This window comes from Gossypium raimondii, chromosome 10 (assembly GCF_025698545.1).
Source record: "Gossypium raimondii isolate GPD5lz chromosome 10, ASM2569854v1, whole genome shotgun sequence".
Taxonomy (NCBI): Eukaryota; Viridiplantae; Streptophyta; class Magnoliopsida; order Malvales; family Malvaceae; genus Gossypium; species Gossypium raimondii.
Window position 1 is genome coordinate 15,535,556 of NC_068574.1, and position 72,089 is coordinate 15,607,644.

Consider the following 72,089-nt stretch of genomic DNA (forward strand, 5'->3'; position numbering starts at 1 on the left):
AATCGTGGTACGACTCAATTGATTGTACCATTTAGATGCTGCCCCTGTAAGGCTATCTTAGAAACAGTATATCAATAGCTGGTCATTGCTAACATATCCAGCCATTCGCCTGCAGAACATGGTGATATGAGCTTCTGGGCAAGTTGTCCCATTGTACTTCTCGAATTCTGGCATCTTGAACTTGTGAGGGAGTACCAAATCTAGAACTAAGCTTAGCTCTTTAGCGTCAATCCCGCGATAGCTTTTAGTGACTTCCATCGCCTTGAATTTCTCCTCGAGCCATTTGGACCTTTCCTCCAACTGCTTTGGCAACTCCTCCTTTATTCTTTCCTTTTCAGCCACTTCATCGAAGTCAGGAATGGTAGAGTTAACAGGGTAGTTTTCGGGGTTAGAGCCCAATCTAGCTTGAAATTTCAAAGCACTGACCTGTGACTGCTGAGGCCTGATTGTGACAGTGGGTTTGTGCGGATATTCAGCTTGAGTTCGAACATGTGGAGGAGTAAAAAGTGGTTCATCGACATCAGCCATGAGACCCTTTCCCTTATCACCTCCTCCAGTCAACAGTTTGGTTAGCTTCGCCATCATATCATCTTGGGATTCTCCCATCTTCTCAGACATATCCTGTTGCATCTTATCTAACCGCTCACGCTTTTTGTAAATGAAGTCGGTCTTGCATCTCCTTCGACCTTTGTTCGAGTTTTCCAATCTCGATCCATGTCCTTAATCTTTGCTCGAGTACCGTAACGGTGTTTGGTTGGTTGGTTGGTTTCCAGGTTAACTGAGCAATGATTTTAGTTAATTAAGATCCTTTAATAATCCTTGATGCATATGATGTAATGTAATGCAAATGCATGAAATGAATGCGAAAAGAGACGTTGATTCATGTTCAATTTTTTACTAGAAAACTTTACTAGAAAACAAATCTCTTTACATAAAGTGGACATATATATACGGCTTTACCCTCATACTCCAAGTGAAGACATCGGCCATTCAGATATTAAGATACATCTCACGAATTTGATCTCCGTTTTGTTTGATCTAGGTCGTAAATCCTTGCTCATTCACGTTCATTAGCTTTTTTATGAGATTGGGACCTTTGATGACTTTTGAATAAACTTTGACAATTTGGATCCTCAGGTCATGCAGTAAAGTCGTATACTCCTCTTGTTAGGCTTTTCGTGCCATGTTTTTTTGGACCACTGTATTATCTTCCACCTTATCAAGAAACTGTATTCCATAACAAGCTTTCTAATCTAGTAATCAAACTCAAATCAACATCTCTTTTCTAATATGCAAATGCAATGCAATCATAATGTCATGCAAACAAAACAAAATAAACCTAAGTCAGTACCAGGTAAAAGAATCCAATATAATTGGAAATAATAAAACACCTATTCGGGTATCTACTAGGGTTTAATGCAGTTCTACCTAGGGTGAGTTCCTAAGGTTCACTATATGAGGTTTGGCTTCTAGAGCAAAGGTACCCGAACCAGTAGATTCCTTGATCCTTACCCATTATAGGCTCATATAGATCGAGTTCAGTTCAGGGGAATACATTTCCCTATGGCTGCATGGAGATGAAAATCTCACGAAGACATAGGTACGGATGTATCTCGAAAGCGGTCCACTACCCTGCACGGAGGTGAAAACCTCACAAAGGACTAGTTTCTCGCTCCCACTTAAAGGGGTAAAACTGACCATGTAATGTAAAATGCAAATACAAGGTAACCGACTTGGCCCAATCATGCAAACATATCACGATAAAAATCAATGAATGCGAAGGGAGATCATGATTTTTTTAAAAAACTTTTCACTTTCGACAAAAAGACAAAGCATAATCAAGTCATGGCTCGACTCTCTTACATCCCCAGCGGAGTCGCCAAGCTGTCGAAACCGTTTTTTGAAAACAAAAATTTAGTTGTCGACTTTAAAAATTAAACTGGAGTCGCCACCGATCCTTTATTAAGGTGTGATTGGCTCACCCTATTTTGGTCTATGAATTTTGAGAAAATGAGTCCGGGAGTCAGTTACGCACGAGGAAGGGTTAGCACACTCGTAACGCCCAAAATTGGTACCAATTTGATCATTTAATGTCTTAGTGTCGAAGGTTAAAAAGATTTTAAAATCAGCTCGAATTATGAAATTTGAAAAAGGATAATCAATTGTTCAAGTCATGTAAAGAAATCGAGTCCCAATACGTTAGGGTACAATTCCTCATAATCCCCGAACTTTGAATATCACTTTTATTTTATGCGAAAATCTTCATTTCGAGAAAGTAACATGCCACACCCAATACGTTAGGGCACGACAAGTTAAGTTCTCAAAAATGATTTTTATACTCATGCATTTTGAATAAAGAATATCCTCGGTTATTTAAGATTAACAAAAAAAATCAGAACCCAATACGTTAGGGCTCAATTTTCCTCGAAAATCCCAAACTTGAATATTACTTTTATTCAAAAAAACCTTTGAATCAAGAGAAAATGATTTTGATGTTTTGACAAAACCAAAATATATCTTCTTGTTTAAAAAGAAATGACATATTGTTAATATACAACATGAAACACATACCTTAATTTTAAATTATATTCGTATGTGAATTATGAAATGCCAATGCATATATATACATGTATGCAAAAGTTATGGAAATAAAAGAATAATAATATATATATATAATATGTACATGTATTTACAAAATATATATATATTTATAAAAATAAAAGAATAAAAAAATATATTTAGATTTATACAGATATATAAATTATTAAATATATATAAAAAATATGAAAATATGTATATACAAAAAAATGTATGTATATAGGTATATATATATATACGTAATAATTATGAAAATAAGATAAAAATAAAAGTATGTATATGTGTATATATTTACAAAATAAAAGATGTATAAGTATGTATTGGAAGATCGTGAAAATACATATATGCATATATATAAAGTATAAAGTTTAAAAAATTAGGAAAGTAAAATAAAAATATAAAAAGTATGTATGTATAAAATATAATGTATGTGAAGGTTAAAAAATTAAAACATATAAAAAATTAAAACGCATGAATGAAAATGTATGCATGCATGTTCTAAAGCTTAAGAACACATATATATTATATAAAGAAATATGTATATATATACTGTATAAAAATGCATGTATAAGTTTAGAAATAATTATAAAAAATGGTAGTAAATAATATGATAATAATAAATAATGGTACAATGATAATAGCATAAAAAAATAATAAAAATAACTGAAAAAAATGGACTCAATTGAACTAAAACGGAAAAAACTGGGGTAGATTTGAAATAAGTTAAAAAAGACCAACTTGAATGCGCAAGCAATAATGGAGGACCAAAAGGGAAATTATTCCCACCTTCCATAACGCTGCGCAGCGAGGGACCAAGTTGAAACAGAAATGAAATTCGCGGCTAATTTTAAAAAAAATGAGTTTAATTGAAACGCATCACAAAAAGCAAGGGCTAAATGCGAATTCTACCATTAAAAGCCAGAACGCGCGGATCCTCCCCTCCGGGTCGGGTCACCGCGTGGGTCTGGCCATTTAAAACGGTGTCGTTTTGTAGTTTCAATAAAAAAAATTTCCCTTTTAAAAAAATTTGATAGTCCATTTTAAAACAAAAAAAAAGAATGCTGCCCCTTTTGCTCTGCTAGGGTTTCGACCCTAGCATCCTTGCGCCGCCGTTTATCAGCCTCCCCACTCAAAGCTCCGATGACGGAGGAGATGGTGGTGGCACGACGACCTCGGCGAACAGGTAAGTGTTTTTCCCTTCTTTTCTTTGTTATTTTAGGTAAAATAATGAAAAAAAATAAAAGAAAATAAAAAAGAAATATGCAAATAAAAAGAAACGATGAACACTTCAAAGTAAAAACAAAACCTTCGAAAAAACGAATTTCCTATGTAGTTCTCTCTATTTTTGTCCTTTTTTACACTCCAAAAATCCCCCCCCCATTTTTACAATGCTTGAAATCGGCCTTTTATAGCAAAAAAAAATAGAAAAGAGGGAAAAAAAGAAAAAATCTACATAAATCTATTATGTTGTTTGTTGGCATATTGCTCCCCGATTTTTTTCCTCTTCTCTTTTGCTTCTTTGTATTATTTGTTCTTTGCAGTGTGTGCGCAAGGCATGGCGTGGAGGCACAACTTCGCATGAATGGCGACTCTTATTCTTGAAGGGGCGGTCATAAAGGTCATGTCTTGACTAAGGTGAAGATTAGGGTTTCTGTTTCTTGCTTTTTAGTTTTGGGCTGATTTGGTTATTGGGCTAGGGTTAATTTTTATTGGGCCATACGGGTTGTTGGGTTTTGTATATTTATTTGGGCCTGGGCATATTTGGGCTTGTACAGTAGTAACTATTTGGGCTAATTAATAATATAGTATAAGGATTAAATATAAACTCTAAGTATAATAGAAGGAGCAAAACTGAAATTTTACCCATTTTTATATAGTTCATAAATGGCAATGCCCTTTGGACCATTGTTTTATATAGAGTTATATTGATAGGTCATAGATGATTAGTTTATAGATATCTATATATTGTTTTAAAATATAAATATACATAACATTGATAGGTCATAGTTTCATCTAATATGGCAACGAAATTGTATTAATTTATACAATTAAAGTTGATAAAATATAAAACATTTTATTCATACAAATTACATAGGAAAATGAAACATATTCTAACCAAACCAAATACATAATATAAATGAAAGTTGCAATTTTGTGTTACCTAACAATGGTAGGACCATCCAACCAAATTTGTTTCACCAATACGCTATTAGTATAGAAAGTTAGCCCACCAAACTTACAACACTCTCTCATTCCAATCAATATCAATCATCAAACTTTCAATTTTTATTTAACATTAAATTTTCAATATTTACTCTCATTTTATTCCTAATTTATATCAATTTTCATATTATCACCGATTAATAGTATTACGATACGAACCAAATTTAAAAGTTTAGTATTTAAATTAATTTAAAAGGAAATAAAGCGATACTGTGTGTGAAAATCATTATTTACAATATAGATGTGTGTTTTAAAATAACATAAAATAATAATGAAATGTATAGTTTGAAACTAACTAATAATAACATAGAAAATAATGTTTTATTAACCTAGTTGGCATTGACTCAAATCTCACTTTACCTATAATTTTATTAGTTTTTTTTTTGTAAATAAAAATGGTAAAATACCCTTAAATAATATAACTTATTTTAATCATAAAAAGATGTTTCTATAATTTCCCTAATTGAGTCGGTGCTCAGTTGACTCGTACCACCAACTCGATTAGGGGCTTAAATAATAGTAAAGATATACAATTGATGGAGGTAATAGAGTGTGCATATATAATAAAATTAAAAAAAGTATAAGTGGATACAAATAAGCTTTGATTAATTAGTAAATTTAAGAGGTCCAATAAATTTGATTTATAAAATTAGTAATTTCATATAGGTTAATTAATTTAGTAGAATTATGGTTATTTGTCAAAATGGTGAGGCAACCAACTCCTATCTGAGATTGCTAACCAAACTCCTGAATCACAATAAGCAAGGCCCATATATTCTGACAATTCCCTTCCTCACAATATTGTTGCTACTTTACATACTATATAATGTATTTTAAGTTTTAAAAAAAATTACAAATAGAATTTTCTCTATCATTATAATATTGGGTGAGGAAAGAAAATGACGTACTTTAATTTGAATTTGTGTTTTTAAATGTTATTTTAATCCTTACTCTAAATAAATCTTAAAAATTTTATATTTTTAATTAAATCTACTAGAAAAGCACTCATCATTTTAAGAATGCTTATGAGATTTTTTCTATGTTTCACACTTATCATATTTATAAACTCTTTGTATATATATATTGATGATTAGAACCCTCAAATCCCCTCAACCACCAAGAAAAGTGATTGTAAAAGTGGTGAAATCTCAACCTCTATGTACAAACAAGTTGGCATGTCTCACCTCTCACTTTAGCCTACATCTTCTCTTCTAAGCTATTAATCCTAGTCTTTTTCCATTTTCCCCCATATCTACTCCTCCATTATTGTCTCTCAAGCTACTTTGCTTTCACTTTGTTTTAATCTTAATAATGATCTAAAACACCATTCCCCACTTTCCAATCTTATATAAGTTTCCTTCATCTTACCAACCCCACTTTGTCATCAACCCCTTTTGGATTTCCATGGCTTTACTCTATTCTTTATGTTGTGTCTCATTTTCGGCACTGGTGATAGTCGCATTGTACGTCTCGCCGGTGGTTTCGACGTCAAGGCGAGTGTTAGGAGATTACGGTAAACTCGAAAACGGGTTCAGGGTCACGCTCAAGCATGTTGATTCAAGCAAGAATTTAACCAAATGGGAGCGGATCCAACGTGGGATAAAGCGTGGGAATCACAGGCTGCAGAGGTTGAACGCCATGGTTTTAGCAGCCAGCGGTGATTCGGCTGAGGTTCAAGCGCCTATCGTTGCTGGGAACGGCGAGTTTCTAATGGACTTATCGATCGGGACTCCACCGAATAGTTACTCTGCGATCTTGGACACCGGGAGTGATTTAATATGGACTCAATGCAAGCCTTGTACCCAATGTTTCGATCAATCTACCCCGATTTTCGACCCGCAAAAATCTTCGACGTTCACCAAGTTGTCATGCTCGAGCGACCTATGTGAAGCACTTCCGCAATCAACATGCAGCGATGGATCATGTGAGTATCTCTACACATACGGCGATTACTCCTCGACGCAAGGGGTCATGGCAACCGAAATATTCAAATTTGACAGTGTTTCGGTTCCGAATATTGGATTCGGGTGCGGAGAAGACAATGAGGGGGACGGATTTTCTCAAGGCGCAGGCCTCGTAGGGCTGGGGCGTGGACCCTTATCATTAGTTTCACAACTAAAAGAACCCAAGTTTTCATATTGCTTAACCGCCATGGATGAGACCCAGAAAAGCCTACTTTTGATGGGGTCAATAGCAAGTGCAAATGAATCATTAGGTGAAATGAGGACCACTCCATTGATACGTAACCCATCCCAACCATCTTTTTACTATCTTTCACTCCAAGGAATCACTGTGGGAAGCACTCGCTTGCCTATCAAGGAATCAACTTTTGCACTAGAAGACAATGGCAGCGGCGGTGTAATCATCGACTCCGGCACCACTATCACGTATCTCGAACAAGCTGCTTTCAGCGTGCTGAAAAAGGCATTCATCTTGGAAATGAAGCTTCCCGTCGACACTTTGAGTTCAACGGGGCTTGACCTTTGCTTCACCTTGCCATCAGGTTCAACCCAAGTTGAAGTACCTAAACTTGTATTCCATTTCGACGGAGCGGATTTGGATTTACCGGCAGAGAATTATATGATCGCGGACTCGAGCTCGGGGGTAATTTGTTTGGCGATGGGAGGCTCGAGTGGGATGTCAATCTTTGGCAACGTTCAACAGCAGAATATGTTGGTTGTTCACGATCTGGAGAAGGAAACTGTGTCCTTCATTCAAACACAATGCCAAAATATATGAACTTATTCATGGCATTAATTTTCGTTTGTGTTAAATTGTAACTTTTGTTTTTCTTATAATTTGTTACAATTTCATCTATACAGATGTAGATTAATGTTAAAAATAAATTCAATGGTTCTTGTTTGAATTTGCTTATTTTAGTCATCGATTAGATGATAAACAAATTTCGTTGGATACTTACAAAAATCATAAAATTTTGGTCTAACAACTATAAATCTAAGTTATAAATATCTAAAATATGAATACAATAAATAATTTTAAAGCTTAAGTCGATTGACTCTTAATTTTATTGGCATATGGATTCGAGTACTTTGAAGCGCATTATACACCTATTTATTGATTAGGAAAAAGTTATGGATATTTATAAATATTATGTAAAAAACCAATATAATAAAAATTATAATAAAATTATTCAAAATAAAATTTTAAAGCTTAAACCAAACAACATTAAAATTTTATTAAATTTCTAAATTTTGCTTTTCGATATTTTTATTTATCTATTCTAATTTTGAATCAGAGAAAAGAGTTGTAATTATATTGTATTATAGGGTGATGATGATGGAAATTTTTGGAATAATATTTCTTATTTTTGCCAGAAAACAATAAAAATAAAGGTGTGTAAGTATTTAAACAATCTCCTTTGATTAAAGTAAATTTGATTTATTATATTATAATATGAAACGGCTTGGAGAGGGTAGGGTTAGGGATAGAAGAATTGAAAAGTGAGGATGCACTTATTTTACGTTTTAAAAATTTTCTCATGTTTTTTGTGTATATTAAATTGACATGTTCTAGAATGCCAGTCTTAATTACAGTCTTATATTAAATTAAAGCATAAAAGGTTAGAAAACTCAGTTTATCCCATGGCAATAAAAACGACAATTGCAAAAAGTAATACTAAATCTAAATCATTAGTTCATGTTCCTATATGATAAATGATGACAAGAAAATAATTATACTAGTACTACCAAATTCATATTATTTTTTCTCATCCCATTACTTATTCTATATAATAAATATAAGGTTAAATTCTACTATTAGTCCTTATATTTTATAGAAGTTGCTATTCAATCTTTATATTTTAGTTTGGTCATTTTAATCTTTGTATTTATTAAATTTTAAAATTTCAATCCTTATCAAATGATAACAATTAAATTCATTAAGTTATGCTATTTTCAAAATCTGATGCAAAAAAAACATATTATCAAATGTGGAATGTCATGTCAGCTTATTTTTTCTACATATTACTCACTAAAAAACCAGTTAATGTTGAAGTTATTTACCAAGCTTAAGAGACTTAAGTCTGTCTTGAATATGCTCAATACTGAGGCTTTTGGTAATATTTCTGCTTGAGGTAAGTCTAAGGCTATGGAGTTGGAAAGCTTGTAGCTTGCTTTGTTGCAGGGTGATCTAGCTAGAGCTGGTCATATTGATCAGATGAGAGCTGATCTTTTAGTTTTGTAAGAAGTTGAAGCATGTTTTTTTCAGAAAAAAGCTCGAGTGCAGTGGATTAGAAAGGGGAATCAAAACACTACTTTTTTGCATAGTACTATTACAGTTAAGAGGAAAGCACATTGTTACTTCTCTTTTTGATGCAGCTGGTAATCAGTTGGAATCTTTTGATCAAATTTCTATAAAGATTTTGATGTTTTATCAAAATCTTCTAAGTGCAGTTGATTTCAATGTTGTTGAGTGCCTAGATTCTTTGCTTCAAGAATTACTACCTAAACTGACTGATGATGCTCATTATATGTTGACTAGTTTTATTACCAATGAGGAGATAAAGACAACTATTTTTGGGTAGGGGATGAGAAATCCCCTAGTCCTGACGGTTTCACAGCTTTCTTCTTCAAATCAGCATGGGGTATAGTGGGGCCTGGTTTTCTTGAGATTGTTTAGTTTTTTTTTTTTGCATCCTCCACTTTATTAGTTTTCTTTAATGCTACTTCAATTTCCTTGGTTCCTAAGTGTGATAATCTTGGTTATGTGAAAGATTTTCGGTCAATTTGTTGTTGCAATTCAGTTTATAAGTGGATAACCAAGGTTTTGGTTCATAGAATGACTCCTTTTTGCTTGTTTTGATCTTTAATAGTTAGAGTGCCTTTGTTAAGGGTCATAGTATCACTGATAGTAACATGTTGGCTCATGAGCTAATGTGAGGGTAAGGTAGAAAGCATATTTCTCCTAGATGTGCCTTAAAGGTTGATCTTCAAAAGGCGTTTGATTCTTTACACTGGGGTTTTTTTTTTCTTTCAATGCGTAGAGCTCAAGGGTTCCCTGAAAAGTTTTTAAAGTGGATTGAAGTTTGCTTAACTACTATTCAGTTCTTTGTCTCCCTTAATGAAAGTCTTGTGGGGTTCTTTCGTAGGAGGATAGGTATTAGGCAAGGACATTCTCTCTCTCCCTACCTTTTTGTGCTTGCAATAGATGTGTTATATAGGTTATTGGATGTCGCTGCCACAAATGCTCTCTTCAAGTATCATCCCAAGTGCCTTCGAGTGCGGTTTACTCATCTTGTGAAATTAGATTATGGAAGTCAACAAGAGCTTGAAATCAAAGATGAGGAAGAATTGAATATTGGGAAATGTGCCCATATTGTAGTAAACATGTAATTGTTTTCTATTTATTTGAACGATGAATAAATAAATAAATTTAATTTCACATTTCACTATTATTTCTTTTGTATTTATGTCTTTTATATTTTGCATGCATAAAGGAATTGTGACAAGCAAATATTATCTCATTGATTGTATAAAGTTCAAACTGAAGATAAGTGGCATTATAAAGAACGTTTACATTGCAAGAAAGACAACTTACTTCAGTAGATAATCTAAATGATTACGTAATCCTGTAAAAGAATCAAAGTGAGCATTTAATTCAAATACTGAGAATGATTATTATGTCGTCTATAATTCCAATTGGGGAGATGGCTAGTCTTGGCTACCGGAGCAATTGACTCCACGAGTAGAGACATAGATGTATTCATGGATAGAATGATACATTAGACTAGACCCAAGATGAATTGATTTTGAATCCATTTGTAAATTAATTCACTTGTGACGTTTATGGTATGGTTTACCTAAATCCTGAGTTAGTCGCTAACCATGCGTATGTAACTCATGTGCTTTGATATAAGTGGAGGCTTATGCTCTAAAAATGATCAAGCCCATAGCCGGTATGTTGGGTACATGACTTGTATATGACATGGCTTTACTAGAAAAAATGGAATTCATAGCTCAATTAAAGAGTTAATGATATCCTCTCATTGACATTGTGTGGATTAATAATATGGAATGTGACCATGGGTTGCTTGTTCTTGAACGAGCAATTTGTCACAGTCATTTGTTGACAGTGACCATATTAATCATTAAGAAGACACAATAGTGATAATGAGATAAAATAGGATTGTATTGAGTGAACAGATTTAATTCAGAGGAATCAAGGATATCATGTAAGTGTAACACACACATGACGAGGTCATTGGATAAAGCAGTTGGATGAATTGCTTTTGTAAAGAGTATATAATAAGGAGTTTTCAATCATGTTACTTCTTGTGGACTGACTCCATGATTAAGTAATTGCGAATTATCGGAACAATGCTTCTGGACATAATTGCAATCACTAAGGCCTAATTTTATATTCGATGCTTCTACATTTGAATCAGAAGAAAATTCTATGACTTTGGGAATAATTTAATTGAGTTGATTTATTCGATGTGGAATTAAATTAGGTGGTAGTAAGAATTTTTCAACTAGAGAAATTGATTAAAGAACTTTCTTTAAAAATTATTTTGAAAAATCTAAGTGATTTTTGGATAAATTAATTTTGATCAAGTAAAATTAAATTAAATTAATCGAATCAATTAAAATTAATATAATATTTTTGGAAGTTAATTTTCAAGTCAGACAATTGGCCCAATGAGTAATTGAACTTGAAAATTGGACCTAAGATTATAAATTGGGCTTGAGAGCCCAAATCCGAGACCAAGATCCAAAAATTGGTCAAAAATCTAGACTGGTATGTGAAACTGGGTCAACAGTCCAATCGATGGCTAGACAGGACCGGTTGGATCGTCATTGACCCAGACCGAACCGACTTGGGGTGCCGTAAGGGTGTCGCACCTGCATCACCGAATACGGCGGTACCGATGGCTGTGACGGCGACATCTCAGTGGCCAGCGGCGGTTGGTCGTCAGTGGTTGAGTACTGGAAGAGTTACACTTTTACTGAGACTCTACCATAGAATTTAATTTTAGATTAATTATTCCAAAAAAATATTATTTTAATATTTTAATATTAAATTAAATTTAATACTTATCTTAATAGTATTTTATTAATTTAATATTAAAATGATTATCTTAATATTAAAATTAATTTAATGTTTATCTTGTAGATAAATATTCTATTATTTTAATAAGATTTAATATTAAATTTAATTTAATATTTATTAAGATAAATATTATATTAATTTAATATTAAAGTGGTAGTTTAATTATAGTTGAACTTTCTAAACTCTCCCTATATAAAAAGAGCTTGGGTCATTATTTACACACACTTGAATTCAAGAGAAAGTTGTAAAGAGAAAATCCTCTGAAGAGATTATTCCAGAAAATTTTTAGAGATATTTTTTTAATTTACAACTTGACCCAAAAATTTAGAGAAATTATAAAATTACCCCATTGGTAATTTTTATGAAATTTTTTTGATTCGAAGCGAGCCCACACTTGGCAGATGTGAAAAACCTTAGTTTTTAGGAAAAAAAAATCGTATTTTATGGAGTTGCAGTTTTAAAAAAAATCCATAAAAAATAGTATAAAGTCCCAAATTTAAAGCCAACCAGTCCATAGTCTAGAAGATACATAAAAAACCCCAAATAAGTAATAAATTCTAGGCATTAACGGAAAAAAAGTCTAAGTAAAGCTTACCGACCCTACAGTAGATCCATAGTTGACTTAGGTGACCCATGCAACCTTACAAAACTTTTCAGAAAAATGGGCTCACACGCCCATATGGCCCACTTGGACCAAATTGGCCTTGGCCACGTGATCCATTTTTAATGTAACCCGTGCTAGTTAATTATTCATATATGTTTTCACTATTTACTTATATGTTCTTTCAAAGCTGTCTACTTGACTCACTGTTACTAAATTATTTATATCTTGAGCTACAGAATCCCGAATTAAGATCCGTTTGATTTTTTTGAAACTAGACTCAAATACCTTTCTAACATAAAATTTTTAGAATTTTTGGTTCAGCCAATAAGTACAGTAAAATCTTCAAACTTACTCATGTTTTGTTGTTTGACAGCTTCATCCCTTCTTTACTAAAAATTAATTATCTCTTAGTAAAAAATTTGGACGATGTTTCCATTTGTTTCTATTGAAAATAGACTCATTAATAATTTAAACATGTAAATTTTAACCCCAAATTATTTTTCTCCAATTTTGATGATTTTCCAATGTCAGAATAGGGGAACCCAAATTCAATCTAACATTGTCTTACAAAGTTTATTATACCTCACGATTTACAATTCCGTTACTTACACCATTTCTTCTATGAGAAACTAGACTCAATAGGATTTAATTCCATATTTTTTTCATCCTCTAATTTAATTTCCACAATTTATGGCGATTTTTCAAAGTTATCCTACTACTACTGTCCAAACAGCAAGCAATTTTGGCTTTTTGCCGAATTTTTTTTTTCGTTTCGGGTACACACTTGGTTTTGTTTGATGCTAAAACAGTCCCCGAGCACTCCAAAGCCTATTTTCAAGACACTCAACATCAACTTAACGGATTCACAAGCGAATTGACAACCAAGAACAAACAGAAACCCAACTTACCACCAACGATAACCCTCCGTTTAACTATTGTTAAGATGAGAACACTGAATTCACCAGTCCCAGCCTCCCCCTACGCCCAAATCGCAGAGAAAAAACATTACCACTTCAGTCGTTAAGAGATTCATGATAGAAACGAAGAGAAACACTTACTGAAACTAAGCGAGCACTAACCGTGTGCGAAAACGATGGAAAATAAATGGATTAGGGAAAAATCAAGAAGAAGAAAAAGAAGAGGGAGAAGAATAGACGGCATAATTTCTTTTTTTTTGGAAAAGAGAGTCAAAATTCGGTTATGGGAAAAAAATAAAGCAAAATCCTGATAACCCCCAAAAACCCTTGATCTTCTCCCCTAATTCCCACTACACATCCACTACTCAGAATCCCCCTATTACACAACTCTATCCTGAAATCTGAGCAAAAAATATTACCCTTGCCTGCATAGGGATTCGAACACAAGACCTCCACCATAATAAAACACCATTTAACCCCCAGACCAGCAGTCCCATTCTAATGTAATTTACCCAACAATCAAATAAAAGCCTACTAAAAAAGAGTAAAACCTAATTCATTCAAAATACCAAAATTTGCTCAAGCGAAGGCTTGAACTTGGGACCTCCCAAACACTCTTAGAACACATAACCACTAAAGCTGACAGATATTTGTGTCATATTTTCACAATAACGAAATTAGAAATTTCGGGGCGTTACATCTTGAATGATTTGATTACATAGAAAGTGTCATTCTTTAGATCTTATGCATGTTTTGAGTTATAAATGGGAATGGATGCGATATTATGTATTTGTTATATATTTGTTTTTTGTTAAGGTTGTGGTTTTTAGGAAATAGACTGTGGACTATCATCTCTACGTACTATTATTTTTTAAAAAAATTCATAAAATTCTTGTGATCCAAAAATGGACATAGGACTTAAATATATTTTTTCCAAAAGGAGTCCATGTCGAGTAAAAGATACGTTGGCAGTTGAAGACCCAAGGAATGCCTTGTAGTGAAAAATTACGTAATTGTGTAAATTTATTTTTCCATTTATTTTTTAGAAATAAAACCATGGAAACCTTGGCTGGCAATTTTATTTTAATTACCTATCTCATTATATATATGTTTTATAATTGTTTATAATATTATGTAATGTTATAATTGTGATATATATATGAGAGAATCTACAGTTGATCGATTAAAAATAAGAAGTGTGATAATGAGAAAATACATGTGTTGTATTGTTATATTTACTTCTTTAGGTTATTTGATAATTGTGAGAAGTATGGTAATGAGAAGGTGCATGCCTAGGATTGGCTCTGGCTAGGAAAGGCTTGGTTTTTAAGTGGTCAAATTTGACTCACCTCCCTTTCTTGGGACCCTACTTGGTGCATGGTTCTCATTCACTTCTTCGATTTTTCCTTTAAAAGAAAAACTATGAAAAATCAAAATTATTTGTTTTAAGATTGATTCTTATGAATGGATATTATAAAATTGTCATAACATGCTATGCATTTTTTGGAAGCATGTCATTTAAATTAGGTAAGAATGCCACTAGGACTATTGTATGATCATTCTTGAAATTTGGGATGAAAAAACCTTACATGTTTTTAAAATATTGAATGGGAGAAGGTCATTGAACAAGACCTACGGCCTCCATTGATGGTCCCTATGTGATAACATGATAAAGTTTCGAGTCGGTTCCTACCTTGTCTGCACCCCAAGGTAAACTTTGTCATGTGGGTTCACTAGATGAGATTTCCTTTTAAGGACAACTAGTCATACATGACTTTCAGAGAGATTGTCCCAATATGACTCACAAATGAAATCATATTCATGATGGGTGTTGAGTCAATGGTTACACACTCAAGATCATCTCTAATTAAATAGTTTCCCAAGAAACGATATTTAAGCTAGAGATGATGGTTAAACGTTAAACGGTCATTAGTTCGTATAGAGTTTTAAGAATTAAAATTTACGAAATGATTGGATGTAATCCATGTTCTTGCTAGTTAATCATGAGACCCCAAGTCGACATGGTTAACGGGTGTGAGAATGATCATAGAAATGAATTTTTTTAAGGTTTTAATACAGGACGCATGCATCATACTTCATTCTTGATATGTTGCTGAAATGAAAAATATTTGCTTAATACAAAGATAGTAAGTAGTGGATCTTTATTTTTTTTTCAGTTCAAATATGTCTCCTACTTCTCTTATTAGCATTCTTACTGAGAATAACTTAAATGGGTGTAACTTTCGAGAATGGAAATGGAACTTGCTGATAGTTCTCAACTATAAGAAACACAAATTCGTTCTTGACGAAACGTGCCCTCCTAAAGCTCAGCCTAAAGTGAGAAATCACTGGAGAGATTTTGACTTGATTGCTCGATGTTATATGTTAGCAAGCATGAGTAGTGTGTCACAAAAGCAACACGAGAATTTTCGTATTGCCAAAGAGATCATGAAAAATTTAGAGGATTTGCTCGGAGGCCAAGTCACGTAGGCTCGACAATTCGCTAATACAAATTTGATGAATCATCAACAGATAATTGGCACTCCAGTTAAATAACATATGCTTAAGCTTATGGGATATTTTGCAAAAGCGGAGGACAATGGGGCTGAACTAGATGTGAACATGCAAATTGAAATAGTGTTCAAATCCATAACCAAGGAATTTGCTAGTTTTAGGGTCACTTAAAACTTGGGGAACAAAACACTTACATTGACTTAGCTCATCAAAGAATTACAATCCTATTAGTTGATGCTGAATGGCGGTAAGCCGGTTCAGGAGAAACCTGAGGCAAACTTAGCTATGGGTCCCTCGTCCTCTAAAAGGAAACAGAAAGCTAAGGGAAATAAGAAACCGACTAAGTCTTCAATTCCACCTCGTGTGGATAGGAAGAAGGCTAAGAAATCAAAATATCCTAAAAAGATCAAATATTTCTTCTACAACAGGAAAGGGCATTTCAAATTAAACTGCAAGGAATATTTGAAATTACCTAGGCGAAAATGGAAAAGGTATGGAAATCTTTGTGGTTAAAGCTTGCTTAATGGAAGAATCAATTGACAATTGGGTTATTGATTCTGCACCACTAACCATGTGTGTGTTTCTTTATAGGGGTTCAACAAAATGAGAAGTCTGTGTGACAAAAGCCTCTCGTTACGGATTGGAGAGGGGAGTTATGTTTCAACTGAAGTAGTGTGAGAAGTTATTTTACACTTCGATAATTTAAGGAAGATTTTTTTAAAGAATGTGTTTTAAAACTTCTCACTCTAATGAGGGATACCTATGGCACTTAAGACTTGGTCATATGAACCAAGAAAGAATCACTAGACTTGTGAAAGATGGTCCCTTAAGTATGCTTAAGAAAGTTAGTCATCCACAATGTGAATCTTGTTTGAAAGGTAAAATGACTAAGAGGTCTTTTAATGTGAAAGGTACAAGGGGCCAACCAACCTTTAGAACTTGTGCACACTGATGTATATGGTCCCATGAGCATTAGTACATGAGGAAGTTATGATTATTGCGTGATGTTTATCGACGACTATTCTCAATATGGATATGTGTATCTAATGCATCACAAAAGCGAAAAATTTGATAAATTTTGAGAGTTTCGTACAAAAGTGGAAAAGCAATTAGGTTTATTCATAAAGAGTCTTCGATTTGACCAAGGTAGGGAATATTTTTCTGATGAGCTCTTAGGATACCTCATAGAGTATGAGATTTTATCTTAATTAACTGCGCCGCGTACTCCACAGCAGAATGGCATAGCTGAGCAAAGGAATAGAACCTTGCTTGACATGATTTGTTCAATGTTAAGCTATTCACAACTTCCTACTTCCTTTTAGGGATATGCAATACAAACGGCTTGCTATATTCTGAATGATATGCCAATCAAGTCTTCTTGTAAGACACCTTATGAACTTTACCATGGAAATAAACCCGCTCTAAATCACTTTAGAATATGGGGTTGTCTAGCACACATTTTGGGTAAGGATGCAAAGAATTTGGATGCGCGAACAGAATTGTGCATGTTTATAGGATATCCAAAATAAATAAAAAAGAGATTATTCTACAATACGAAAGATAATACGATTAAAATTTCTACTCATGTTACTTTTCTCAAGGAAAGCTACATGGATAACTTTAAGCCTCAAAGTAAAGTGGTACTCGAGGAACTTTCGGGAGTGGTAGAATAATAACCGAGTTCAATTCTTGAGAAAGTTGTAGAAAGACCTACAAACGATCAACAACATAGGGGAATTCATCGTACTGGTAGAGTTTCTAAAAGACAAGACTTCTTCATCTATGATTGTAGTATTTATAGTAAGGAATCCAATCATGAGAATGATGATCCCCTCACTTACGATGAGGCTATGCAGGACGTTGATTTCAAGCTCTAGAAACAGGTCATGGATGCTGAGATGGATTCTATGAAATCAAATATGGTGCGGGAACTCATGGACATACTGATTGGGATTAAACCCATAAGGTGTAAGTGGATCTACAAAAAGAAGAGAAATGCGAAAGGGAAAGTGGAAACACACAAAGCTAGACTTGTAGGAAAAGGCTACACGCAGAAAGAATGCACCGATTACTTTAATAAGATTTAATACTAAATTTAATCTAATATTAAAGTGATTATCTTAATATTAAAATTAATTTAATGTTTATCTTGTAGATAAATATTCTATTATTTTAATAAGATTTAATATTAAATTTAATCTAATTAAATTTAATATTAAAGTGATTAAGTTTAATCATAGTTGAACTCTCTAAACTCTCCCTATATAAAGTAAGCATTGGGTCATTATTTACACACACTTGAATTCAAGAGAAAGTTGTAGAAGAAAATTCTCTGAAGAGATTAGTCTAGAAAATTTCTAGAGATATTTTTCTAATTTACAACTTGACCTAAAAGTTTAGAAAAATTGTAAAATTACCCCACTGGTAATTTTTGTGAAAAATTTTCTAATTCTAAGTGAGCCCACACTTGGCTGATGTGAGCTTGAGGATAGCGGAGAAGACTACTCGGTCGAAGCGCTCATCTTAGATGAATCGAAAAGGTACAATTTTGATTAAGTGTTTATTACTTTAGATATCACAACCAAGATTTTGTTTTGGAAAAAATTTTAAAACTCTGTTTTTTCCCTAAATTTATTTTTCGCTTTGTTTTCCGAACCCATTTTTCCAACATTGAACATGACCGAAGAAATCTCTAATCCAATTGACTTAGCTGTAAACATAGTGGTAAATGTAAAAGTAGACATAGCAGTAGATGTAGAAGTAGAGTTGACCACTAACATTAAGTTTAAAATAAGTTTGAATGAAAGTATCGATAAGCCAATACATTTTCTAGCCAAAATCGAGGAGGTGCCAACAGAAGAACCTGACGATCATCTTGTTCTCGTTTGATGTTGAAGGTAAAGCTTTGGTTAACAGAGCCTTACGTGACATGGAGGTGAAGAGGCTCGAGGTAATAATACCTCGAAAAATAATTTTGAGTTGGCTCAAATTTGACACTAAGTGGCTCGTAATCTGGATGTCACGACAATCGAAGATAAGGCAACTGAGGATGTTGGTTTAGATACATCAATAGTGAAACAAATGAAGAATCAAAGTTTCAAAAACCAACTGGAAGTTCATTGATGGCGATACGGATTGTCCTGAATCTAAAAAAAAGGCTTTTTCTTTAAATTTACTTTGTTTTTTATTTGTTTATTTTTATTTAGTTTATTTTAATTCCTTAATTATGTGTTTTATTTATTCACAATAGTTGAGGAGCTCTTGAGGTGGAAAAAAAATCAATGAATCAAAGAAATCGATATATCACACGAAAAGACTCGGAAAAAAAATCGTCACTTCGCGATGGGAGAAGTCGTATCGTCGCGACGAGGAAACTCAAAGTCACAACACAACTACAGGGTGTTGTGACATGCCATGACGAAATAGCCTGGGAGCATAAAAGTTATCACAACATTGCAATAAGGAAGGGATCATGTTGTGACGAATTGACTGCTATCCAACATCCCGATACCTTAACTATCCAATCGACCCATGCAATTCTCTTTTCTTCTTTCCCACCATTCTCCGCCCTCCACAAAATCAACAACTCTAGTTTTATTTATTTATTTAAGTTTATTTAGATATAATAGTTTCTTGTTATTTTTCCTATAGGTACTTTTTTGTTCGCTTGAAGCACACAAATCTCAATATCGATACAACAACGAGAATTCGACTTTTTTAGGGAAGTTTTCTTGTTTGCACTTTAGTTCTTTTACATTAAGAGTGATGTATGTTCTAAAATGTGGGGGAATTACATAAGATTTATTTATTTTTAGTTTGTGTTCTATTTGTTTTATTCAATTATTTAATATTTAAAAAAATTGTGTTTTCTTTCTGTGTAGGAACTCCGTACTTTAGAAGGCAGTACATATTCAAGCTAAACCGGTAATGGGAGATGACCCAACTAACCTTTCAAACCTTTCAAGACAAAATGGGTAATCTCATCTCTTATTTATATGTGAGCACATTAGGGACAATATGCTAAATAAAGTGTGGCAGTGGCATAGAATTTTTAATTTTAAAATTTTTCATGGTTAGTTTTGTTTAGTTTTCGTAATATTTTTAGTCAAATTTTTTTCTTTTCTTCTATTGTGTGTTTTTTTTGTGCTTGAGCTTGTGAAATTCAAGTGATTGGTTAGAGCATGTAAATAAGATTGTGTGAATAAATTGTAAATTTAGTTTGATATTGATCTATCGTAATTTGATATGTCAAATTATGTTTCCTCGTTATACTTAAAGAGCTTATTTTTGGGTAATTTCATGTCTTTTCCATAGTTCTTAGGCTTTCAATTGAATAAGTGTAAATGCCTTGTTTTACTCATTTTTTAGACCCAAAATGGTCAATTGTGCCATTAGGGGCCCTAACGTTCAATTGAGTGTTGTAGGTACTTGACAGCAGCCCAAAATTGTGCAAAAACATCACCAATGTAAGGGGTATCACGACATCGAAGCATGAGAATCGCAATACCCCAATTAGTCCCAGGATTAAGGCATCCTAAAGTGGTATCGCCATATCCACCTTGGATATCGCAATATCCATATGACAAGGAACACCCCATTTCTAGACTGACGAGGATATCGCGATATCACAATAGTGAGAGGACAAAAAATTACGCTAGGGGTAATGTTTTTCCAACCGAAGCACCAATTAGAGGAGGCTTGTTCAAGGGCATTTTGGTCAATAAATTGGGACAGAATTTGTTGCTAAATAAGCCAAAATTGGTTGAGAGAGAGGAGGCCACATTAGCTTAATTTTTTACCTTAGTTTTTCCTTAGGTTATACTTAGGTTTTCTTCCCTATTTTTTAGGGTTTCTTATTTTCATATTCATCCTTAGTGTAGTGTTTAGTTTGCTTGCATTTTACTCTTGCTCTTGTTGTTCTTCTTATTGGTTAAGTTAGTTATTACTTTTGCTAAGGTTTTCTTTGCACTTTTAGTCCATTTCTTTACTTGTAATGACATTTCAACCTTTAAGCTTGACCGCCTCTGGACGTACTTACATCCATAGTGTGAATACTGCAATAAAATAGAGTTATGAGGCAGTATTTGCAAGTATACGGGTTGAGCTATAATATAGGTTTTACAATGAAGTAGGTGAGTACTCTGAGGATCGTATCCTAGAAAGGCGAGTACTAAATCAATCTTAACCTAAACAATTAAATATCTAATTAATACTTTAAATCAGTTATAGTACGAGAGTAAAATAAGAAATATGTTTAGGGTTTGTAAAATAATAAAATGAAAATAATATAAAAAAGAATTAAAATTGTAAGAGATAGAGATAGATAAAATGAATCAAATCTAAGTATGGGTGATCAACTCGCTTCGGCAATCCCAATTAACTGTTGTCTCGGGTTCCTCGTCAACCAACTAGTCACTACCCTAGCACGATCTTCTGAGCTTCCACTAACATAACGAGTTAGCAACGACTACTTATCTTCCGACCTCACAGTCCAGACTGACTTAGGGTAAAGGTGTTCACGAATAGGTAATACAAATTTTGGGTTAATTCCCACCTTGATAACTTCCCAGGGTTGTCAGGCCTAGGGTTTGTTTCACGTTCTTCCTTTTCCAAACAGTTGATCCATTGAGTAACCCTACAAAATAGTTAAGAGATCATGCCTCAACTCGCTAATCCCCCATAGAAGGATTAGTTCTTCATGTCTTTCATAAACAACATGAAAAAAGTAGAAGAATTAATCATAGGGAATGATTGAAATAGAGAGTTTAAGAAAGCCTGATTGATATTGATGAATAGAGCGAATCCACAGAAATTGATCTCCTTTACAATCAGATCTCTTGAAAAAAATAAATAAACTAAAATTATAAAAACCTAAGAAAGTAAGAGAACAAATCTAAACCTAAAGAAATAATTTAAGCTAATGGAATGGTATCCCATAATGTGTGCCAGATAGGTCTATTTATAGCCTTTAGGTAGTCGTCGTCTATAGCCCTAGGATAGCTGACGTTTTCGAGCTTTAGGTTCAATTGTGCAGACCAAAATGCCACTGCTTCATGTTTTAATCTCGTCACAGATTCGATGTCGTGACACACCAGGACCTGTGTCGTGACGTAGCAACCAACATGTCCCTTTATAGCCATCTTTAGAGGTCGCGACACCCTCAACCTATGTCGTGACATTGAAGGAAATTTCTCACATTCTCTATTCTACTCTCTATGTTGCGACATAGAGTCTAGTATTGGCCTGAAATGCCTTCTAATGGTCTCCTACACATTCACAAACTATGTTAGCTCTTCCTTTGGCCTCATTCAGCCCTTAAGGTCAATAAAAGACTCGATGTGCACATTTTATTGAATGTAAGTAAAATTAAAGAAACTTAATTAAAACTTAACAAAAATGCTTGTATTCAAGCTCCTTAAATGTGAAAACTAGTTTAATCTACTATACCGAATTATGGCAGATCAAAGCTTAATGTATTTCAGTTTCTTGTAGTTTAATCTGTAAAGAACTTCACCTTTTATGTTTCTTAGTCTTCATTTTACCATTGAATGCTCATCTTTACTTTTCCTTCCAGTTTATAGCTTAAAAAGCTAATCTTTCATCTTTCTCTTGAGCTTTATTTCCATGGTTGTTGTGCTTCTTTCTTTTATGTTTGTTAGCTTAGTTTTTTTAAAAAGTAACGAAACTCCTAAAGGGTTGATTGATGGAGATGTGGGTAAGCTAATTTTTTGTTAAGGGACTAAATTGCAACAAATTGGATTAAATTGAATAAACATAAAAACTTAGGATTGATGACCCTAAGGGAAGATTTAGGCAAGTGAGATCGAGAGGTAATCTTCTTGAGCACCAATTCTTTAGTCCCAGGTTAGCTGACGAGATCGAGAGATAAACCTGACTAATTTGGTAAAGTTGAGATCGAGAGGTAAAACGAAACCACTTTAGGAATTTAAGCTATTTAGAACTTTAATTAAATGATTAGTGAACCACATCAAAGTCAACCAACCACCATTTGTGAGTTATCTCTAAATTTTATAACTTTACATCCTTTATGTTTTAGTCCTTTAGATAGTTCATCGATAACTTAGGTTAATCATCTCACATTTTATGATTTGTCATAATATAGCTTTTAGCGGTTAGTTGTTTAGACTCCTTTTGCATGCCTCTAGTTAGGAATTGCTTAATCGCCTCCTCCCTCGGCTTCAACCCCTTGGAATAGTTTGTGTTCCATCAGAAATATAAATATTACAGCTGACACTGTATGCTTGCAATTAAAACTGCTCTTCAAAATAACTTTTCCAAAATTATTTATTTTAACGTGCACACTCGATAGCGTTCAGATACTAATTGATTCTAGGTGATTTAATTTTAGGTTTATTAGTTCGATTTATTACACTATGAATAGATTACAGTATGTTAAGCATACCACATAATAAATTAATATAAAAATGCATGTTAATTGAATAATAGGCTATAAAAATTGATAAACTCGGTTAATTTAATCCATGTATTGAAATACCTAGGGATGACCTAAGACATTGTTTGTAGACACATTAGAACTAAAAATTTGACCCGATGCATGAATCCCCTAATACCTTATTTTGAGCCTAACTCTATTTTCTTGAGGAACCGTAATTGAAACCATGAGCCTATTTCATATTATCTTTATCTTTTTTCTTGGTCCCAACACGAATTTAGACGTCAGACAATATTGAGGGTTAGGTAGATACATAACGAAGGTTTCAAAATAAAGAAAAAATATTAAGAGCAAAAGCTAAGGAATAATGTAGTATAGTGAGTATCAGATTCTTGTAAGCTTGTGTTGTAGTGAAAAAAAATTAGTGGAAAGAAAAGCTTCATAAAGGCTAAAAGTCAATCGAGAAAATCTTGAATAAATAAAAACAAAGTGAAAAAAAATACTCATTTTTGGCACAAAAAACTCGCTAAGATGATTATACTCGTTAATACTATATTGTGCCTTAGGAAATGAAGAGAAAAGGAATGTAAGAGAAGTGTATATAAGGTGGTGAGCTTAATTGGGACATTGGGGAAGTATTGGGAACAATATAATGTGTCAAACTATGCTCGTGCTTAACTCCTTTTGTCCAGCCTATTCTTGAAATCTGAACCAACCTAAGCCACAGAACATTACAAGCCTAAAAATCTTATGACTTAGGTGATACACTGCATGGATGAAAATTAAACTGGTTTTGAAAATTCTTACCACTTATATTTCTTTTAGCATAAATGTATTTGTGTATTTGTTTTGATGGATAACTATGCTTGATGTTCTTTGATTTGTTTGCTTTGTAATTTATTGAACTAACCTATCTAACTCTAGAAATCATGAGTTAGTTACCTATCACGCTAGAATTATGTGTTTAGTTTTAAGGTATGTATTTAACCTAATTAGGGCAGCCACAATTGCCTATAAATAACAATAGTTAGGCTAAGTTACAAAGCTGTCTTTTTAAGGAGTCGACCTAGGGATTCACCCTAAAGAAGCGTCAAACAATATTTCATATTTTTAATTTTTTTCTTTCAGTCTTCTTTAGTTTTTTTTATGTTAGCTTAGTTGGAATCTTTCTATTTCGATGTGAAGACGATTGCGAGTGGAGATTGTTCCGAAATCGCGCTTCAGTTTTTTATCAATGAGCATTCTCTTTTCTTTTATTCTTTTATTCCGTTATTTATATTTTTTTAACTTGATCAACTAACGTTTATATGAATATTGGGATAAAATATTGTGCGCATTTTATATATTGCATGTTTCATTTACGAAACTGATTTATCGATTAAGTAATTGTTCATCTAAAATTAAGTGTTTATTCAAGAGTACTTAGTATGTTAGAGATTGATGCCCTTAGTAGAATATCTAGACAGGTGAGATCGAGAAGGTATGCTTTCGAGTATAACTTGTGCCAAGTGGTGAGACCGAATAGGTATCGTTATGCCTAGGAAGAGAACGAAAGGGTGACTTAGGTAGTAATCCTTAGTGAAGATAAGACCGGAAGGGTATTCTTAGCTAAGGGTGGTAAATAACTCAACTGAAGGTAATTAGAGACTTAAATGATAATTAGGGATTTAATCAATCATAGACTGGGAACTCGCATCATTGACACTAGTAATAGGAAATTCCATTAGGATTTCTTAGGTTAGTTAAATTCCACTAGGTTATTTTAGGTTAATTAATTTAATTAGTTTAATTAATATTTTAATTATGCATTAACACTACTAATTTGTGACTCAATTAGATTAGTAATTATTTTCTGTAATTAATTGAATAATAAATTTCCTCAATCCACAATCCCTTGGGTACAATCCTTCGAATACTTTCCAAGTGTTTCGTTGTAAAAAAACTATTACAATTTGACCCGATACTTTTAGACATCGTTGCTTTATTTGATATCTTTTTTGTTGTAGTATCTCCAGCCCAAACGTCCGCACGTTTGGCGGTGATCAAACTGGCGAAGGATGCTTAAGTTAAAGCCTTTGGATGTTGTCACTTCTCAATGTTTGCTAATGCTAAAGTGAGTACTTCTCAATTGTGGGAGGCAATTAGAACTCGTGGTATGAAGGTGGAGCGATAGCATTTGCTATGGTTCCCTTTGCATATTCCCAAGCATTCTCTTATTGCTTGGATGGTCATTCTCAATAAGCTCCCTACTCGAGACCGCTTGCTTGCTTTAAGGATTTCTTTTGATACTTGTTGCTTTTTCTATGTGGATGCTACAGAGGCACGTGGTCACATTTTCTTTGTGTGCAATTTTTCAAGGAAGATGTGGCAATCGATTTTGCAACTTTGCTCCATTTATAGGGCTGTGTGAACTCAGAGACAAGAGTTAGCTTGGGCGATATTGAAACTTAAAGAAAAGTCCTTGCTTGTTGTTATACTCAATCTTGCTTGGAATGCATATTTGTATGTGATTTGAAGGCAGAGGAACAAAAGGTATTTTGATGCATCTTTTGTCAAGAAGATTTTGTCTTGGTGCAAATTAAAGAGGTTGTCTAGACTCATTTATTAGGAAGACCAATCAATAGAGCTAACTATGTTAATGCTTCACTTTGTGCTTCTTGGGATATTATTGGTTAATTTGTTGTATAGCTTAAAATATAGTTACTGTACAATGTTCTTTTGTAGCAATTTAACTACTTTATTGGATTAATAGATTCATCATTCATCCCAAAAAATCTAGTTAATTGATTAATGACTATCATTTATGTCAAGATTGAAATTTCAAATTTTAAAAAGTATAAAAACTTAAAACAATCTAATTGGAGAATATGAGCTAAATCTACAATTGTATGCATAGTACATGACTTGATTAACTACTACTATTTGAATCTGAGACTTAAATTTTTGAATTAAGGAATAAAATTGACTAATTCAAAAAATATAAAATTAAAATTAATCAAAAATATATATTGATTTTGTATTTTGGTCTTGCAACAAAAACTTAGGATTGACTATTGCAGGTCTTTTTACCAAATAAATACTGAAAATGAGGTAATTATTTCTCAAAATCATTTTCAAAACCAAATATGAAATTTAACTTTTGTTTTGTTTTTTGACTTGTTAATAAATAATAAAAATATATATTATGGTATTGGTTTAAAATGAGTAAATAATTAAAATATAACGTATAATATAATATTGTTAGTGTATAATAAAAGGAGAATCTTATCATCTAAATAATGCATACTTTTGTAAAATATTTCAAAATTTCTTTATAATTCTATTCAAACATGCTTTGTTTTCTGTTTAAATCTCTCTCTTTTTAATTATCATGCAAATGCAATAGTGTTGCAACAAGAATAGTATAGAATTAAGGGCTTTTTAGGCTCCCAGCTATGATACTGGAAGTATCATGAACGAGTGATGTTAGAAGAACGAATTAAGAGACGCATAAACCTGGGACTTGGTTAAAATGCCACTTCTTCATCGTCTTCTCCTCTTCTTTCTGCGCTTTTCATGTTCATCTGAACTTGATGAATCCGACTCAGAATTAGCACTTTTGGAAGCGGATGAACTCAAGCTCCCAGATTCATCACTAGATTCTGATTCAGATGCCGGTTTCTGTTGTTGCATGTTAAGTCGTGGCATGTTCTTCAAGTACTCACGTAAATTCTCTGTGATACCACCGAGCCCAATGGAAGTGAAAATCATGTATTCTTGGGATTATCCCTTGGGAAAATTGATTCGAATGAGTCCTGCATAGTAGGATCTGAGAGCCACTCATTCAGTCTACGAATTCCAAGATGCTCTGACAGTTCCTATACCATTACCAAGTACCAAAATCAAGATAACAAAATCTTCCAATTACGAGGAAAATAAGGTTCAAGTTTATTTCCGACACAAGATTATGCTTTGTAATGTTTCTCTTTGACTATCCAACTTAATTTATTTATCCTAACAGTTTCAATGTCGTATAGGTGGATTGTTTATCTATCACTTGAAATGTCTCATATCTAGACATTCTGAAAATTCAACATGTTAATTTTTCTTTTATATCATCTATGTACCAATTTCCAAAATGCAATATAACCAAGTTCATATTTTCAATCAATTACAGCACCTAGCATCTTTGTTCCATATAAACCGAGTCTAGGCAGCATAGAAGAGGAAAGAAACAGGTAAAACATCAATGTATATGCTTTTAACTTACCTGGAAGAGAATCTTAATGAATATTTGGGAAGAAGAAGTTGTGTCCTCCTCAGTTAAGCGTATATAGGCGAGAACATGCCAAGGCAGAGCATCTGTTCCAAGTAAAAGCGCGAAAAACTTTGCCACATTGCGTAATTTTTTTTTTCAAGACGATGAATGGTAGAATACTGCTGAACAAAGCATTTATCAAAATTCTCCTGATAGACTTTGTTGATCATGCAAAACCGTTACCCCAGAAGACCATAATACCGAAGGTATGTTCTCTCCTGACTGCAGCATTCCAGGAGCATAATGCACAACTCTATCTGAAAAATCAAAATCAAGGCAACAAGTTTTTTAGAATGCAATGATTTGAAACAAGAAAGCCACTCCACTAAACGAAAAGGAAGGCTATTAAGTTTTGTGAGGGGCAGAGAATTTCCTTGACGAAAGACGCACGACCTCTAATTGGTCTATTAAATTACACTACCAACTTTATCATCTTACCTCTTGCCCTGGGTCAAGCTTAATTTTCAGTAGCCTGTGGCCAGCCTCCTCAAAATCTACACTGGACATGATTGTCAGATAGATAGTCCTCCGAAGATTTACAAGATTTGTCTCTGTCTCATCCTTTATTTTCATCTGCTCTTCATCTTCCTCATCACATTCATCCTCCTCCTCATCCTCTTCCTCATCACTTGAACCTGCATCTGAACCCTCTTCATCCTCGGACTCCTCACCAAGGATGGATTTCTTCAACTCTTCATATCGCTTTTCATTCTCTAAGTATTGAGGATCTGGTTTAAAAATGTCTACAAGAAGGACAAATAAATGCATTCATGATGCATGCCAGAAGGAATTAACCAAACATGTAGAGTTCATCAATAAAATATAACTAACAAAAAATGTAGCTGGAGGCATCTTGAAACATACCAAGGGTTATTTCTGGATCGATCTCATCTTGGAGAGATATCTCATGAGTTAATTGGTCATCTTCCTCAACAAGGTCTAGTTCTGGACAAACAACAGGGTATCCCTGCAAATGTATACATGGCAAACAGAATTATAAGTTATTCCTTTTGTTAGATACAAAGGTATCTGACCTTCACGCTTCACAGGACTTTGAAAAAGTTAGTTAGGGAAAAAAAGACACCTGAAACTTGGCTTTCCTTATAGCAAATAAGCCCAATTTTAGTGATAACCACTAAAGTTATGGAAAAATAGTTCTAGATATTGTAAAATAAAATTAAATAATCCTAATAAAATATTTAGAGTTAAGCCTATGATCTATACTAAACAAGATATAGATGAGTTTGATTTCAAAAAAATGAACTATTAGAAAAAGGATTAATAGAAAAAAACTAATAGTCCTCAGTCAAGTCCTGCTTTTATGGTAAGAAATCATGCTGAAATTAAAAGAGGAAAAGTTAGGATGGTTATTAATTATAAGAGATTAAATTAAAACACTACTTTTGATGGATATTTTATCCAAAGAAAAGAAGTTTTGATCAATCAGGCTAAACAAGCCAAATATTTTAGTAAATTTGATTGTAAATCAGGATTCTGGCAAATCATGCTAACGGATAAGTTAAAACCTTTAACTGCTTTTAGTGCCCCTAATGGTCATTATCAATGGAGGGTAATGCCATTTGGATTATGTAATGCTCCACAACTCTTTCAAAGATGGATTATCAGTTGGACTTCTATTAATAAATATACAAATACGGCAGAAGTAGAAATAAAAGAGATTAATAACAAAATTATTGAACTCTTTGAACCAAACAGGTTTACTACTGAAATTCAGCCGAAATTATTAGATTTAAGAGATCTGTCAATTCCAAGAGATTGGATGATGGAAAGAATTAATAGTTCTAGTACTTCTAAACCAGTTAGTACTATAGAATATATGTCATCAGGCAATAAATTGTATTTTAAAAACAATTGTATAACACATACAAATGAAAATTTGGTTTTACCCTCTAGTTCTCAACCAGAAGAAGAAGAGGATAATATTAGTTCAAATAGTACAACAATAGGAATTAAAACATTCAAATTCCTATATTTCCTCTGAACCTAGTAATTATTCTAGAAAAACTAGAATGGAAGAAATTCAAACTTCAACAATTGATAAAAAGTCAAAAGTTGGAATAAATATCAAAGTTACATTTCAGTTTAGAAAATATAAAAATATTCTCTAAATGCTTTGATTGATCTTGGAGCTACAATCAGTAATTGTAGAGAAAATGCGATTCTGAGAAAAATGGGAATTAATGAAAAACCCATAAAAATAATGGGAATAGATGGTAGTAAAACTATTATAAAACATAAAGCTAATAATATACCAATCTACATAAACAATGTTAGATTTGTGATTCCTAAAATAGTATGTTTTCCTAACATGAAAGGAGATATATTATTAGGTAATAATTTTATATGTAAGTATTTACCTTTTACTATTGATAAACATTCTATTTGGTTATCGGTAAAAATGATTTTTTAGAAATACCTCTTGATAATAATAATAAGATTGTGTGTAATAAAAATTTTACACCAATTAAACTATTAGATAATTAATAATTGTTACTAATGATTGTTGATTATTTTAGCAAGTTCTATGGATAGAGGTAAACAGCCTCTAAAAGAAATAGTCGGTGAATAGACTACTGTTCACAAAAAACCCAACAAAGGGAAAGCAGAATCAAACTCCAAAAAATGATTTATACCTGCACAAATACCATTTTATCCTAACCAAAGATATTATGTGCCTTATCCAATGGTAAACCAACCACTTGGACCAAATGTTTTAAAATATCCAATGGGAAACCAACCAGTTGGAACCTCTTTTTCAAACATGGTGTATCAATCACCAATGTCTCAACATATGAATTTGGCATCACAAACCAGTTATGCTGAAATCATCAAAATTTGTTGAAAAAACAACAAATTGAAGAAGAAAAAGATCTTTCAAAAATAAAAGATTTTTATAATCCTGGTTTATCACTAGAAAAATTATGATTTTATAAACGAGATATGGAAAACCCATATTTCTAATCAAAGAGCCAATTTCAGAAGAGCTCTTACCAGTTTTCATTATTTTTAGTTGAAAAAACAACTAGAGAAAATGAAGCTAAAGATTTATTATTAAAATCTATTTTATACAGAGATTGGGATGAATTCCAACTCTTTGTTATGGATATTAAGGAGATAAACAATCTTCTTGATATTATTCAATATTTTATTCATAAAAGGAAAAACAATTCTATTATGAATAAAGTATTTAGAATATGTATGTTTAATAAAGCTAGGAATTTTTACCGGTAAAAATATTCACAAAATAAATGAAATAATTTGCGAATGACAAATTCAATTTCAAAAAGCTTTTTCGAATATTTTCTACAAGCATATGTTTTTAATGATTATTTAGATAATGAATTTCCTACTTTAAAATATAGATTAGATCATGAACCATTTGATATAACCAATTTTGGGGTTTTACTAAAGAAATAGTTGTGCAAATCTCTCTTTTCATCTTTTAAAAGATTTTCCAGCTATATATTTGTATATTTATGAAAACATAAAGATCTTTTTATTATGTTTAATTATCATTATATGTTAAAATATGATGATAGTAGCAGTTCAAGTAATTCTGAAAAAACAGAATTATTTAAGAAACAATCTGATGAAGAAAAAACTTCAACAGATCAGGATGAAGACATAAAAGTCTCAACTTATAATTCTGATAAAGAAACCACTTCATCTGAAGATGTAGACGAAGAAATAAATATTCCTAAACCAATGGATACTGAACCAACAGATCTTCGTAGAAAAAGAAATATAGAGTCAGATAGTCAAACAGATGATTATCTTAGGTCTTTAAACAAAAATTTTAAAATTGATAATGATACTATAAGAATTTTTGGTAATAACACCGAAAATATTGCAACCACTGAAGTAAAACCTGAATATCCAGGAGAAACTTCTAATCAACCTATTCAACAAAGAATAGATGATTTAAATAAAAGAAATGTGACCCAAGGAGGAATTTATTTAGATTTGACTAATACTCCTATTTCAAACTATGAAAAAATTATAGATGATTGGGCACAATCAATGACTATTGTTGTAAACAACAACACATGGTCAAAAGAAAATTTTTTAAATTACTTTGTTGGAACATTTCAAGGAGATGTTCTACAATTTCTCAGATGATGGAAAGAATTTGAGAAAGGTAAAGAACAAAAAAGAGCAATTAATCAACCAGATAGGAACCCCTAAGGATCTTTTAAAAGGATTAACCTTAATTCTAAAAACAGAATTTTGTAGATATTATGATAAAAAGGATCAAGATAGCACATCTAGTTATATCCTTTCTAAGATTAAATTATGTGATATTAGATATTTAGAAGATTTTTCTAAAAATTTCTTCATGAATATTAAAGTTAAAAATGAAAATATAGACTTTTGGAAAACCAATATTTTCATAAACTACCCCCCCACAGGATGAGATATGTATAAACAAATATGTGTCTTATTTAGAGAAGCACAATAAAACATCTGGACTTCCAACAGAAAATTTAGATACTATAGGTAATAGGATAAACTTTTCACGTGAAATAATAACTTTACATTGTTTGCAAAGTAAAGTCGCTAAATAAGTTAAGCATAAATTAAGTGATAGGTATTGTAGTAAAATATTAGAAAATGAATGGGAATTTGGTTGTAAACAAATATATCCAAATATTTATAAAAAGCGTAAACAATATAAATTAAGAAGATAGAAACCGGTAATAAAAATTCTCGGTAAAAATCAAAAGGTTGTTAGAAGAAAACCTCTAATAATCCTAAGAAACAATTCTAATGTTTTTAGAATTTTCTAATAGAAATATATTGTCATCGATTATCATGTTTTGATTCGATAATATTTTATAAGGATTTGTTTCCTTCGAAAACATACTTCTAAATCTTGTTTTTCAAGACTATTAATTCTTTTCTAACTTTTTTCTTCTTCAATTTGTTGTTTTTCAACAAATTTCCGAACTTTTGATGATTTCATTTGTGATGAAGAAGGTATATTTCTAGCAACTGTCCTAATAAAAGGAAAATGCTAGGAAAATGAATAATATCAAGAAGATTGTTTATCTCCTTAATATCCATAACAAAGAGTTGGAATTCATCCCAATCTCGTATAAAATAGATTTTATGTAGATTGGTATATTATTAGCTTTATGTTTTATAATAGTTTTACTACCATCTATTCCCATTATTTTTATGGGGTTTTTCATTAATTCCCATTTTTCTACAGGAATCGCATTTTCTCTACAACTACAGATTGTAGCTCCAGTATCAATCAAAGCAATTAAACAATTTTTAACTAACAATAGTTTGGAAACTGTACCTAGAAGAATTAGGTGGTATAATGACTTATGTACTTTTAATTTTGAAGTTTTTATATGTATAGGCATCGTTTGTTTATAGTTTACTCTTTAGTTTTCTTCTAGTTTTCATGTTTGTAAACCTTTACCCTTTTGTAAAAAGAGTCTATATTCCCTTCTGCTCATACTCAATGTTCTATAAGGGTTTTATAGGACTGAAAATCATATTCATTTTGTTTATCATCTTTTTTACGTTTTTGATAATTTTTTAACAGAGATGATGACTCATCAGAAGAAGTGTTTTCTTCTTCAAATAAAACTAAAATATTATCCTTACCATTACCATAATATAAAGGACCTAAATCTAATGTTGTTTTCATTTCTAGAGTCTATATGCGTAATATGATTACAAGTTCTATCTTTAAACTGACACTCGATTTGCTCCATAATGTTTGTCTCTGGTACCTAAGACCGGCCTGTTATCCTAACGTCTTCACACAACGCCTAACGTCCTCCCTGGACTCAACGGCAACAAGAAGACAGACTAACAGATATAGGTTTTGAAACAAACAACTGTGAAACAAACAGAAATGTAAATCAAAGATAAAAACTTACAATGAATATTACGATATCATTACTCCAGAAAGTCGTTACACCGGCACCTCTGATACCAAGTCTGGGGGGAAGGAGAGTGAAGGGTATCTTGAGTATGAGCGGAAGGGAATATAGACTCTTTTTACAAAAGGGTAAAGGTTTACAAAGATGAAAACTAGAAGAAAACTAAAGAGTAAAGTATAAACAAACTATTCCTATACAATTGATCTTTCCTCTCTATTTATAGAGGAGATTAAAAATTCTATACAATTGTATTTTGAATCCCGAACAGTGTTTCTGATAAGGATTCGGCTCCAAATGGATGTGGTTGCTTCCATGTCTCATTTGTCTTCTTGTAACTTTAATTGCATGGCCTTGGTTGTTTCCACGTTGCATGCTTAAATTAATGGTTGCTTCCATCACTTGCTTGTGTCATGGTAGCTTCCATCATTGCTTGCATCATCATTGGTTTGATGATAGCTTCCACGTTGCAAGACTTTTTTGTCTGCACTTGGATTTCTTCTTTTGTCTTCATCATGGATTTGATGATGACTTCCACGTTACCAATCTTTGTTGTTGGTATGTGGATTTCGTTCCTTTCAGGTTGCTATCTTTGTTGACTTCAACCTTCTTGCATATTATTGAGATTTATTTCTTCAATCTCATCCAAATGTAAAGAATCTGATGAAAGTCTTGGTGGTGAGTTCCAAGTCTGGGGGGAAGGAGAGTGAAGGGTATCTTGAATAATGTTTGTCTCTAGTACCTAAGACCGGTCTGTTATCCTAACGTCTTCACACAACGCCTAACGTCCTCCCTGGACTCAACGGCAACAAGAAGACAGGCTAACAGATATAGGTTTTGAAACAAACAACTGTGAAACAAACAGAAATGTAAATCAAAGATGAAAACTTACAATGAATATTATCTGTTGAAGTTTTTTCTTCATCAGATTGCTTCTTAAATAATTCTGTTTTTTCAAAATTACTTGAATGACTGTTATCATCATATTTTAACATATAATGATAATTAAACATACTAAAAAGATCTTTATGTTTTTCATAAAGTTCTTCTATTAATTTTAAATATTCAACTCTTTCAAGTTGATCTTCGCTTTTAGTAAATTTTTCTTTCCAATGTTCTATAAGGGTTTTATAGGACTAGAAATCATATTCATTTTGTTTACCATCTTTTTACGTTTTTATGTTTTTTATAATTTTTAAAAGAGATGATGACTCATCGGAAGAAATGTTTTCTTCTTGAGATAAAACTAAAATATTATCCTTAATTACCATTACCAAAATATAAATGACCTAAATCTACATCGACTCGATATTATTATTATTAAAAATTGTTCTAATTTATTATTGATATTAGTTAATATTTCCTTAGACTCATGGTTTAAGTCTAAATTTTAATATCTCCTAAAATATCTATCTTTTCTTCTACTTTCTTGACTTTTTTACATAACTTAGAAAAATAAAAAGAAGTCATATCAACAAAACTATTTATACCCTTACTCGGAGATGAAATGTTGGTGACAAGTAATATAAAAATTTAATTATTGATGAGAAAATCCTAAAAATATAAGAGAATTTAAAAATATAACTTTACTAGGACGGTTAGGTGTAAAACCTATTACTCATCATAGGCATAAAAAGAAAAAATATAATAAACAAGTCAAAGGAAAACTAGAAAATAAAAATTTTCTGGTCATATTAAGAGTCGGTTTTCTAGAAGAAAAACTTCTAAAGAACTTAAAGATATTTTAAATATTAAGATAGGTCATATAGTCAAAACTTTTCTAACAAAAGAAAAGAAGTTAGAAAAAGAATTAATAGTCTTGAAAAACAAGATTTAGAAGTATGTTTTCAAAAGGAACAAATCCTTATAAAATATTATCGAATCAAAACATGATACTGATGACAATATATTTCTATTAGAAAATTTTAAAAACATTAGAATTGAAAAAGTAAAAACTATTATTCAACAAATGAAAATGGGGAAAAAGGATATTATTACTTTTTCGAATTTTCAACCTAAAAAATCGAAAACGCTCAAATATACCTGTAAACAACAGCCAACGCTAACTGAAAAGGGAAACAAATAAGAGACATATAAGATAGTAAGATATCACTAGACCAGAATCACCAAAGGGAAGAGAGAGAGAAACAGAGGGAGAAGAAACAATCAAAACTTTCTTTCTCTACTTCATATCAGAAAAATGATATGAACACTAAACAAATTTTCTATTATTCACTTTCAAAAGCTTCCAGTAACAAACTTCATAAGTACATAAAGAATGAGAGACACAAATATAGTTTCAACCATTGTGGACATAATATTTTTCAAATAAAAAACATTGACTTTCTCTAGACCAATATCATATAAATGACCAGAATTAAAACCACACTTCAGGTTATCAACTAAATGAAGTTCATCTCAGAAGGTTTTAGAAGCTGAAGCAAGATAAACAGGCATAGACAAGGGACAACGAATTGCCAAGCATTACATGCATGATTACCAAATGCAAGAGAATGTAGCCCAGCATGCTACAGTATCTAGGCAGTCGTTGTACCATAGCAAAAGTGCAATTTAGTCATATACTATCGAACCGAGTAATTTAATCTTTGCTCGTAAAATTGATAATAGTGTTATTGGAAAACCGTCGAGCTACTGACCTAGACTCTTTAATCTGACGATACAAACCTATAGATGGATCACAGAACTAAAAACAGCAAAAGAATTCTTCTATTAAGAACGTATGCTCTGTCTACATCAGCATTTAGGTTTTTATTAATAAAATGTACAAGGATTAAATACTCAGTTTTATGGAACTAAGAATAAATTACAGTTTTGACTATAGTCCCTGACTATAGGACAGGGACTGCTTATATACTTCAACGTCTTAGCATGCCTACATCATCATAAAATTATGGGATCTAAACTAGTATCAATCATAATGCGGAAAAGTAAAACTACTGATTGAACAATACATCATGACTCAAACAGATACACTCACCATGGAGACATTTTGGTGAAAGATCCTGAAGTAATGAACCACACTCGGTAACAAAACCAACAGCCACCTCAACACTATCATCAGTAGGGTACTCCAGCAAAACAGTGAGAAGTTCCAAAGCAATAATCTCATGAGCGACTTGCTGGTTTACAAGATGAGCTATAAATTTAACAGCAGCTAATAATTGAGGCTGCCCGACAAAAGAAATAGTCAGTAATGCATCCAACCAAACAAAAAGAGAGGTAACCTTTAGCGAATCATAAATAAAGCAGTAGAATGAGTGAAAAAAGGGGCAATTCCTAACCTTGTCATTTCGCTTATATGCTCTTTTCAGCTGTAAAACAATCCTTCTCAACAATAAATCCCCCACTTCGGGAAACTTGGTATTAACAACAGTCACCAATGCAGCGAAAACATCAGTGAAACTTGGGGATGCCATCTGAGATTTCATACACGAACGACAAAATAGACCCCTTCCTCGAATAAGATTCTCAGCAAAGAGTTCCGGAACGATATTTTTTATGTTAGTAGCATTGACTTTGTTAACAAGCCCATTGATGCTTTTTCTAAGGGCATCCCACGTTAATCGCTGATACTCATCGCTGCTCTTATCCTGTGTCTCTTTCATCATTCTTACTAATTTAAATGGAGGAATATAAATCCCTCCACTCCTACCTAAATTCGCCGTATCACCATTCAAGTTAGTTTCTTGCGGAGCTGATTGTTTCTGCTTGATTTCTCCTTTTACTTTCTCCTTAAAACTATTATCATCTCTGTTTCTACTGCTTGGCTGGTTATTATTGTCTCTCCTATCACTTCCATTCTAGCCTTCGGTACTTCTGCCGGACCTTCTTCCGTGATCTTCATCACCATCATCCGAAACATGCCGTGAATGACGGTGTTGATCACTATTTCCATACCTATCATTTTCAGATTCCGGCCGTCTATCATCACTTCTATTCTCACCTTCGGTATTTCTGTTGGACCTTCCTTTTCGCTTCTCATCATCATCATCATCCGAATCATGCCGTGCTCGACGGCAGTGATCCCTATTTCTATACCTATCATTTCTAGATTCCGGCCGTCTATCATCTCTCCTTCTGTGATCCTCCTCCTGATCATCATCCGAATCATGCCGTGAACGGCACCGTCGATCCCTATTTTTATGTCTATCATTTTCAGACTCCAGCCGTCTATCATTACGCCTATCCCTATGTCCAATGTCGTGCCTATTACTTCTATCCCTTCCCCCCCCCCCCCTTTATCTCTATTGGTTCGTTTGTCTTCTTCTGATTGATCAGACGGTTCAGAATTTTCATCCACTGTAGCTCTCCGCCTACTCTTATCGTTGTCATCGTCACGAATTCTTTCTCCTGGACGCTTTCTATTCCTAATAGCACGCTTGTCGTCTTATTCATCAGAAGATCCATTATCACCATGATTTCTTCCTCTCTCTCCTTTTTCCCTATCTCTATCTAACCTAGAATGCCTTTTGCGACGACTACGATTACCGTCGCTCTTAACTCTCAAATGATCGTTGCTCGGTTCACTATATTTTCTAGCCATTGTTAAAAAAATTAAAATCAATTACGAGGAAAAGAACCGCAACCTTCAGCACCTCGACGAAGTGACCTTCAATAACAATAACGAAACAAAGAAAGGAGAAGGAAAATTTCAAAAAAAAAAAAAAGAAAGAAAGAAAGAAGGAAAAGGCTTGAGCAGAGAAATATGACTTGAGTTAGAGTCGAAACTCGAAACGGCTCAAACTCAAATAAGCGCGGCAGAGAGGAGGTGCTGCATTTCAAATAGAACTATATGACAGGCTACTCGGCCCAACCAAGGCACGGAAGTGGTTTTTAAAGGGATAATGTAACATTTAGTGCTTGAACTTGTCAATATTTTTCAAATTTAGTTTCTGAACTTTTCTTTATTTACATTAGTCCTGTAACTTGGAAACTTTTTCCAATTTTGATCCTTGTCATGACATGTTACTCCGATATTATGACACATATCACCTAAATTTGTTTATTAAGTATTATAATTTTAGGTTGTCAAGTTCTAAAATAAATTAATGTGAACTAAAAAGGCCCATGAAGTAATTTGAAAAAAAGTTTCCAAATTTAAGACTAAATGTTGCTCCCTTTTGAAAAAAATTATCTTTATAATATTGATTCGGTAAAAAAAAGCTATCTACACATGATATAATTTGAATATAGATTTCAATAATAATAATAAAACAAGGTTTGTTCATTAATCTCCAAATGAGGAGGCCAAATAACAAGATAATACAATTCATTTGTAATCCTCGAGAGTGCCCAAAGGCGAAGAAGAACTTAAAAGGCAAACAAAGGTTGAAGTCGACTTATAAGCACTAAGGGTGAAGGTAGATCGAGACAGATGACGACAACCTTCAACATAGTCTAGGCGAAGCAGATGGTCAAGAAACATAGGTATAAAAAACAAAGGAAAGAATAAAACACAAAAACCTTAGTAGCTATGAGCGTAGAGTCGCCACCTAGCCCACCACCACCCTGCACTGCCAACACCAAAACTCAACCCATAGTAGGACCAAACCAACATTGGCCCTTCTAAAAAAATCCACTTCAAGAATAGAGAAACGAACTAGAAAGAACTTAAAACCAATTCCTTTGACGATAGACGAGTGATAAGAGATCCCCATAATAACCCAATACTACCATCATTGGATCTGCTAATGGGAGCCTACTAGACCACCACAACAATCACGAGAAGGTTATATCTTTGAAAAGAAAGAAATGAAGGAATAAAAGAGGGAGGGAGATTGAAGGCCAGCAACTGATGGTAAACAATCTTAGAGAGAAATAAAGAGTTTTTGTTTCAGCGGCACATGGGAGAAAAGTTTTGTTTTAAGATTTTTATTTTTTGCGTTGATTAGATATTAGGCATAGTACCAAAAAAGGCCCATTTTTGAAATTATTTATAGAAATATGCCGCTCCAAAAAATAATTACTGGAATAGACCAAAATATTAATACGCGCTAACATGGATGCGTTTTAAGGGGGAACAAAGAAAAGTGCGCTGATGAGGACACGTTTTTCCTCGTGTCAGCAAAAGCGCGCTGACGTAGACGCTCTTTTGTATAAAGCATTGACAGGGATGCGCTTTTCCCCGTGTTTTCCCCCAGCGGTCACCTCCAACGGCCATTTAAAAATTTGACCGTAAGAAAAAAAATTATAAACCCCCTACCCATTTTTTTCACACCAAATTCCTTCCAAATTATAATTCTTCCAAATTTCTCTTTAAATTTCTCAAAAAAGCTCTGAAAGCTCTCTAAAATTAAAAATTTTGTCTAAATTTGTATTATTTCTTTTATAATTGCTAAGAAATTTGATCAAGTTAGCAATGGCCCGACAATTAATTCGTTTCGATGATAAACATATCTCCGTCGACCAAATGAAAATGGTAAGGGTTAATTCCATTTTTTAATATTATTTTATTTTTGTAATTTAATTAATAATTTTTTATATTTTTTTATAACAGTCGGTAGATCGAGTGTTACAATGTTTTATTTGTAATATACATGATCATCCATGACCGTTTATTGAAAATCACTTGAGGGGAAGCGGGTTTTTGGCACATGGCCAATATAGGCTGCGGGTCCAAGTTGGACCAGAAACTCATTAGCGCGTTTGTGGAAATGTGGAGACCCGAGACGTGCACATTCCATCTTCCATTTGGGGAGTGTACCATCACTTTGGAGGACGTGTAGTTACAGTTGGGGTTATCAGTAGATGGGTCCGTACTCACCGGGTCTGCTCAATCTGTTAATTGAAGAGCCATATGTTACAATTTTTTAGGTGCGATTCCGGATATTATTTACGGAGGTCGGATCGATATAGGTTAGTTAGAAGACACATTCCCGGTGCCGAGGGATGATTCGACTGAAGTACAAAGAGTACAATACGCTTGGGATTACATCCTTCAGATCTTCGGAGGTTATCTGATGCCGGACAAGTCACGAAACCTCGTACATCTAAGGTGACTGCTGAAACTCATCGATTCTAGAGCAACTGGCGAACTCAGTTGGGGGTCTACCGAGTTGTCGACATTGTACTGGGAGATGTTTCAGGCAATGCAACAAAATAAAATCAAAATAGGAGGTTGCCTCTCACTACTACAATCATGGGCTTGATTTGTTTTCCATTTTTACGTCCTCGAGTGGACCACCCATATGCATTCTAACTCTAAACAAGGTAAAATCTATATTAGATTTTACAATTATTAAATAGATTTAAAATAAAATATTATGCTAAAATTTTATTTAAATAGGTGGAACCATTCGCCGAGTTACGGGGAATACCTACCGCTCTTGAAGATATACGACTTCTATTAGACCAACAGTCCGAAGCGCATGTAAGTATTTATTTCATTTTGAACTATATATACATAACATAGTCGATTTCGTATTTAGTATTTAGTATTATGTATATAACTAATATTTTTATCACGTTCATATAGTTTCAATGGATACCATACGATAATCCAACAATTTGGGCAGTAATTCAAGATGAATTCCTATAGAATCTGAACATCTGGCACATTTTGGTCCCATTGGCCAACCACGCTACCATCGAGATGCACCAGATGGATAGAGTGTTGCAGCAATTTGGATTCCGACAATCGATTCCCATGGCAACTGAAGTGCTCAATAAAAAGCATAAAATCGACTTACAGCAACCAAATATGCATTGACCGGTCTTCCACTCAGAATATATCGAAATGTGGGAAAACCGATATGATAATATACCTACTCACGAATCGGTTATCGTTCTAGAGTTAGCGTATGATTCGGATTACATGTCATGGTTTAAGATCCATAGCAAGCCATATTTGCTCTCAGAAGAGGAGCGTTGTCGGGAAATCCGTGTCGAAAAGGAATGACGGGGCCCTTTAAATCCAAGAAGAATAGATGGAAAGGTGGGCCAATCAACAGTGCCCATGCAATCATCAGCCTTAATGGAGCAAGCGACGATGCCCACACTATAGCCCCTCTAAATTATACCAGGTGCGTATCCTAACTCTTATGTGTATCGTAACCCTTATATGTTTCCTTTATCCACTCCTATGCAAGGTTGGAATGCATGGCTCGGTGTATCTCATTTTCCGATGACTTTGACTCAACCGATGATATATAGGTCATCGTCACAAGAGGGATTGCTCGAGGCACCATCGAGGAGCTTAACTCATTTCCAATCCCCCTTCGCCTTATGGGATTCAAGCCGATTACGTTCATTCGTCGTGGGTGATGCAAACACCTCTGCAATTTTTGTTCTATCAAGGTGGGTCATCTTCCCAACACCCACAACTAATAACTAATCCCAAACAACCACAAATCGACCTTAAGCTGAATCAAAAAGGAATTGAACACGTAACCGTCGACCACCCCTATGTGGCACTGATTCCGACCGGCACATGCATTGATTTATTTTTGAATATTTTTGTACAAATTATTTTTATATTGCTTCATTTAATAAAATAGAAGTTATTTTGAATATGTTTGTTCAATTTATTTTTAAATTGTTTTATTTAATAAATTATGAGTTATTTCGATGTGGACATGTTGGCATTGTATGACCCGAGTTTCTACACCACCCGCATAACTTCTATTGGTTCATTCTATCTCGGATGTCCATATTATCACGTATTCTAGTCGAGTACGATCAACCTTTTGGTTTACAACACAATTCTCTATCCGATAACAGCTTAAACGGAGCAGGCGATACAGACAACCACTTACGTTCATCTAGGACTAGTAGGAATAAGTGCCTCCACACATTGTACATGTATTCTAATTTGTACACTTCGTCACCATAGCTCATGGAATCTAAATGGAGATTCTGACAAGTTGCAATTACATAAGCACATGGATAACAAATTGTGTCAAACCTCCCATAGTCGCAAGTCATATTTCTCAGATGTACACGATATTATCCATCGAGAATACCTTAGTTTGATCTATCGAACTCCGTCGCACGAAACCATAGGTTGTCTCTATCGTGACATACTGTGTGCATGGAGTTGGCCCGCGCCTTGGCCTTATTAATTTATCGCACTACCTTCCGATACCATACATGGCCTCCCTACATTTGGCCTTTATAACTCGCATCTCGCTTTTGAAATAATGCCGCCAAACAGAAGTATGTCTCCCATACAACCGAGGTTATTGGTAAATGATGCGTTCCTTTTAAAACAGAATTGATACATTCAGCCAGGTTTGAGGTCATTTGACCATACCGTAGGTTGTCGTCGTATGACTGTGTCCACTGATCAAAATGTATGTTACAGAGGTAGTTTGCACCTTGATCGTTAGTTGACCACAAAATTGCCAACATATCATATAAACGGTCCTTACTGATCTAGTACCCTGTCAATATAAGTGGATAGCAATAATTACATATCACTCTTCCATTCAGAACAAATTGAATATTACAAACCAAAAAATATTGGTGGCGATTAAATACCCATGTTGGACACTGGTCGTCATTCAGCGGTAGACCAATATTGCCCATAATAGTTGGACACAACATGCCTTAGACAATACCGATACTGTGTGCGGTCCCAGTGATAAATGATAAAATTAAAATATTTTAATCCCATTCTTAATGCATTTTTGGATGATTATTTATGCAAATTGGTGAATTTGATGCTCTTAATCCCTTTAATTCATGTTCTTATACTTAAGTGTGCATTTGGGAGCAAAAAGAGCAAAAATCAGAGAAAAAGAGCAGATTTTAGGAGCCACATGGGCTGGGCACACGCCCATGTGAGCCTCATGGGCTGAGCACATGCCCATGTGCCAACCCTTTTCGATTCGCACCTTGCTTCCCAAATACATGGAAAAACACAAGTTTTAGGCTTTCTGAGCATTCTAGAGTCTATAAATACCGAATGGAAGAAGAGATAGAAGAGTCATCAGAGAAGATCGAAGAAAACACTCAAGGAACACCATTGAAGCCACTTTCGAAGCAGATTTTCATCAAGTTTGAAGACCTCCTTTTAATTTCTTCTGAAGTTTTTATAAGTTTCTTTGTTTCTTGTTGTTTTTCTGAATTTGAGATGTTTTTATTCAGAATTATGAACTAATTCCCTAGAAACCTAGGGAGGATGAAACTTACGACGAATTCTATTATTTAACTTCTGTTTTACATTATAAATACTTGATTATTGTTTTCAATTATGTGTGCTTATTTATTATTTTAATATTTTCGAGATATTAATTCATGTTTAATGTACTTAATTCAGTGGAGCAAAAGTTCTTGTTTAAGAGTAGGTCTAGCATAATTGAGTGGAGCTGCATGCAATCCCAGAAATAGGACGATATAAATCTATCGGATTAAAGTCAAATCTAATAGGGGAATCCATAGATCTAGTTAATGCGACAATAGGGTTTTAATTAGAAAAATATTTCAATTAATCAACCTAAAGTCAGTTGCTTCTACTCTCGAAAGAGATATTAGCATAATTTAGGGATTTCAAAGGATAACACACCAAGTGATTGAATCATTTAAATTAGATTAATAATAATAGAAGAAATCTAGGTTGATTCTTTCCTGGGTATTGTCTCTCTCATTGGTTATCTTTCGATTATTTTTCTGATTCATTCTTTGTTGCGTTCTTAGTTAAATTAGTTTAGTAATTTTAGATTAAAACTTATCACTCCAAATTGTCAGCTAAATAATAAGAAAACAGTAATTACTAATACTTTTATTCCTTATAGATACGATATCTATACTCATCATAGCTATACTATTATTCGATAGGAGCACATGCCTTTGTCGTAAATTTTAGTTAGTGCGGAAAACACACATCAAGTTTTTGGCGCTATTGCCGAGGACTAAAATATTAGGAACACTTTATTTTATTAATTTAGTCATTTTTATTTTATTTTATATTTTTGTTTTTTGTTTAAATTTTTACATTCTAATTTTTTTCTTTGTATTAGCTTCTGGCAGGTTCTTTTGGTTTATGACTAGAAGAAACCCGTCGAGACCATTGTTATTTAACAGTGAAATTGAAAGTATAACTCACAAAAATTGTAGAGAAGCAAGGCAGAGTCGAAAGAATTTAGTAGACGAACAAGAGAACATTATTATTACTGAGGAGATGGATGATAATCAGAATATTCAGTTACCTCCTGCAGTAGCTCCTGTTCCTCGTACTATGTATAATTATGCCAAGCCCACTCTAAATAGGGTTGAATCGAGTATTGTGCAACCCACCATTGCTGCAAATAATTTTGAACTTAATTCGAACACAATTCAGATGGTACAACAATTTGGTTAGTTCGATAGTTTGCAAGATGAAGATCCAAATACTCATTTGGCCAATTTCCTGAAAATCTGTGACACTTTTAAGATAAGTAGGGCCAATGACAACACCATTCATTTACGGTTATTTCCTTTCTCGTTGAAGAACAAAGCTAAACAGTGGTTAAATTATTTACCACGAGGTTCCATCACTATATGGGCTCAAATGACCGAAAAGTTCCTTCTGAAGAACTTCTCACCAGCTAAGACAACCAAGTTGAGGAATGATATCTCCTCCTTTGTGCAGATCGATTTAGAGACTTTATATGATGCATGGGAGAGGTACAAGGACTTATTGAGATAGCATTTTCACCATGGGTTACCTTTATGGTTACAGGTTCAAACCTTCTACAACAGTTTGAATCCTTCAACTAGGCAACTAATCGATGCAGCAGCCGATGGAACATTGAACAACAAAACACCCAAAGTGGCTTATGAATTTATTAAGGAGATGGTACTGAATAATTATCAGTGGCAAGTCATGAGGAAAAAGCCGATGAAAGCAGCTAATGTTTTTAATTTAGATGTTGTCACCATGTTATCAAACAAGGTAGATTTGTTTAATAAGAAAATGGTTTATACCTTTCTACGCATGTGTATCCGTGATGCAATGCGACATAAATTGAGGTGGAATAAATAATCCAAAATGTTTACCCTTCACCTCTAGCACAGAGAATGGGAAAATCAATTATATGGGTAATAATTCTAGGCCTCAAAATAACCCTTATAATAACAACTATAATGCAGGTTGGAGGAACCATCTCAATTTTTCTTGGGGTGGTCAAGGAAATCAGAACGCACAACCCCATCCAAGCTTCCAACAACCACCTTATCAGCAAGAGAAGAAGTCGAACCTTGAAGAGATGTTGAAAAAGTTTATCTCAGTGTCGAAAACACATTTTTAAAACACTGAGGTGGTATTGAAGAATCAACAAGCATCGATTCAAGGGCTCAAAAATCAAGTCAGTCAACTTGCTAAATTAATCTCGAAAAGACCACAAGGTAGTTTGCCTAACAATAATGAAACTAACCCAAGGGAGCAGCTTCATGCAATTACTGTTCAAGATGAAAAAGGGTTAGTTGAATCTGAACAAGAACCGACACAAGAAATTATGGTAAATAACGATAAGGTTGAGGTAAGCTAGAAAGAGCAAAAGCTGGTTGCCAAAGAATATAAACCTCAAGTGTCATATTCTTACGCGACGAAGAGAGACCACACGAATGAACAATTTGGTAAATTTCTTAAACTCTTTAAAAAATTACATATTAACTTACCGTTTGTTGAAGTTCTTTCACAAATGCCCAATTATGTCAAATTTTTAAAGGAGCTATTGGCAAACAAATAGAAGTTAGGCGATTCGTCGACTGTGGAGCTCAATGCAGTTTGCTCGACCATCTTACAAAATAAACTACCCAACAAACTGAAAGATCCTGGAAGTTTTACTATTCCTTGTTTAATTGGTAGTTTAAATGTTGATAATGCTTTGACTGATTTAAGGGCTAGTATTAATGCCATGCCTTATAAAATGTTTAAACAACTAGGCCTTGGGAAACCCAAACAAATTAGGATAAGTATTCAATTAGTGGATAGAACCATTAGATATCCTAGGGGTGTTATTGAAGATGTGCTTGTTAAAATCGATAAATTTATATTTCTCGTTAACTTTGTTGTATTAGACATAGATGAGGATAGTGAGATACCTTTAATGTTAGGTCGCCCCTTTTTAGCCACTGCCAGGACTATTATTGATGTTGGTACGGGTGAACTCGTATTCTATTTAGGTGACGAAACAATTACTCTCCAAGCACATGATTCTGTGAGAACAACTAGTGATCGAGATGATTTTAAATATTCTATTAATGTGAGTAACCATGTGGCTCAACCTTCTTTGCAGGAAATCCCACAAGAAAACATAATGGAGCCAAGTTACAATTAAGGTGACAGAAACCGCACAATATACGAAGAGCGAATGCTACTCCTCGATGAACTAGATGAATGGCGAACACATGTCAAGGAGAAACCGAAAAAGCACGAAGAAGAGCCGAAGTGACCCCATAAGGAGCATGTGGATTGAATAAACCAATTTAAGGTTAAGGAAAAAGTACTGATAGACAAAACGGGTCCACGAATCTCCCCTTCGGAGCTTGATTCAAACGGATCAACCCCATTTACGGTACTGAACGTCTTTCCATATAGTACAATCGAGGTAACTCATTCTGAATTTAGCATGTTTAAGGTAAACAATACTCGACTCAAACCTTATTTTGGTAATAGAATTGATACTAAGAAAGAGGAGCTTCAGCTCCGTGAACCACTGTAACTGCGTGAATACAAGGCAAATTGAGCTTAGACTCTAAATAAGCTCTTATCGGGAAACAACCCAAGTGTTTAAATTTTGTTGATTCCATTGCATGCTAATTTAAAATCTCAAATTAAAAAAGATGTGTGTTTTTGACACACACAGCCTGGACACACGGGCGTGTCCCAGGCTTCGCCTCACCGAACCATCATGACCACCTCTTTCCCCTTCATCGCACCACCACCCTCGCCCTTTTCACCATAGCCGAAACGCCACTTACAACCCCATTTTTGACCCATGCCCTAGCCTCTCTTGCCTTTTTCCCACTCCACATGGCCCTTACCCCATACCCCGACAACCTTCCCCTTGTTTGTCTTTCCCTTTGTTTGTTTTATTATTCTTATGCTTAGATTTTATTTTTATTTTAATTTATTTATGCTATTTAGTTATATTATTATTATCTTTAGTATTCTTTTACTCATATTCTTCCTGTTACCTTTGGTTGTATTGTGTCTATGATTATTACTTTTCTTTTTAGTTTGGTAAAGTCTGTTTAAATAGTTATTTATGATTTTTATTTTTGCACTATCTTTTATTGTTATGAAATTTATTAGTTTCGTTTGATTATTCCAATCATATTATTAATTTTAGTACTGTTTATTCTTGATTGTTTAATACTAAGTCCTATTTCTTGCGGTATTCTTTTAGGATTATTGTTTATTTTATTTTTGTTATCGATTTATTTTCATTCGTCGAGTTGTCAATGTTGACGATTATGGCTTGAGTTATTGGATTGCCCCTCCTATGTTGATTCGTCAATTTACTTCATGTGATGTTGATATTTAGTTATTTCATTGAAGATTTTCCATGAGGAATACTAGAAGGAAATCCAAGGTCGCCGTCCTCGCTTCGAAAAAGCAGAAGACTCTAGGAGGACCTATATTAGCATCTTCGACTTAGGTCATTCAAATTTGGCTGATGTATTGATTGGGTCACTTTATATAATGTCCAGTTAGCTGATCATGTCTGTGCCATCATTGCTACAGCTCCTTGAGACCGGTTCTTTTCCATCATCGAGCCCACATACTCAAAGCTGACCTTGAAGTTTTGTTTGCTGTTTCTCGTACAGTAGTTGATGTCGACCCATGACGAGCCGCGTACTATCGCCTTCAGACTCGGTGATACGGCATGACATATGAGTGTCCTAGAGTTCAGAGTTGCATTGGGACTCTACACTGCAGAATTCATGAGTGCCAAGGGGTTTCTCTGATTATACCGGCACATCTACTACTCGCTATCTCTTTACTGGGTATACCTCACGATGAGTACAACACCTTATAAACCGAGCTAGTCGAAGGTAACTTCCCTTCCTTCGGCCCTGTGCTTCATTCATACCATCTTGGCTCATACTTTGACTGGTAGGAGTGAGAGCACCGGATTCGTCGGTACAACCGATGCATATTTTTTATGAAGCATGGCCACAAGGCGCACCTTTGATCTCGCCTATTTTATCACCCTAGTTGTGCGCCATCAAACAGGGCGCAGTAGAAGGGGCCCTATCTGTTTAGGCCCTTACATGACTCAATTCGCATGTCACTTCGATCTCCTCGACACACTCGAGCAGTCATCATCTCTTACACTAGTTGGACAGATGTCCCCGCAAGGATTCTCGAGTATGACTCACATGAGGTTGATCGATCGACTTCGTGGAGTGGATCCTCCTCAATACCGATTATCTCATTTTGACCCTCACGATGAGCATGAGGACTTTGCTGATGATGTCCCTATCCACCACAAGGTTCCGCCTTCGAGTCCCCATACTACTTCTGCTGCTACCTTAGTAGACCTTTCCAAGCGGTTCACTCGATTCGAGCAACACTGCTTTAAGCGGTTCGACAGTATCGATGCGAATTTGCAGCAGATCTGTCAACACCTCCATATATCCTCTTCAACGCCAACGACTCACGATGCCGATGCCTCTGACGATGAGGATCATTGAGTTTATTTCTTTTCTTTTTAGTTTTATTTTTCTTTTTATTTTTATTTTTATTTTTATTTTTATGTTCTTAAACTTCTTTCATTTATCATCTTTTGAACTATATTTTTAAACTTTATGGTTGTTTCTACTTAAGCTGTAATCTCTTAATCTTCTTCACTATTTGTGTTTATTTTCTTATTAGTTTGCAGAATCATGCACTTCACTTTCAATTGCCTACAATTCTGGTTTTCACTATTCTGGCAATTTCATCCATATTCAATGTAGTTTCAATTTTCTCCCTCTCTTATGATATTCTGCTTATTCTATGTTTATATCTATCTGTACATTAAGGACAATGTAGTGTGGGGAGGTTATTTATATAATTATTAGAAAATCCCTGAATTTCTTGTGTTTAAGTAATTTTCTCATACGCCTATTAGAGTGAACTTTTGTCGATTTGGAATTTTTATTGATGCTGTTTTGGATTAATTTGTAGATATTTGTGCATTGGTTTATTTAAACTTTAAGACATGAGAGAATCAAGCATGATAATTTATTTTTCAAATATTAAAAATTTTTAGATTGTTTCCCTAAATTGAGGTACTATCTTGAAGTTTTAAATTTGCAAGTTTGACATCAAAACCATGATTTTTTTTTGTGAGATTTTGAGCCTTTAGAGCATACATTTTTCATGCTAATTCTATTGTTGGTTATGAGTGTGTCAACTTGATTTGTTATTCTAGAACTTGCTTCTATTATGCATGTCGAAACCATACATTTGATTTGATAAACTGAGATGATAAAGACACTTAGGTTTTAACTCACTTATCCCATAAAAATCCTACCTTTGTAATTAACCCTTAGTGAACCCCATTGAGCCTAAAACATCTTTTCTTGATTAACCCATTAATATTAATCCATAACCCATTTTTGTTCATTGTGACTTTTTCCCGTTTTATTTACTCCCTTTTTTGTCGAGATTTGATTTAGTTAGTTGTCTAATTATGCTCTTTTGTATGACTTGCTGAATTATTTTTAATTGTTCAGAAAAAAAAATCAAAAAAATCAAAAAAAAATGTTTATTTATCGACTATCATTTAGCTCTATGTTGGTTGAGCTTGAACGGTTTAATTCATATTTTGAGAATAAACTCGTTTTTATTCTTGAATAGTTCTTGATTGATGCACTTGTCTTTAATTTAGCATTTGTTTATCTTTTTTCTAGTTTGGTAATTTATCAACTTAATCTCGATTACAACCAACTTTTCTAGCCTTTCTCCACACCCTTAACCTAAGCCCCATTACAAACTCTTCAAGACTTTTTGACTTGTATATTATATCATTTTATAGTGGTGGAGATTTGATTTTCATGCAAACCTATGGTAATGACATTTCTTGTTTGACTTTTGAGTGCATATTGTTGAACCTTAAACACTTTGAGTGCTTGAGTGAATCTTTAGTGAAGATGTCAATTCTTGCTAGTTTTTAATTAAAGGTAATCACTTAAATAAGGGGAGACACCTATGTTTTCTTGCTTAAAAAAATTGTTAGCTTGAATTGTTTGAGTCTTTAGTATCCTTTTAGTTGAATTGTCAATGCATGATTATTTGCGAATTATTTTGAGACATTATTGATTGGAATTACAAGTTGAGATAGATTAACTTTAATGTGAGTTGAGGATTTTGCTTGAGAACAAGCAAAAGCTTAAGTGTGGGGATATTTGATAAATGATAAAACTAACATATTTTAATCTCATTCTTAATGCGTTTTTGGATGATTATTTATGAAAATTGGTGAATTTGATGATCCTAATCCCTTTAATTCATATTCTTATACTTAGGTGAGCATTTGGGAGCAAAAGGAGCAAAAATCAGAGAAAAAAAGTAGATTTCAGGAGCCACACGGGCTGGGCACATGCCCATGTGAGACACACAGGCTGGACACATGCCCATGTGATAGCCAGTGTTGATTTTGCACCTTGCTTCCCAAACACGTGGAAAAACATAATTTTTAGGCTTTCTAAATATTCTAAAGTCTATTAACACCAAATAGAAGAAGAGATGGGAGAGTCATCAAAGAAGATCGAAGAAAACACTCAAAGAACACCATTGGAGCCACTTCTAAAGCAGATTTCCATCAAGATTGAAGATCTTCTTTGTATTTCTTCTGAAGTTTTTATGAGTTTCTTTGTTTCTTGTGGTTTTTCTTACTTTGAGATGTTTTTATTCAAATTTATGAACTTATTCCCTAGATACCTAGGGAGGATGAAACCTTTGACAAATTCTATTATTTAATTTTTTTTACATGATAAATACTTGATTCTTGTTCTCAATTATGTGTGCTTATTTCTTTTCTTTTCTTTTATAAAAAAACAACCCTAAGGTCAACCTCATTTTATTGCATTACGAATTATAACATTGTGGATTTCCAACTGATAATCCAAGTTAAAATACAAACTACATCTGTTATAATAAGAAGCTTACAAAGTAAATCGGCAACTTCATTATTGCTCTGATCAATCCAATTAAAATGGACCGACTCAAAATTCCTAAGAGCCATGCACTCTTTTTTCACACAACGGCCCAAAATAGTAACATCCTTATCACAATTTTTTACCATATTTATTAAATTAGCGTTGTCAAATTCCATTATTAGCTTGGACACCTTTAATTTTGAAGCCAAATTCAAGCCCATAGTCAACGCCTCAAGCTCCGCCCAAACAGCATCTAGGGCCTTCATTGCAAAACTATAGCTACCAGTAAGAACAAAACCATCAACGTCTCTCGCAATATCCCCATAATCGACACACCCATTTAATGCCGCAACATCAACGTTGATTTTAATAATATGTTTAGGGGGTTTCTTCTAGCCTTTACACTTCGGGGTAAGGGGAATCACATGAGGGTCATTCAAGTTAAAAATTCTAAAATCTTTACTAAGGGTCTACGCCCTTTCCCACACCACCATAGCTGGATCATCCTTGCCCTGGAAAACCATCTTATTTTTGTTGTTCCAGCAATTCCAGAGGAGAGTAAAAAAGTCAGGAGCAGCCTTGGAGTAAAGCTCGCACATAATATATTTCAACCAGTCAATACAACAAACATAGTTTTCGTCAAGAAGCCTACCATTTAAACCCCCAATTATGAGGGTTTCACAAACCTTCGGGCACGCGTTTAGAGCATGGAGAAGCGTCTCCTCACTGTTTTTACATCTCAGACAGGTTGTAGAGAAGTTTTAACGGATGTGAACAATGTTAGTGTATGTGGGTAAAATATCATGGCCAATTATCCAGCTGAAAACTTTAATCTTGGGAAGCATTTTGAGCTTCCAAATAATTCTCCAGAAAAGCCTGTGAGGGCCAAAACTAATTCTCTTTAGAGATAGCCAAGAGTAGGCAGACTTCGACATATAAACCCCATGAGGGTTTTATAACCACGTTCTACTATCTTTAACATCACTAGGAGGAATGGGTAAATTGCAAATACACTCCCCCATCACTCTGCCATAAAGCTCGATGACCCTATCCCTTTTCCACCGCTTTTGATCTTGGTCCCACAAATCATTAACCATTCTTTTGTCGTTAGTCAATAATGGCCGACAAATAGAGTCCCCATTAAGCCCCTCAATACCCCAATGGTCCCACCGAATGTCGATCATGTTACCGTCCCGAACTTGCCAAATAAAACCATCCTTTAATGCTTTCACCGCTTTTGCTATGCTAGTCCAGGTAAACAACGGTTTATCACATAGCTTGGGTCTTAACACGTCCCCTTCAGGAAAATATTTAGCATTCAGCACCTTAAAACATAAAGTGTCCTTGAAGTTTATGAGCCTCCACACTTGTCTTCCTATATTTGTCACCCACGCATCGGCGTAGCCCATATTGTACATAATCTCCTCAATGAATTTCCACTCTACCTGATCATATGCTTTGCTCATATCGAGCTTGATCATGAAACCCTTGTTGGGCCCGTTCTTAGCACTTTGAAGGCAATGGACTAGCTCATGGGCAATCAGTATGTTGTCGTGGATCATTCTTCTGGGAACAAAGGCACTTTGATTTTGGCTAATTCACTTTGGGAGAGTATCTTTCAATCGGTTTGCAAGCACCTTGGCTACTATTTTGTACACCACCCTGCACAGACTAATCGGCCAGAAATTAGTCATATCAATAAGCTCTTTAATTTTAAGGATAAGAACAATAATAGTCTCGTTTAGACTATCCACATTTCTATCACCCCTAAGAATCTCCTAACACAAATTAATAATATCCTCCCCCACCACGTCCTAATTTTCTTTGTAAAAATTCCCCGACAAACCGTCAATTCCCGGGGCTTTTTCAGGGTCCATTTGATTGAAAGCTTCCGTAATCTCATTATCCGTAAACTCATTCATTAGTCTTTCATTCATCTCTCCTAAAATGCAATTCTCAATATAGTCAAGATTTAACACTTCAAAATTTTGTAAATTTGACTCAAATAAATTTTGAAAATACTCTCTGGCTGCCTCACAAATATCTTTGGTGTTTTCTTTCCAGTGGCCATGCATGTCTTTCAATCTCTCAATGTTGTTTTTTATCTTTCTATTTGTAGCTCTGACATGGAAAAATCGGGTATTTCTATCACCCTTCTTAAGCCAATTAACTCTCAAACATTGGGCCCAATATTTCTCTTCGTTGTCCAGCAGCTTCCCCAGCTTTAACTTTATAGCCTTAAGCCTGTTACCCGTGTACGTGCTTCCCAGGCTGTCAATGATTCTATTGATTTTTGCCTGTAAAGTTCCAATCTGATTACGTATATTTTTCTATCTATTGTACTGCCAAACTCCTAGGTCCTGACCCACCTTCTCAATTTTCTCCATAGCATCCACATCACCATTCTGCCAAGCATTTTTAATAATATGCTTAGCTTCATTCTCTTTGGCCTCACAGACATCGAATCTAAATTTGAGTCTGGGGTCTCTTATCCTCTCTCGACTTACGACCCTTAGTGTTTAAAAAATAGCGTCATGGTCGGAAGTGGATTGTCAGATCACTTTGGTCTCCATGAACGGAAAACACGCCACATCATTTGAAGAAATCAAAAAGCGATCTAGTTTCTCCTTTACCAAACTGTCACCCTCTCTGTTCTTTACCCATGTATACTACCATTTGTCCGTTTTCAAGTCAACCAACGAAAGCTCATCCACAATTACATGGAAGTCATCGGTAAAAGCTTTTGGCTTCCTCATTCCTCCCTATTTTTCCATATTATCGAGAATCGCATTGAAGTCTCCTCCTATGATCCACTTTTTCTTTACGGGCTTTTCCACCTTCCTTAACATATCCCACGAACTCTGTCTTTTATTAGGATCAACGTTCCATAGAAGCCCATGAAACGGATGAACTTGTTATTATCTAGGTGAATTAGATAACCAATATGGTCAGAATAATTTTTTATCTCGACCTTTGTGCCTTCTTTCCACATCATGACCAAACCTCCACTTTTTCCAATTGCATTAACAGCCAAGCACCCATCCATCCTGCATTTGCTATGAATAGAGATAAACTTTTTAGTATGAACTTTAGTTTCACGAAGAAAGATAACCTCAGGATCATTCACAACAAGAAGTTGTTTAAGCTCACAAACCATCGCAGGGCTCCCAATCCCACGACAGTTCCAGCAAAAAAATCCTTATTGCTCTTGGCGGGGTTGGTCGCCAGCTGCCGCCTTGCAGTGTGAAACATTTTCCAACAATCTCCTCCTCATAATCTTAGATGGAATCTCATTTGTGTTATCTCCGTTTGATCCCCTATGTCTCTTTCTTTTGCTTTTAAACCTTCCCAGTCCATCACACATTGATTTATGACTTCTCTTTTCCAAAGCGGAGTTAGATACCGAATTTTCTTCACACCCATTTTCTTTTCCTTTTTGAATCATTTTCCCACTGTCGTCCTTTGTGTCTATTTTACTCTCCTCTTTGTCCTCATTTAGGGGCTCTTTGTTTGCCATTATCTCAATACTGTTTCACCATATGCCTCTGTCTTGGTTTGAAGCCATTATATTAGCCTTAGCCAGTTTCCATATTGGAAGTTTAAAACATTAGATTCCAAGGCACCATCCATGTTTTTGAACTTTTTGTTGTATGAATAATTAATCCACGGTAGTAGCAAAAATCTAGTAATCTCTCATACTTGAGCACGCATATGATTTCGACCCCATTTTTCCCACTAGCTTCACAACCCTTCGCAAGGGGTTTGACACATTAATTTTTATTTTCAACCTTAAGAATCTAGTCCAGCCTCCATTTCTATCTTTCCAGTCGATCGCCACCAGCTCTCCTATAACATTGCCGACATCCAACGCAGTTTGTCGATCCAGTGTTCCAAAGGAATGTTGTAAACCCACAGCCAAAAAGGAGATAGATTGAACTCGTATGTGTCTATGTCTTTACCCTTAATGAATGACATCATAGCAAATAAGCAGTTGTCAAATAGCCAGGGCTAAGGTTGAGGATTCTGCTTTTGTCTTCCAAGCATCCAAATTTTACAATTATCGCACCTTCTTTCAGGGCTACAAAATTTACCTCCTCTTTCGTGAACCATAACAACCTGAATACCCTATACATCGCCTCTCTATTTGATTTTTCCTCTGCCATTATTTTTCCCACCGCCTATGCTTCGAAGCCTTGAAAATTGTTAACGGCGTTGGTGCTTATGACCTGGACCAACTCTTCTTCCAAAAATTTCAATCTTTCTAGTATTATATTAATGTCTTCAGCCATCGTGAATCTTGTCTCGACAAGAGACCAACCCCCCTAGATCGCCAAAAGGCAAAAGCGATATCAACTAGAAAAAAACACAAGAAAGAAGAACATAGAGGTTGGGGTCGAGGCTAAAACGTAGCCTTACGGAGTAAGAGGAAAACAAAGAAAAACAAGAGCAGGGAAAAACGAAAATTGCAAGAAACCTAAAGAAAAAGCCACGTACAATAAAAGGAAGAAAAATGAAAATAAAATGACAGGCAGACAAAAACCTGCTTCAGGCTCAACGAGGTTCACTAAGGGCTAATTAAAAAGGTAGGCTTTTTATGGGATAAGTGAGTTAAAACCTAAGTGTCTTTATCATCTCAGTTTATCAAATCAAAGGTGAGGTATCAACATGCATAATCGAAGCAAGTTCTAGAATAACAAATCAAGTCGACACACTCATAACCAACAATAGAATGAGCATGAAAAATGTATGCTCTAAAGGATCAAAATCTCAAAAAAAATCATGGTTTTGATGTCAAACTTGCAAATTTAAAACTTCAAGATAATACCTCAATTTAGGGAAACAACATAAAAAATTTTAATATCTGAAAAATAACTTTTCATGCTTGATTCTCTCATGTCTTAAAGTTTAAATCAACCAATACACAAATATCTACAAATTAATCGAAAACAACATCAATAAAAATTCCAAATCGACAAAAGTTCACTCTAATAGACGTATGAGAAAATTACTTAAACACAAGAAATTCAGAGATTTTCTAATAATTATATAAATAATCTCCCGACACTTAAGATGTACATTGTCCTCAATGTACAAACAAATATAAACATAAAATAAGCAGAATATCATAAGAGAGGGAGAAAATTGAAACTGCCTTGAATATGGATGAAATTGCCAGAATAGTGATAACTGGAATTGTAGGCAATTGAAAGTGAAGTGCATGATTCTATGCAAACTAATAAGAAAATAAACACAAATAGTGAAGAAGATTAAGAGGTTACAACTCAATCAGAAACAACCATACTGATTAAAAATATAGTTCAAAAGATAATAAACGAAAGAAGTTTAAGAATATAAAAATAAAATAACTAAAAATAAATCTAAATATAAATATATAGAGGTGCTGACAAATCTGCTACAAAGTGCAGTCGATACTGTCTAACCTAATTGACAAATTCTATTATTTAACTTTTGTTTTACACCCATAATTGACGAATTTTGTTATTCAACTTCTGTTTTACATGATAAATACTTGATTATTTTTCTCAATTATGTATGATTATTTCTTATTTTAATATTTTTGGGATATTAATTCATGTTTAATGTGCTTAATTTAGTGGAACAAAAGTCCCTCTTTAAGAGTAGATCTAACATAATTGAGTGAAGTTGCATGCAATCCTAGAAATAGGACGACATAAATCTATCGGATTAAAGTCAAATCTAATAGTGGAATCCATAGATCGAGTTAATATGACAATAGGGGTTTTAATTAGAAAGAGATTTCAATTAATCAACCTAGAGTCAGTTGCTTCTACTCTCGAAAGAGATATTAGCATAATTTAAGGATTTCTACTGATCAAAACACCAAGTGAATAAATCATTTAAATCAGATTAATAATAATAGAATGAGTCTAGGTGAATTCTTTCTTGGGTATTGTCTCTCTCATTGGTTATCTTTTAATTCTTTTCCTGATGCATTCTCTGTTGCGTTCTTAGTTAAATTAGTTTAGTAATTTTAGACTAAAACTCATCACTCTAAATTGTCGGCTAAATAATAAGAAAATGGTAATTACTAATACTTTTAGTTCTCGTGGATACGATATACTACTCACTGTAGCTATACTATTATTTGATAGGTGCGCTTGTCTTTGTCGTAAATTTTAGTTTGTACGGAAAACACATATCACCTAGAGGCTTCCCTATCGTTTAATTGTGGCTAGTATTCCAGTGTCCCGATTCGATATAACGCAGATATTAGGTTGGGGGCAGACATACCTCCTCAACCTATAAAGAAAGAAATCTCAGCCGCCACCTAACTCCCCCAGTGTTATTGCAAACACAATTGGAAGGATCCTCTCATCACCATCCTATGCCACAACTAGCAATAGTCGATGGGTACATCTACCATACATAAATGTAACGTTAATTTGTACCAATGGCTCGTAGTACTGAAATGCATTACAGAATTACTTAAAGATCTAAAACAGACGCTTAAATGCTTGGCATCCAAGTAGCAAGCGGCCATTCTAGTATGCAGGAATTGTTTTAAGGTCTGTTACGTAACTTGGGACGTACCTCTCTAGCAGTTGACACCACTGCCACACCTCATTGTATGAAGCGTCCCACCCACCCACTGTGCATATTCTCCAACGTCTTCTGCTTAGCTATCCAAGCTTTGTAGTAAGAAGGCGTGTACTTGAATTGGCTACGAATATTGGCAATTAAGACTGGCACAGCAGTCTTGGGATCCGCTTTCACCATCGGTAGTATTAAGCCCGCTATCATCTCTAAATCCAGCTTGGAATGATCTTATGAAACACTTGTCAACTCATGAGTAAGTTAAATAATGCAATATTAAATAATAACAGTAATATTCAAAAACCCTAAACACCCAATGATACTGCACCAAAGGCAACACACGTATTCGGATTGGTGAACTTCTTTATCTCCCACAACCGTATCATACTTTTAACCGAAGCCATGATTTTCTATGAGCATGAACTTGTACCATCTCGCACTGTACACTTGGCCTCGAACTTCTTGGAATTACATTTAACCACGTGGTAGTTAACCCCGTTCATAATGTTGTATTGCTTCAATGCACCGAGAAAACCATCCTTACTGGAAAACTCTTTATCAACTTCTAATTTACCCAAATCCAACGACGAACTTGTGTGGCCACACTTTCTGTGTGGTAGATATGGAAACTCCAACGCATCATCTACCGATAGATCAATATTATGCAAGTGGGCTGGAGGCAAGTACGTTTTGAATCGTGGATCTTCTTCTCCTTCATCTGAACCCCCATCGCCATCTTCAAGTTCGATTGGAACAGCCTCCGGTTTAGAAAATAATGCAACTTCTGCACCATCGGCACCAGGCTCTCAAGGTGGATCCACATTGGAGTCATCATCCAACCCACCAATATATGCAATGTAAGAGGTCCCCTCGCTGACGGATGTCGTAGGGAGTACATCATCCATTCTCATATACATTTTAAAATGTCCCCAATCATATGTGAATTACCAACCACCAGAAGTTGATGTCATTCCCCAGTAAGTATTTCCAGCATTGAACATAGACCTACCGATGTGCATGTCCCATCCACTAACAGAGTGTCGTGTAAGGGTTGTGTATTCCATCCTACCACCAAAAAATAGACGGTTTTGTGTTCTGCCCCTTACTAACAGAGTGTCAGGTAAGGATCATGTATTCCTCTCGAACAGTAGTATATGTTGAAGTCGCAAGTGCTTCATTTGGCATTGAAAATTTCACATATAACTCAAGATAGGGTGATCCACTAGCGAGGTGCGTCTGTACTATCATCTCCAAGCCATGAGCACCTTTGATACCAAATGAATCATATGTCACGGGATCAGGCAAAATACAAAATCAGTACTTAATAGACGAAACTCTCATTGGTGTCGTTCCGAAGATTTTGTGCCTAATTCTTTTATGAAGTTCTGTCAATTCTATGTTCTGGTTAAAAACCAGTCGTGCTGTGTTCTCTGATAAAAAAACAACGTCATTTTCAGTGTCACGGACCTCGCCATCATAGTAAATAACAACACTAATATGTCTACTCATTTTCAACCAAATTACCTATCGAAAGAAATTCAAAACAAAAAATATTATGCAAACATATAATGATTTGTATAAATATTAACACGATAAATCAACTTATACGTTCTCAACTTCTTCAATTTCTATTCTTTTGAACTTCTTCAATTTCTCTTGTTGTAACTTATGCAACAAAAGAATGAAATTTGGGTCATTTATAGCTTAAGTGATAGTGGGATGCATTGTCACTAGCACTATTGAAACGAGCGTCCAGCTGGGAGCTTTTTCAGTACTTTTGCTGACAGTGCATCCTGCTTGAAGCATTTTTCAACCTCAACTATCAGATTTCCCAGGAATCCCAGGATATTTTTTCAGAATCAACAATACAAAAAAAAAGTCTAGCTGGAAGCTTTCTCTGTATGATTACTGACTGTAAAAAAAATTCATCTTGTCAAAATAATTTTTTCAGAACACATTACATCAAATTTATTTTTTCATATCCTATCTTGTCAAATTTATTTCTTCCAGAACAATACTTAGCAATTAAAAAAAATTAAACCCTGGACCCTAAACCCTAATTTATTTTTTATAAAACCCTAAACCTTAAACATAAGCCTTAATTTGTAAATAACCCAACAACCCTAATAAAAAACACAGGAAAAGCACGTCCCTGTCAGTGCTTTTTACAAAAGTGTGTCCACATCAGCGCGTTTTTGCTGACACGAGGAAAAATGCATCCTCGTCAATGCGCTTTTCTGTGTTTTCCCTTAAAAAGTGTCCACGTCGGCGCGTTTTAATGTTTTTGGTCTGTTCTAGTAATTAGTTTTTGGAACGGCCCATTTCTGTAAATAATTTCAGAAATAGACTTTTTCTGGTACTATGCCCTAGATATTCTTTAGCTCTATTTAATTTATTTTTTAATTTTTAATATATTTTTTAATTTATATTATATGAAAATTAAATATATATTATAATATAAATAATAAAATATATTAAATTGTTTATGTTTAAGAATTTAATAAAAATAATATATACAAACACTAAATACTAAAAAGTAGCATTTTAAAATATAAAAATTAATATAAGGAAGATTGGATTAATAAATTACATGTTAGAGATTGACCCGATTAAGCAAGGAACAAATAAAAATAGCAGAATAAATTGAGAAATTGAAATGTGTAAAAACTCCTCCAAAGAGGATAAAAAACCAAGGATAAAGATAATTTTACTATAATGGCAAAAGAAATGAAGAGTACAAAAAGATGGAGATAAAAACTAAACCCCGAAAACTCAAAAACAAAGAACCCTCAAAACGTAAACACAAAATTCTCTAAATGTGTTATGAGTTCTAATATCTAATGGGTGTGTTTTCTAAGGTTATAAAAGAGCCTATTTATAGGCTAAATTCATATGTCAAATAATAATAAAATAATCTAAACTAATCAGTGTTTGATTGAAACAAATAAAGAGAGTTTAACTAGAAGATTATTTCTCAAATTTGACTGAAATAGGAGTCATACTGAACAAATCTCCACCTTGACTCATATTTCTACAACGCCATCTTTTCCACAGCTCGCCACGAGCCTATCTTGAACTATACAGGGAATTAATTGAGTCGAATCTGTGCTTAAAAACTGGAAGACTTCTAGCCTTTGACTTGTACACTACCAAATCAAAACTAACCCGAGTTTGATTTTCATGAACACAATATCCTAACTTTTCAAAACCTGCATCCAAAAGAGAACCTTTATTCAACGAAACGATCATACATTTTTCCCTCCTATGACCAAGTTGCCTCCGCTCCAAACGAGTTGACTTCGACCCTATAGTGGACGAAGGACGTCCAATTTCACCAGTCACTATAGAACCTTCCAGAATATAAAGACTGCCAGTTCTTTTACCTTTTAACAAAACGAGAGCTCCATAAGATACTTTAATTCTGCTCGACTCGATGTTGATTCTGCTTTCTTTCAGGTCTAAAATACTCAATGAGATGAGATTCTTTCGTAAATCAAGTACATACCTGACATCTAAGAGTGTCCTAATCGTCCCATCGTGTGTCCTAATTTTAACAGTATCAATACCAATTACCTTACTAGATGAATCGTTTTCCATGCGCACAACTCCACCTTCAACCGAACTGTATATGGAGAACCATTCTCTATTGGGACACATGTGGAAAGAACATACTGAATCTAGGATCCACTTGGACGTGAGCTTAGATTTATCGCTCGTTGACACTAACAAGAAATCATCACCGCTTTTATCGGCCAAATTAGCACCAGCTACATCTTTCTCGTTACTCTCACAAACTCTTTTATTTCGCAGTTTATAACAATCTGCTTTGACGTGACCTAACTTTTTACAATAGCGACACCTTTTGTCTCGTTTCTTTGATGCTATGAAAACGGAAGCTTGCCTATCTTCCTTGCTATCCAAATGAAGCTCATTGTCGAGTTTGTCTCTACTCAACAAATGACCCTTCACATCTTCGAACGAGAGTTTGTCTCTGTCATAAATCAGGGTCTCCCTGAAAGACTTGAATGAAGGGGGTAAATAGCACAATAATAGCATAGCTTGATCTTCATCATCAATATGAACCTCAACATTCTTTAAATCATTTAAAAGGGTAATGAATTGACTGATGTGATCTCTAAGAAGCTCACCTTCGTTCATGCGAAACGTAAATAGACGTTGTTTCAACACTAAATGGTTAGCCAGAGACTTAGTCGCATAAAGAGTTTCTAACATTTTCCACAAGGCGGATGAGGTCTTCTCCATCAATACCTCCTGCAATACCATATTTGCAAGGCACAACTGGATTGCAGATAAAGCCTTTTCATCAAGCTCTTCCCATTCTGTTTTATTTAGATTCTCAGGCTTTTTCCCGGTAACAATCTTTTTCAAACCGGATTGAACTAGAATTGCCATCATCTGAACTTGCCACTGATTGAAATTTGTCTCACCATCGAACTTCTCAATTTCAAACCTTATTGTTGCCATATCTAAATGGGCTAATCTTTAAACTAGCTCTGATACCACTTGTTAGGGATCGACCCGATTAAGCAACAAGTAACAAAAAATAGCGGAAGAAATTGAGAAATTGAACACACAAATTTAACGTGGAAAAACTCCTCCAAAGAGGATGAAAAATCACAGGTAAAGATAATTTTACTATAATGGCAAAAGAAACGAATAGTACAAAAAGATGGAGATAAAAATTAAGCCCCGAAAACCTGAAAACAAAGAACCCTCAAAACGTAAACACAAAATTCTCTAAATGTGTTATGAGTTCTAATATCTAATGGGTGTGTTTTCTAAGATTGTAAAATAGCCTATTTATAGGTTAAATTAATATGTCAAATAATAATAAAATAATTTAAACTAATAGTGTTTGATTGAAACAAGTAAATGAGTTTAACTAGAAGATTATTTTTCAAATTTGGTGAAATAAGAGTCATGCTTAACATTACAAATATAAAAGTTATATTTTGTTGGCAAACCAAAATTAGGGAATTATGTTAATGGGGTTTTTAGACATATATATACCTAAAGAAAAATTTTATTTTTAAATTTATTACTTTTTAGATTATTTAGAAAAATATAACATCTTTTATTTCTGAAAAGTGAACACGTTATGTGATTTAATATATAAATGGCATGCGACACTCTTTTAATTTATAAAAAAAAATTTAACCTATCATATTAGATGGCGTGTTCAATAATATCTTGACATATGACTGAATATTTTAAAATGTTATTAAGAGAGTTCAAAAATGTATAAAGGGGGGTTGAGGTGTTACTGGGAGAGGGGAAAGTGAAGCATTTGCATATTCTTGTCACATATCGTAAGTTCAATAAATATATTGTTTGAAGTGATTAATTTAATTTTCTTTTCAGTTATATTATTTTATATTTCTAAAATGAGGGTCTCATTTCAATATTCAACTCATTTCCCAACATAATGGATTCACTTTTTAAAAAATGGTGTCCTCATTTTCTAAATAATCTAAAAAGAAAAATAAAGTATTTATTATCAATAACGATGACTAATATTTTTACTGCAGGAGATTTTCGAGAGATAAATGATTGGTCATAAAATATATTTTATTCCTATAAGTAATGATTAAATTCTCGATTACATGATAAAATGATAGGTTTGGTCATTTTCAATTTCTAAAAGAAAAGGAATCTAATGTTTCATTTGGGCTTCAGCCTAAAACTGGGATGGATTATATGGGCTTCAGGATGAAAGATTTCAAAATTTATTGGGCTAAATAAATTTAAATTTTATATTTTGAGAGACTTAAAAGCATATTTCTAAAACTGAATTCTAATAAAATTAATTTCAAACACCTTCTAAAAATAACTCAGTTTTACATAAGATAATATATTATATAATAAGTAAAATGCTTACGTGGATATGACATGTAATTAAAAACAAAATAAAAATTCTAAAAAATGAATTTCTTTTATTTATCTTTCAAAAGCACCATCAAAATTGAAATTTTAAAAGTGAACTATAATATAAAATTTTCTTTTATCAATTTAGTGTGAATCTATAATTGGTTTCATTTTAAATCAATATTTTAAGTTATTTTTATTTATGGGGATTATCCTTTATTTATCTTAACATTATTATATAAATTAATAAATTTATATTTTGTATCATTCATAAATGAAATATAATATAATATATTTTATCATTTTAAAGTGGATATACAGATTGTTTCATTTTAAAACAATATTTTGAATGATTTTATTTATATGATTATCCTTCATTAATCTTAACATTATTATTTAAATTAGTTTGTATATACCATGAGTTGATGGTATGTATAAATTAATTTATTTTATTATTTATTTATACATTTTAAAATTTTAGATATAAATTTAAAAATAATGTAAATTGAGAAGGATAATTTTTTTGTTAGAGACTTATTTAGTGATGAATATAAAATTCTTAAAATATTTTTAGATTTAACAAATCATGTTTTTGAAATCCATAAGAAATGGTTAAGTTGGAGTCCAAATCTCGTTAAAAACATTTAAACAAAATATTAATTTTTATTGTTTTTGTTAAAATAATAATTTTAAATAATTTAATAATTAAATTAGGATCGATTGATTGAAGAGCGCCTTATAGTATAGATATTTTTTACATCATTTATATATACACACAATCAAATTTTAAAATTTTAAAATCTATACTACGAGCAAAATACCAAAAAAGCCCTATTTTTTTAAAATTTATCGAAATGGGCCCGATATTTTATTATTTACCGGAATGGGTCATTTTCCTTGAAATCGCGTCCACGTCGGTAGCGATGTCGAGGGCGATGTCGACAAATCGCGTCCACGTCGTAGCGATTTGCTTACGTGGACACAAATCGTGCCTCACGAGGACGCGATTTCGACACGTCCCCGACATCGCTACTGATGTGGACGCGATTTTGGGAAAATGGCCCATTCCGTAAATAATAAAATACCGGCCTATTTCGTAAATTTTAAAAATAGGGCTTTATGTAATTGCCCCTTTTTTGGTATTTTGCCCTAATAATACATATCAATGTATTATCGTAATATGTAGCTCAAATTATGTATTGTAGTTAATATTCATAATATTGTAGCTCAAATTGTCAATTCGTCTATACTATTGTACTAATAATATATATTAATGTAATATTGAAGAGTTAATTGATTAAAAAATAAATACAACAAGTACAAAAAGATTCAAAATTATTACCAACAAGATTTGAACCAAGGTACTAAGGGAAAAGAGCAAGGATCATAATCAACTAAGCTAAACTAATTAATTGATATATTATAAAAATACTGTTATTATCTTAATTATATTACTTACGTTCTAATGATTTATCGGACCTATTCCATACACGTGTCAAATCGGAAAAATAATATAACAATTACGTAAAAAAATCCGTGTTTACTTCAAATAAATAAGGAAAATAATGATTTGAATGTTTCAAAATTCAATTTTAAACCGAAAAATCAAAATTTAGAGGCAAAAAGGATCTTTTTCGACGAAAATCATGCAAACCGCCTTGCTATTTGTCGTAGCGTAGATCTCGAAAATTTATTCGAAATAAAAAAAAATCGTCTCAATCGAACAACCGAGCCAAAAGTTATGGCCTTTCAAAGTTTTCCAAGCTAAAAAACATAAACTGTTCATGAATTATTGCTTCCACGTCAACAAATCGCGCTTATGTGGACGCGATTTGTTGCCATGTAAGTAATCGCGCTTATGTAAGTAATCATGCTATGTGGACGCGATTTCGGGAAAAATGGCCCATTCCGGTAAATAATAAAATACCGGGCCCATTTCTATAAATTTTAAAAAAAAATAGGGCTTTTATGTGTAATTTACCCCTATACTACTATTTTTTTTTCAGCAATCCCTATACTACCATATATAAATGAAGGTCCGGGGGCCTTTCTTCTTTGCCACTTGTACAAGTCTTTTCTTTCCTTTTTTTGGTTGTAAACATAAAATGGTTAATTTCAATTATGGTCTTTTTATTTTATTTAGATTACATAAAAATGTCTAATTTCAATTTTGGTCCCTATACTATGTTAAAATTTAAGATTTAATCTTTATACTTTAATTTTTACATAATTTAATACCTCAATGTTTATAATTTTGTTAATTGTTTATATAAAAGAAGGTACTAAATGCGTGTCCTTTTTTTACCCTATAAGATAACTGTAAAATTTTAATATTGATCCCTCTACTTTTTACGTTTCTTTTTTTCATTGTAAACATAAAATGGTTAAATTTCAATTTTGGTCCTTTTATTTTATTTAGATTATATAAAAATGTTCAAATTTCAGTTTTGGTTCCTATACTACACTGGAATTTAAGATTTAATCTTCATACTTTATTTTTTTACATTATTTGGTACCTCAATGTTTATAATTTCATTAATTATTTATATAAAAGAAGTTCTAAGCGATTCTATAATCACGTGTGTTTTTTTCCCATAAGATGACGGTAAAAATTTAATATTGAACCTCTACTTTGCTAAAGCCTAGGATTTAGTCTATATTAATTATTTTAATAAACGTATATTAGAATTTTAATAAACATTTAATAAATGATTATAATATTATCATTATTATAATTAAAAATTGACAAAAATTCTAGTTTTAAAATAAAAATCTAACATCATTAATTAATTGTTTTTTAATCAATTTCCAACATTCTTTGGTTCCAATTTAAACAATATTTTTAACTTGATTTTTTAATAACTTTTAGTTTTACTTTATCAAATTTGCTTTTATAAAATTTAAATTAGAATTTTAAAGACGACGTTGTTAGGAGAGACAAACACAAATCTCAAAAGATTAATCTCCTTAATACATTGATTATACTAAAAAAATTGTTTTAGTTTATTTATATTCAAAATATTTTAATAAATAGAATTATCCATTTAAAATTAATATTAAATTTAAAAATAAAAAGCCACAATTTTAACTGCTATCCTATAATTATATGATAAAACAAATTTTATTATTTTTAATAAAATAAAATAAAATATTGATATATTGATAGAATTTGAGGGAAAGAAGTATAGATAAAATTATAAGAGAAATGCTTAAATTACACTACTAGTCATTTAATTATCTGTAAATTTTTTTGGTTACGTAATTATAAAACATTACAAAAATGATTACTCAACTATTCGATTTTATCTTTTTTTGGTCGTCGGCTGTTAAATAGCTAATGAAAAGATAATGTGGCAGCTTTTAAAGTTGATATAAGAGCAACTTTAATCCTCAACATTTGTGCATTGTGTCAATTTAGTAGATTCTAAAAAATTAACCATCAACATTTATACTTGTGAAATTTGGTATTTTTCTAGTATTGTTTCTTTGTGATATTGAAGATAAAACGTAAAACAATGAGAAAATTTTGAACTTATTATATTGGATTTTTGGGTGTTTCTATTTTTTTGTATATTTTAATCAAATTTAACTGATGAATTTGTTCTTTTAAGCTTTTCAAGTGAAAGGTCACAAAAGAAACCTAAATTTTTTAGAATAGAGACTAAATTGACATAATGCATAAATGTTAGGGGTTAAAGTTGTATCATGCCAATTTCAAAAGCTGTAACATCATATTTTCCTTAGCCATTCAGTAACAAAAATAAATAAATAAATAAAATCAAATATTTGAATGACCATTTTGTAAGTTTCTTTATAATTGAATAACAGAAAAATTTACCAATAATTAGATGACTACCAAAAAGAAAGTTATAATTGAGTAACAGAAAAAATTATCAATAATTAGATGACTACCAAAAAAGAAAGAATTTAAAGGTAATAAAACTATAAAACTCATTAATACTTCATTTTTGTTCGCAATAATTGTTTTGCATATTTGTAAAATTACGACAAATAATTTATATGACATAGGTCACAACTAACTATACAAATTCTAGATTATGGTACATTCTGGACAATAAAATTTATATAACAAATATATTTATAAAAATTAATATAAAATTCAAATAAAGTTTATGTTGAAATGATAATGTTAAAATATTAAAGATTATGATGAAAATTAAATTTAAATCCATGTATATTTTATATAAAATATAAAAATAACAAAAGATTCTCATAATAATATTTGTTACTTTGCAAAATAAATATTTTTTTGGATATTTTCTTAAACTAAGGGTCATTTGATTGCCAAGTAAAAAATTTTCAGTAAAATGATTTTGGAAAAATGTTTTACTTTTCGTAAAATGATTTCTTGGAAAATATTTTCTGTTTTTGATTGAATCATGTAAAATATTTTTATTTGTTTGGTGATTTCGAAAATATTTTTCAAAAAATTGTTTTACATATATTGATATATATTAATAAATTTTATATTTTAAATTATTTTTACATATATTGCAATGATTTATTTATAATAATACTCAATTATTAAGCCACAATATTAATCGTTATAAATTGAAAAAAATTAATATCAAATAAATTATTTATAATTGTGTTAAAAAAACAAGTATTGAATAATTAAAAAAATAAGTTACTGGAAAATCGATAAATAGAAGTAATTTTCTACCGGAAATGAAGGAAGGAATGAAGGAGGGGATAGAGAGGAGAGCACGGAAAATGTCTTACGGTAATTGAAAGGGTAAGACATTTTTCCTAAAATGTAACCCATTTTCCCTTGTTTTGGAGTTTATTTTCAAAATGGAAAATGTTTTCCGCCAATCAAACGCTGGAAAAGTTAGAAATGATTTTTCGGAAAATCAATTCCTTCAATTAAACAGACCCTAAGTTTAAATGCTATTGATGAGTAACATCAACTGCGCGAGACTCTTAAATAATAGTATAAATATATAAAATGATATATATTAAACTTGCATAATATCCAAATCTTCCAAAATTGTTTTATAGCCCTAAGTATATTATAATTTCCTTTTAAAGCTATTTATTTGAAGAAAATGGGAAAACCTTGTTATTCAAATATCCACACGTTAACGGTAGCCTACACGAAAAAACAAATTCTAAAAGTTAAACAGCCGTCAAAATCATTGCCCTCTAATTTGTTCTTTCTCAAAAGATGAAAGATTATTCAATGAATGAAACTGTATTTGGTACGTCTTTCTACAATCCAAATCCAATTAATTTAATTCAGTTTGGTCCTTAAACCCATTCTTTATTTCACTTCATTTCAACCAAATTTAATCGTCTATGATTCCTTATAATCCTTAACATGTTCACAACCGAAATAATAGACATAATAATCCTTTTTTAAATAAAAAAAAAACTGGATTCATGAACCAATAGTTTATATCATTGATTCTCTAATTAATTAATCTTACCTTTAGAGAATGGAGTCCATAATGTTTGATAAATCCATCACATTAATTATCATCTTTTCATCTTTCGACTTGGGTTGGTTATTTGTTTATGTTAAATTATAGAGTAAAATTTTGAAGGTTAAAATATAGTTTAAGAGTGAGTTTGGATGGGCGGTAGGGTGCGTTGTGGTGGGTTTAGTTTACTTTTTGTCTTACGCTACAGTATCGAATCTCATTGCCATCACTATTTTTACACTAACCGCAGGTAACGCACCGCCCATCCAAACCCACCCTAAGTCTTTATACATTTTGTACATTTGGAATTTAATTCCTACTTTTATTTTCAGGAATTTAATCCCTCTACTTTTTTAATTTAAAAATTCAAGTCTAATTTTTATCACTATTAAAATTCTTCTATTAAATTTACTGAAGTGACATTTTGAAATTAAAAAAATATATATTCACTTGGTAAGTCATGTAATGATAAAATAAGGTTGAAAATATTAATCATAATATTTTTCTTAAAACACTCATTTGAATCCATCATGATAACTTTTTGTAGTGTTCTTATAAAAATTGACGTCAATATTCGATTGAAATAATTAACAATATTAACTATTTAGACTAACTAATGATGTTAAAAGTAAAAGAATCAAATTACATAAAAAATTAAAGCATATATATTAAATCTCAAGTTTATGCATACTACAAGAACTGAAATTGAAATTTGATCATTATCTTATAATGTAAATGTTAAGTATGACTCCTATTTTCAGTCAAATTTGAAAAATAATCTTTTAGTTAAACTCTGTTTATTTATTTCAGTCAAACACTGATTAGTTTAGATTATTTTATTATTATTTGACATATGAATTTAACCTATAAATAGGCTCTTTTACAACCTTAGAAAAAACACCCATTAGATATTAGAACTCATAACACATTTAGAGAATTTTGTGTTTACGTTTTGAGGGTTCTTTGTTTTCGGGTTTTTGGGGTTTAGTTTTATCTCCATCTTTTGTACTCTTCGTTCTTTTGCCATTATAGTAAAATTATCTTTGCCCGTGGTTTTTTATCCTCTTTGGAGGGGTTTTTCCACGTTAAATTTGTGTGTTCAATTTCTCAAATTATTTCGCTATTTTTTGTTACTTGTTGCCTAATCGGGCCGATCCTTAACAGTAAAAATATAAAAATAAAGGCAAACTCAAAAAAAATAAATGTGAAGCCACTAGTTACTCTCTAAAACTCTTAAGACATTTAAGTTACATATAACCACATAATATTTTAATAAAAAGTTAAAAATATTAATTATTTAACCTAATTAATAATATTATAAAAATATAATGACCAAATCACGTTAGAAATTAAGGTATAGAGATTCAATCACAAATTTAGACATAATAGAGAGACCAAAATTAAAATTTAATCACTAATCTATAATGTAAAAGGAAAGAAGAGCACCATGAGGTGCCATGTGTCAATAAAAGATATGTCCAAAGATCTTCCTTTTATATATGGTTTATAGATTATCTTAATTCAACCTTGAGCAACATTTAGTACTTCCTCAATTTTGTTTAACAACATTAGATGTTGAGATTACTTCAAAATCTTTCTTTCCTTGATTTTATCATTTCAACTAAAGTAATATTTGCTTTCCATATTAACTTTTTCTATAGATTTGTTACATAAATTTTTCACCCACATTGTGGATATAATATAATATATATATACTCTCGACTACTTGAGATAATAAAGCTCATCATTATTACTTATACATCTTCATATGTTTCATGTTATACTTGAAAGAATTGGACTTAACATGGTTTGGGGGTTTAATTAAAAATTTTAAAATTGGGATATTTTTAAAATTTTCAAAACTTTTAAGAGCTTAATGGGAATTTCTAAAATTTTGGAAATCTAATTAGAATTTTAAAAATTTTGAAAGGCTTAATGAGAATTTTTTAAAAATTTAGAGCCCTAATTAAAATTATTAAAAAAATTAAAAGGCTTAATGACAAATTTCCATTTTATGGGTGTTCTTGGTTTGAATGATTTCAGATTAATTGAAGAAACCATCTTACAACATAGAGAAGCACAACAAATGCTTGGAAAATCAACAAGAGGGAAAAGATCTTTCATCAAAGCAAAAGCTAAACAAGCAGCAACAACATCTAAAAAAACACCAAAAGAAAGTGATGAACAAGAAAGGAAAAACATATAAGAAACATTGAATTTCTTTGGATCCAATTGAAGCTCAGTTGTAATTGGATCCAACAATTGCAGTAGTTGTCGGCGTCACTCGATGTGGAATGAACCAAATCTTTGTAGCAAAGAGTGTAAAAGGGATGCCTCAAAACTTGCATCAAGACTTTAGCTATTAGCGTAGTCGACAAATAAACCAATGTGTTAGTTCCATCAGCAAAAACACCAACGTTTTTCAGGCAATAGTAGCTTGATTTGCACTAATTTGACGCCAAAGAAGAGTCGTTACCTTATGATCCTTTCATGCGCTCTTCCTAGTAGTATAAGCATCTTAGCCGTGATTCTTCAAA

The 72,089-nt window shown here is 33.0% G+C and overlaps 3 protein-coding genes and 1 non-coding gene across 4 annotated transcripts; 1 reads left to right on the forward strand and 3 right to left on the reverse strand.

Moving 5' to 3' along the window:
• Positions 1-5,950: 5,950 nt before the first annotated feature.
• LOC105778066 (aspartic proteinase nepenthesin-1) lies at positions 5,951-7,687 on the forward strand. The gene has a single exon (XM_012601651.2). The coding sequence runs from the start codon at positions 6,226-6,228 to the stop codon at positions 7,558-7,560; it is 1,335 nt and encodes a 444-aa protein (XP_012457105.1). The 5' UTR covers positions 5,951-6,225; the 3' UTR covers positions 7,561-7,687.
• A 19,397-nt stretch (positions 7,688-27,084) lies between these two features.
• On the reverse strand, positions 27,085-37,182 carry LOC105775878 (uncharacterized). The gene is made up of 8 exons (XM_052622380.1): positions 36,856-37,182; positions 36,552-36,741; positions 35,597-35,619; positions 28,500-28,602; positions 28,074-28,378; positions 27,794-27,857; positions 27,588-27,679; positions 27,085-27,195 (listed from the first exon to the last, which is right to left on the reverse strand). The coding sequence occupies exons 1-8, from the start codon at positions 37,180-37,182 to the stop codon at positions 27,085-27,087; spliced, it is 1,215 nt and encodes a 404-aa protein (XP_052478340.1).
• A 7,928-nt stretch (positions 37,183-45,110) lies between these two features.
• LOC128034351 (small nucleolar RNA R71) lies at positions 45,111-45,217 on the reverse strand. The gene has a single exon (XR_008190478.1). It is a non-coding gene; the product is annotated as a small nucleolar RNA R71 (small nucleolar RNA).
• An 8,243-nt stretch (positions 45,218-53,460) lies between these two features.
• LOC128033889 (uncharacterized) lies at positions 53,461-54,803 on the reverse strand. The gene is made up of 3 exons (XM_052622381.1): positions 54,618-54,803; positions 54,016-54,051; positions 53,461-53,943 (listed from the first exon to the last, which is right to left on the reverse strand). The coding sequence occupies exons 1-3, from the start codon at positions 54,801-54,803 to the stop codon at positions 53,461-53,463; spliced, it is 705 nt and encodes a 234-aa protein (XP_052478341.1).
• Between the last annotated feature and the right edge of the window lie 17,286 nt (positions 54,804-72,089).

Excerpts from the sequence above, each read along its gene's own strand:
- LOC105778066 (XM_012601651.2), top strand. The coding sequence starts at position 6,226 with ATGGCTTTACTCTATTCTTTATGTTGTGTCTCATTTTCGGCACTGGTG.
- LOC128033889 (XM_052622381.1), bottom strand. The coding sequence starts at position 54,803 with ATGGTTTGTGAGCTTAAACAACTTCTTGTTGTGAATGATCCTGAGGTT. Across the intron at positions 54,052-54,617 it reads TGTGGAAAGAAGGCACAAAG|AATGGTGATGTGGATGCTAT; the intron begins GTCGAGATAAAA and ends AATGCTTGGCAG. Across the intron at positions 53,944-54,015 it reads CTATGGAGAAAATTGAGAAG|GCAAAAATCAATAGAATCAT; the intron begins GTGGGTCAGGAC and ends GGAACTTTACAG.
- LOC105775878 (XM_052622380.1), bottom strand. The coding sequence starts at position 37,182 with ATGATGAAAGAGACACAGGATAAGAGCAGCGATGAGTATCAGCGATTA. Across the intron at positions 28,603-35,596 it reads GCGTTGGCTGTTGTTTACAG|GGATACCCTGTTGTTTGTCC; the intron begins GTATATTTGAGC and ends ATACATTTGCAG. Across the intron at positions 27,680-27,793 it reads GGTTTTGCATGATCAACAAA|ATGCTCTGCCTTGGCATGTT; the intron begins GTCTATCAGGAG and ends TACTTGGAACAG.